At 50.9% G+C, this 64,919-nt stretch overlaps 3 protein-coding genes across 4 annotated transcripts; all 3 read right to left on the bottom strand.

The window, feature by feature from the left end:
- Positions 1 to 4,296: 4,296 nt before the first annotated feature.
- TREML1 (triggering receptor expressed on myeloid cells like 1) lies at positions 4,297 to 5,222 on the bottom strand. The gene is made up of 2 exons (XM_029069826.2): positions 5,113 to 5,222; positions 4,297 to 4,823 (listed from the first exon to the last, which is right to left on the bottom strand). Exons 1-2 carry the CDS (start codon positions 5,153 to 5,155, stop codon positions 4,297 to 4,299), a joined length of 570 nt encoding a protein of 189 aa, XP_028925659.2. The 5' UTR covers positions 5,156 to 5,222.
- Positions 5,223 to 15,390: 10,168 nt separating this feature from the next.
- TREM2 (triggering receptor expressed on myeloid cells 2) lies at positions 15,391 to 20,720 on the bottom strand. Of its 2 annotated transcripts, none has more exons than XM_029069827.2 (5): positions 20,527 to 20,720; positions 18,229 to 18,570; positions 16,182 to 16,290; positions 15,816 to 15,994; positions 15,391 to 15,647 (listed from the first exon to the last, which is right to left on the bottom strand). In XM_029069827.2, the coding sequence occupies exons 1-5, from the start codon at positions 20,609 to 20,611 to the stop codon at positions 15,631 to 15,633; spliced, it is 732 nt and encodes a 243-aa protein (XP_028925660.1). In that variant the 5' UTR covers positions 20,612 to 20,720; the 3' UTR covers positions 15,391 to 15,630. The 2 variants fall into 2 exon arrangements, with proteins under 2 accessions (XP_028925660.1, XP_028925661.1); XM_029069828.2 differs by having other exon boundaries at positions 15,816 to 15,991.
- A 3,321-nt stretch (positions 20,721 to 24,041) lies between these two features.
- Positions 24,042 to 31,535, bottom strand: TREML2 (triggering receptor expressed on myeloid cells like 2). Its single transcript, XM_029069817.2, has 5 exons — positions 31,314 to 31,535; positions 28,282 to 28,602; positions 26,056 to 26,707; positions 24,992 to 25,098; positions 24,042 to 24,778 (listed from the first exon to the last, which is right to left on the bottom strand). The coding sequence occupies exons 1-5, from the start codon at positions 31,477 to 31,479 to the stop codon at positions 24,765 to 24,767; spliced, it is 1,260 nt and encodes a 419-aa protein (XP_028925650.1). The 5' UTR covers positions 31,480 to 31,535; the 3' UTR covers positions 24,042 to 24,764.
- Between the last annotated feature and the right edge of the window lie 33,384 nt (positions 31,536 to 64,919).

The following is a 64,919-nucleotide window of genomic DNA, read 5'->3' as shown; positions in this document are numbered from 1 at the left end:
CCTCTCCTCTCTCCTCACCCCACTTCACACACTTAGACACCCCCCTCACCCAATCCCTAGGCTCCCTGGATCCTACCCTGAGAACCCTAAGCTAAGGGAGGGGGAAGCAGAGCTCAGTTGGCAAAGTGAAGGTCAGCACCCTCTCCCTCCCTTCACCTTCTCCTTCCTTCCTTCCTGACACCCCCAGGCCTCACAGGACCCCAGAGCACGCCTGGACCACAGGCAGCCATGGACAGGGCTTGCTGTTTAGAGCCCTCCCTTGCTGCCCCTGCCCTCCCCACTGGGGATGCCCAGGTGCCCACAGAGGACTGGAAAGGGTGGAGGTGGAAGAGTCTTACCACGGTGACTGCCTCACAGGCCGAGAGACGGGTGCAGGCCTCGAGCTTAGCCCCTGGGGGCAGAAGGGACACCATCAATCCTTCTGCTTAAGCTTCACAACATTGCCCGCTCCTGGGATCCCAAAGTGGGTATTTGTGGAAGGAGAGGCCTGAGCAAAGGCAGCTTCCGGGAGGTCACTGGAGAAGGGCCCCATGGCTTAGTGGGTAGAGCACAAGCCTGGGAGTCAAAAGGACCTGGGTTCTAATCCCGGCTCCACCACACGTCTGCTGTATCACCTTGGGCAAGTCACTTAACTTTTCTGGGCCTCTGTTTCCTCATCTGTGAAATGGGGATTCAAAGTGTGACTCCCGGGTGGGACAGGGACTGTGGCCAAACTGATTATCTTGTATCCACTCCAGTGCTTAGAACAGAGCTTGACACAAGGTAAGCGCTTAACAGGTACCATTATTATTATTATTATTATTACCTCCCAAGTGGCCCAAGGGCAAGTGCAGCAAGCTTGAGAACAGGTGGCTCAGGTCTGGCCTCCCCTCACCCCCCCACCGTTTGGGCAACCCTCCCGTCAGCTCCCAGGGGTCACTCACCACTCATCCTGGATGTCACTGCAAAGAGCACAGCGGCACCCGTCAGCAGACCCCCCACCACCACGGCACTCCAGGCCCAGGCGCTGGCTGGAATACCCCCAGGAACACTGCCAAAATCAGAGGAGTCGGGGATTGTTAACCAAAGCAGCTGGCAGTGAAGAGCTGAGACAGGACTGCCGGGGGCAAAGCCAAAGACCTGAGACACGGCCAGAGAGCTCAGAGGCACACAGACCCAGAGATGGGAGGAGACAGAGATACAGTGGGTTTCTGGAGGCCCAGAGAGACATAGTGGGGGACGTAATGGCGGATGACAGAGACAGAGTGGGAGACAGAGACACTGGGGAAGATAACAATAATTATGGTATTTGTTAAGTGCTTACTATGTGCCAGGCACTGTTCTAAACGCTGGGATACATACAAGATAATCAGGTTGGACACAGTCCCTGTCCCGTACTCGGGACTCACAGTCTTAATCCCCATTTTACAGATGAGGGAACCGAGGCCCAGAGAAGAGAAGTGATTTGCCCAAGGTCACACAGCAGACAAGTGGCAGAGACAGGATTAGAACCCATGACCTTCTGACTCCCAGGCCTGTGCCCTCTCCACTAGGGCATGCTCCTTCCATGGAGATGCTGTGGAAGACAGAGGCACCCAGAGCCACTTATCTTGAGTCTCCTGCTGGGGCTGGGGACTGGGCCCACTGCCAACATGGAGACCTGAGTCATGAGGCAGTAGAAGAGGCATAAGGGAGCCACTAGAAACTAGCCTGCCATTTTGATGTCTCCGGCTTCCAGGGGCTTCTAGGGGTGCCCACCCTGCCCAAAGAGCTATGAGGACAGAGCCCCAGGCCCCAGCCTCAGAGGAACCATAGAGGATCCCAGTCAGGGTCACTGTAAGGGTGGCACTGGGGACCGAGGTCAGAGTCCACCACCCCAGGAGGAGGGGAACGGGACCCAGATGGAGCCATGGATGGCTCCACCCATGCCATGCCACTGATTGAATGCCATGCCATGCCATGTCAGAGATTGAATCAGCAGAAGAGATTGAGTCAGCATCAATTTCTGAGGTGATGAGGAGAGGGAGATCAAAGAGGTGGCCACCTGGAGGTGTTGTCTGGAAAGGTGGGTCTTGGGGAGGTGAGGTGGGGAGACAGGGGCCCGGGTCCTTGTCTGGCTCTTAGTTCGGCCTAGAGACAAGAAAGGGTCGGCGTGGCAGGGGCCACCGTCGAGCTGTGGAAGGGAAGGAGTGAGGGGAAGTGGGGTCAGTGTCTCCTTCCAAGGCTTGTTACAAGGACTGTGACTTGCCACTCCCGCTGCTTCCCCAAATGCCATTCCTAGAGTAGGAGGCACAGGGAAGCACCTGATGGCAGCGGCAGAGAAGTACCACCCCTTCAGGAGGGGGTGATGGGGGCTAAGGACCCTCAAATCCCCTTCCTACACTAGCTGAAAGCCTTCCTTCTCCCTGATGATCCCACACCACCCTGCCCCTGCTCCCTCCCTAACCCTCTCCTCTGCCCCAACCCCTGTACCTTTGCCCCGCCTGGCCAGGCGGGGTGGGAGCAGGGAGGCTCACACAGGGCCCAGCGTGGTGGGCAGGGACCGTGCCCAGCTCAGGGTCCCGGATGGTGCCTGCACACAAACACACTCGAGTCCAGGCCTGGGCTTCCCTTGATGGGATGGGGCAGTGGGGAGAGGAGGCGCTTGCTGGAGGAGGGCCTGGGCGGCCCAGGGGATGGAGGGGTTGGTTACACCTCCCAACACCGCTCAGTGTTGCCGGAGGAAGATCTGCCCTGCTGTGCCCCCCTGGGGTGGCAGACACAGTCAGGGAGTCTCTCTCTCTCACACACACATACACACACACACTTTTTCTCTCTCTTTCTCTCCCTCCCCCTGTCAGTGACACATAATACAGTAATTCTGGTATTCTTTAAGCACCTACTATGTGCCATTCATTCATTCAATAGTATTTATTGAGCGCTTACTATGTGCAGAGCACTTTACTAAGCGCTTGGAATATACAAATCAGCAACAGATAGAGACAATCCCTGCCCTTTGACGGGCTTACAGTCACTGTACTAAGTACTGGGGTGGTTACAAGCAAATCGGGTTGGACACAGTCCCTGTCCCACGTGGGGCTCACAGTCTCAATCTCCATTTTACAGATGAGGTAACAGAGGCATGGAGAAGTGGAGTGACTTGTCCAAGGTCACAGCAGACAAGGACCGAGCTGGGATTAGAACTCATGACCTTCTGACTCTCAGACCCGTGCTCTATCCATTATGCCATGCTGCTTCTACATACATACATACAAACCTCCATACATACATACATCCATGCCCATGCACAGATGCCCATTCCCAGGCTTGAGAGGAGGCAAACACAGACACACACTCTTGGTGATATATACATACACACAGACATGTATACATGTATACACACATACACACCGACAGTAGACGTGCCCATGCATAGACACCCATTCTCAGACACGAGTATGCATACATAAGGATACACACACACATACTTTCTGTGGAGCATTGGGCTTCAATTCCAGTGCTGCATCTGGGCCTTCTTGGGCATTTGTTTTGTCTCCTCCCAGTGGACCCTCCTTCCTTGAAATCAGTTCATTAATGGTATTTACTGAGCACTTAAAAGATGCAGAGCACTCCTCTAAGCATTTGGGAGAGTGCAGAAGAGGTATCACACATGGTCCCTGCCCCGAGGTTGCAGTCCGGAGAGGGAGGACACTAAAATAGGCTGCAAGAGGGAGGAAGCGACTGAGCATGAAGATATGGTTGGCCTGTGTGGCTGAGGGAGCTGGTTTGTGTCCAGGCCATTGGCCATGGAGCTGCAGGGGATTTCAGCCCAGGATCAGCCCAGGACCGGAGCAAACCACTTCCCCGCCAACGTCAGTGACGGCTTGGCCCTGGCCTCACGGTCCCTGGGAGCGATGCTGGTCCCCGTGGCAGATCACTCCCCGAGGAAAGGCTCAGGCTGTGGGGGTGGGCAGCAGGAGCAGAGAACCCAGGAGGAGACTGGGAATGGTAGGGAGGAGAAGGCACCTTTCTGTTGTCCCTGGGGGCCTGGGGGCGGCATAGACTGGAAGCCAGCACAGCACCTCTGATTTTTGCTGCACTGCCTGAAAAACTTCTCCCATTCCGGCTGCCCAGTCACCCAAACGGAATGGAACTGAGCGGCCCCTCGCTGTGGGCACAGACTCTGGGGAACATCACGCACCCACACATCCACTCGTACACACGTGCTTATTCAAACACGCAATATCTACCGTCTTTCATACTCGGTGATACACTAACACAGAACTTTGCTCAGATACTCTCTCTCTTTCTCCCTCTCTCTCCCCCATCAGTCAGGTTTCAATTATCTCCAACCACAGTCCAGGAAGCAGCTTCCTTCCCCCAGATATGAGGCTGGGGAAAGGCTCCTCCTTCCCCTCCCCCCACACTTCCCGTGAATGCCCTCAGTGCTCCCCCCCCAAGACTGAGACCCCCTTGATTCCCAGGACAAAGCCCTCTGGGCCCCCGGGCTGCCCCGACCATATCCTCACCCCTGGGGGAGACCTGCAGAGAGACCCTCCTGACAGTCAGTGACTGGGGGGTGGTGTCCACCATGCACTTGTACTCTCCACTGTCCCCAGGCTTCAGGGCATTCATAGTCACCACGCTATAGCCTCTGCCCAGGTCCGTTAGCCGTGCCCGGCTCCTAGGCGGGCTCCCCCTGTTCACCGCAGAAGAGGCCAGCGGCGGGCACTCCCCCTCTGTGGACACCCGGCACCAGATCTTCTGTGCCCGGGAGTGCTGCAGCGGATAGTGGCATTCCAGAGAGATGCAATCACCCTCCTGCCTCTGCACCACGTCCAGGTCACCATCTGCCTTGATCTGGCCTGGCGATGAAAGAGACTGAGGGTCAGGAGATGGAGCCCCAGGAACCACCAAGGAACTCCAAGGAACTGCTTAACTCCAAGGAACTGCTTCCCAGGAAGCGGGGGAGACTGGGCTGGTCTTCCCAGCCTGCAGGGTAAAGGTGGGAGTGGGGTATCCCTCAGGGATGGAGTCAACGAGGTTGTGGGGGGTCAGAGCATCTGTGCCGCCCAGCCCTGGGAGGCCAGGTCATGCCCACCTTCCTCCCAGACACCTCTCCCTGCCTCAGGGGAGGACCTGTGGTTCCCTTACCTGCCAGTTCCAGGAGGATCAGGAGGACAAGGGCAGGGCCCATGCTAGGTTGGGCACACTGGTGTGGTGGGTGGGGAGGAGACTGGAGAGCGGTCCTCTCTCGGGGGGCAGCCTGCCTGCAGACTGTGGACTGGTGCCCACTCTGTCCAAGGCAGGAAATTCACTTCCGGGTAAAATCCTGGGCTCCTCCCAGTGGGCAGAGGGAGGGGAGGGGTAGAAGGATGGGCACGAGAGGGGAGGTCAGAGGTGCAGTTGGAAATAGAGTCAAATAAGGAGAGCGAGGTAGTGGATGGGATGGCAGGAGGAAACGGGGTAAGGAAAGGGGGCCTGAGGTGACAGAGTTGGGATCAGGGATTGGGAGGGGGAGAGAGGGGATAAGGACTTGCTTGTCAAAATGACCATCATCCAGTTGTGCTTTGTGGAGCCGCTGCCCCCAAGAAGTGAAGGGTGCAGGGAGGGAGCTGATCAGAAGGGAGCAAGATGATGATGATGATGATGATAATGATGATGATGATTGTGGTATTTGTTAAGCACTTATTATGTGCCAGCCACTATATTCAGCAATGGAGTGGTACAAGCAAATCAGGCTGGACACAGCCCCTGTCCCACATGGAGCTCACAATCTTAATCCTCGTTAAGAGGTAAATGAGGCCCAGAGAAGTGAAAAGTGACTTGTCCAAGGTCACATAGAGAACAAGTGGCAGAGCAGGGATTAGAACCCAGATCCTTCTGACTCCCAGGCCTGTGTTTTATCCACTAGACCACGCTGCTTCTCAGATCCATGCCCCAGGCCCCAGAGCCCCCTCACAGTCACAGTCTTGAAGCTATGAAATCCCTCAAAGTCTGTACTGGACCCCAACCCCCTTGTCCAGGATCTCATTCTGCTCCCGAGCAGCTGGACCATCTCCAAGCCCCGCAAAAACCCTCTGGGGCCAACTGGCCCAGAGGCTACCCCAAGGTTAAGCCCCTGGGCTAGATACTCACTGGGTCTGCAGTTGGGGCAGCGGCTTGGAAAGGTGTCATCACTCTCCTGGGCCCTCATTGTTCACAATCCTGTTCACGATGCCATTTTGCCACTGCTTCACCCTACTAATTGGACTGTGAGCCCCTTGTGGGACCTGATTATCATACACCTGCCCCAGTGCTTAGTACAGTGCTTGGCACACTGAGAGCGCTTAACAAATTCTACTACTATTATTATTATTATCCCAGTGGAACTGTTCAGGAGGCTGGATGTGTCATTGGGATAGCTGCCAGCCAGGAAGAAGAAGGTCACACCACCTCCAAGAAGCCTTCCCCAATTAAGCCCTCTTTTCCACAGCTCACTCTTCCTTTTGCATCATTTATGCACTTGGATCTGTGACCTTCAGGCATTTATTAATAGTAACATTAATAATAATAACTGTGGTATTTGTTAAGTGCTTACTATGTGCCAGGCACTCTACTAAGCCTTGGGGTGGATACAAGCAAATCGGGTTGGACACAGTCCCTGTCCCATGTGGGGCTTGCAGTCTCAGTCTCCATTTTACAGATGAGGTAACTGAGGCCCAGAGGAGTGAAGTGACTTGCCCAAGGTCATGCAGAAGACAAGTGGTGGAGCCAGAATTAGAACCCTTGACCTTCTGACTCCCAGGACCATGCTCTGTCTACTTTGCCATGCTACTTCTCTACTATGCCATGTTCCCTCTCTTTGCATGTGATATCTACCCCACCCCCAACCCCACAGCACTTATGTACATATATTTAAATTATATATTGTATATTATTTATTGATAATAATAATAATGTTGGTATTTGTTAAGCGCTTACTATGTGCCGAGCACTGTTCTTAGCGCTGAGGGAGATACAGAGTAATCAGGTTGTCCCACGTGAGGGTCACAGTCTTCATCCCCATTTTACAGATGAGGTAACTGAGGCACCGAGAAGTGACTTGTCCACAGTCACACAGCTAAGTGGCAAAGCTGGAATTCGAACCCATGACCTCTGACTCCCAAGCCCGAGTTATTTCCACTGAGCCACGCTGCTTCCCATACTGTCTGTCTCCCTCTCTAGACTGTAAGCTCATTTCAGATAGGGAAAGTATCCCCTAATTCTGTGGTATTGTACTCTCCCAAGTACTTAGTACAGTGCTCTTTCACATAGGAAGCGCTTAATAAATACCATTGATTGATTGAACGACAAGATTGGCAGCCCAAGACCTTCAGTTTGGCATGAAGTTTGGCACCAGGATGTCACAGCATTGACAAGTCTCCCAAAGGACTGGCCGGTTTGTTCTTTGGGTTTCTTTTATTTGTGTTGCTACTTCTTTGTCTACCAGTGGTTCCTTTGGATGGCATGCTGATCTCAGAGAGGGTCCACTTGGCCAGTGAGGGAATTACTGGATTAAGAGTAGAGTATCCTCTCAAGGTCCACCTGGAGAGTTTCCAGTACTCCACCGATCACGACTACAGGAGGGAGAGTCAAGAAGAGGCATCGCCATTCCATTCCCAGCTTGGGCAGAGGCTAGCGAGTGGAAGGCAATCTGCTACAAATCAAAACTCACCTGTGCTGGGCAGCAGCAGCACTGGAGAGAGTCGAGGGCGGAGACTCGTTTACTGCGCGGAAGGAGGCAATGGTAACTACTTCTGTATTTTTACCAAGAAAACTCTATGGATCCACTACCAGAATGATTGCAGATGAAAGTGGGGCGTTCTGGGAGAGATGTGTCTAAGGCGTCGCTATGGCTTGGACAAGACTCGACAGCATAAGGCAACAAAACAACAATCTGACATTTGGATTATATGTGGAGACAGACATGCAAGGCTCTTTTTGGACCTAAAGTGAAATATTTGTGCTTGACTAAACTGAGGCAAAAGCAAAACAACTTGCCAACAGAGAGGGAGCGCCAGAATGCTGCTGTGGCATGGAGGTTTGTACTTGGGGAAATCTGGGCAGAACCTTGCCCGCTAGTGAGGAGGGTGGTATCTGCTAAGCTTGTGAACCCCATGTGGATCAGGGACTGCAACCAACCTGATTTTCTTTTATCCACCCCAGCGCTTAGAACAGTGCCTGGCACACAGTAAGTGTCTAACAAATACCACGATTATTATTACTTAAGAACTTATGCACTTATGCAGTTACTGTGTGCCAATCACTGTACTAAGCACTAGAGTATATACAAGGTAATCAATTCAAACACAGTCCCACATGGAACCATGGTCTACATAGGAATTAAATCCCCATTTTACAGATGAGGAAACTGAGTCTCAGAGGAACTAAGCGCCGAAGGTCACACAGCAAATTAGAACCCACATCCTTGGACTCCCAAGCCCAAGCTCTTATCTCTAGGCCACTGTATTCACTGACTGAAAGAAGTTGCGTCGGGGGCTAAGCAGAACCCAGTGGGATTTGGGATTTGTAGAAAATAGGAGGTTTTCTATATGAAAAATCAGCACGAGCTTGGGATATTTGTCCAATTGCTGCTAACCCCATGAGTCCTGGGTTCCCTTCCTAGAAATGGTCCATTTACATTTGGAACTGTTCAATCACTGGTCTGGAGAAAGAGCTTATTTTCAGGGAGAGTATTTTGGGGTTTGTTTTTTTTATGGTATTTGGTAAGGGCTTATTATGTGGCAGGCATTGTACTAAGCACTAGGGAAGATAAAGTTAATCAGGTTGGACACAGTCCCTGTCCCTCGTAGGGCTCACAGTCTTAATCCCCATTTTATAGATGACGTAACTGAGGCACAGAAAAGTTAAATGACTTGCCCAAAGACACACAGCAGATAAGTGGCAGAGCCGGGCTTAGAACCTATGTTCTTCTGACTCCCGGGCCTGGGCTCTATCCACTAGACCTTGGCTGCTTTTCAAGTTCACTGAGTTGGATCAGAGTATGCTCTGTGGGTAATTACCAGGTCTATTTTGGTTTTTGTAATTATTATTATTGTTATTGCGATATTTGGAGGAGGGTTTGGGGAGGGTTGATTTTTTTAAGTATACTATGCATCAAACACTGGTCTCAACATTGGGGTAGATGCAAGTTTAATCAAGTTGGACCCAGCCCCTGTCTCATAAGGGGTTCACCGTCTAAGTAGGAGGGAATGAGATTGAATCCCCATTTCACAGTTGAGGAAACTGAGGCCCAGAGAAGTTGTTGTCACTGGGGTAAAATTGGATTTAAACTTCAAGAGTGTGCTGTTTGATTTCAGCTATTTTATGATTCCTATTCAACAAGGTCTGCAATGTTTCTTTGGAAATACAACTCCTGCCTGATCTTCACAAATGGCATAAGTGGCTGAAGTAATGCTTGACCTCACAGGCCCCTGTTGGCTTTAGGAGGCAGGTTACCACTATCGCGCACCTTTGGGGTGTCAGATCTCAGCTCCCAGCCCAAACCCGACAAGGACCGAACCTTGGTTGGGGAAGGACAGCTCTGTATTGGGGTGTTAAGGATAATAACAATAATTATAATAATGATGATGGTATTTGTTAAGCCCTTACTATGTGCTAAGCATTGTTTTAAGCGCTGAGGTAGATACAAGATTATCAGGTCAGACACAGTCCCTGTCCCACATTCATTCATTCATTCAGTCGTATTTATTGAGCGCTTACTGGGTGCAGAGCACTGTACGAAGCGCTTGGAAAGTACTATTCAGCAATAAAGAGAGACAATCCCTGCCTACACCGGGCTTATAGTATGGGGCTCACGGTCTTAACTGATGTAGTAACTGAGGCACAGAGAAGAGAAGTAACTTGCCTAAATTCACACAGCAGACAAGTGGCAGAGCTGGGATTGGAACCCACTTCCTCTGACTCCTTGTCCTACGTTCTATCCACTACACTGTGCAGCTTATCTTTTAGATGAGGATAATGGCCCTCATCTAAAATATAAACAAAGACTGACCCAGGGCATGGATAACTTCAAGGGACTCCAGACTTTTCTCAAGTAGGGTAAGGGGAAATCCTCCAGAGAAAAGCATTTTGACAGTAGACAGTGTCTACTATTACAGGCTGATTCTAGTGACAGCAGTGGAGATACTGAGACAATATATCAAACAATTGCCCTGAATCAATGTGGAATCGTAGAATGATCAGGGTTTGTAAATCATCTCAAGTCCAAACTGGGCAGCAGAAATGTAAAGAAAATGAAAAAGGAATGAGGATCAGTCTGGCCTCGTACAAAAAACTCCAGCCTGGAAGTTGGGAGAACCTGAGTTCTAATCCTGGCTCCAGCACTTGCCTGCTGTGTGACTTTGGGCAAGTTACTTAATATCCTTGTGCTTCAGTTTCCTCATCTATGAAAATGAGATTCAATACCTCTTTTCCCTACTGCTGAGACTATGTACTCCATGAGGAAAAGGGAATTTGTCCTGTGTGATTATCTTGTAACTACCCCAGCCCTTAGTACAGTGCCTGGCACATAGTAGGCAGTTAATAAATGTCACAAGTGTGAAGAAGAAGAAGGAAGAGGTGAAAGAGGAGGAGGAGATGAAACACATTTTTTTTTAAACTATGTGTTTCAGTTTGGGAAGCTTGAATCCTAATTTTTGAAAGAATGATTCAGGAGGTAGAAAATTGGTTTAATGAGACATTGCCCTAAAACTCCACTCCTCAGTTATGACCATGTTTTATGCGTGGGATTGTCATCTTATGCACACATTGCGGGGGATTTTGCCTTAGAACTGAATGAGCATTACTGATCTTGTGGTAGACTTGCAGGATCCTACAACTGGGAATGATTACCTTAGGATTATATAAAAATAAAATCGTTAAAGATGTATGAATGTGAAAGAGTGAGGAAAGGTGTCCCTGTGGGGGAGTTACTTTGGCTGCACTCAGAAAGACAGCTCTTATCAGTGTTGTTCTTATCAGCAGCAAAGAATGTGGAATATTTAGCAATTTGTGGGAAAGGCAGGATGGGCCTCAAATAAGGTCAAGCAGGCCAGGCTGAGCCGGGTCCAGCGAGTTGGCCAGAGTCTGCTGAAATGTGTTGGGGTGGAATGACGACCCCTGGCCAAGCCAGGCTAGGGATGGGGCTGGGACCACCTAGAAAAACCCGGAGTGGACACCCCATCCGACAATAAGACCCCTCTCCCCCATCCACTGAAGCTGCCTTCACTTTGCCGACTTTATCCTGCGGACCTGACCTCCCTATCGATGAACCAAAGAACACTAGCTCAACCTGAAGGTCCAGAAGTGCCCGAGAATCTCTGCCTCCAGCCTCATAGCTTTCCTCTAATCCGCCCCGAGTCAGTTACGGTCATTTGTACTCGCTTCTCCTACGGCCTTCACTCCTAAAGGGAATAAGACCCTAAAACAGAATTCATTCATTCATTTGATCATATTTATTGAGGGCTTACTGTGTGCAAAGCACTGTACTAAGCACCTGGGAGACCACAGACACATTCCCTGACCACAATAAGTAGACTGCAGTAGGCATCAATCAAATAATAATAATAATGTTGGTATTTGTGAAGCGCTTACTATGTGCAGAGCACTGTTCTAAGCACTGGGGTAGACACAGGGGAATCAGGTTTCCCACATGGGGCTCACAGTCTTCATCCCCATTTTACAGATGAGGGAACTGAGGCACAGAGAAGTTAAGTGACTTGCCCACAGTCACACAGCCGACAAGTGGCAGAGCTGGGAGTCGAACCCATGACCTCTGACTTCAAAGCCCAGGCTCTTTCCACTGAGCCACGCTGCTTCTCTATGTAACAAGGGCTACCAACCCTCAGCATCCTACATGTAGGACAACAGGCTCTTGGGGCTGTGAAAACACCTGGCCTGGCGACTTCCATTTAAGACAGAGTGGGAGATGTGCTTGTTTGTTTTCCCCAGTTTTGTTTCATTCAGACCTCTCTGGGCTTTTTTGTAATGGTGTTTGCTAAGCGCTTTCTATGTACCAGGCACTGTACTAAGAACTGGGGTAGATACAAGCTAATCAGCTTGGACACAGTCCCTGTCCTTCATCCAAATGCACAATCTTAATCCTCATTTTACAAATGAGGTATCTGAGGCACAGAGAAGTTAAGTGACTTGCCCAAGGTCACACAGAAGACATGTAGTGAGGCTAGGATTGGAACCCAGGTCCTTCTGACTCCCAGACCCATGCTCTAACCACTAGACAACGCTGCTTTTGATGAATTTTGATCAATCAGTTAAAAGTATTTACTGAGTGCTTACTGTGCACAGAGCACTGTACTAAGCATTTTGGAAAGTACAATATTACAGAGATGGTGGACACGTTCCCTCCCCACCAGGAATTTACAATCTAGAAGAGGAGACAGACATGAAAATGAATTACAGGTACATACTTAAGTGCTGTGGGGTGGAGGGTGGGGTGAATGTCAAATGCTCAAAGGGTACAGATCCAAGGGCGTAGGGAACAGAGAAGGGAGACAGAGTAGAGGAAATGAGGGCTTAGTTGGGAAAGACCTCTTGGAGGAGATGTGACTTTGATAAGGCCTTGAAGGTGGGGAAGTGGTGGTCTGTCATATTTGAAGAGGGAGGGGGTTCCAAACTAAAGGGAGGATGAGGGCAAAGGGTCGGGGGCAAGATGGACGACACTGAGGTACAGTGAGTAGGTTAGCACTGGAGGAGCAGAAGTGAGCATTCTGGGGTGTAGTAGGAAATCAGCAAGGTAAGGTAATAATAATAATTATTATTATGGTATTTGTTAAGTGCTTTCTATGTGCCAAGCACTGGGGAAGCAGCGTGGCTCAGTGGAAAGAACCTGGGCTTCGGAGTCAGAGGTCATGGGTTCAACTCCCAGCTCTGCTGGATGATCTGGTATCTACCCCAGCGCTTAGAACAGTGCTCTGCACATAGTAAGTGCTTAACAAATACCAACATTATTATTATTATTATTACTAAGCACTGGGGTAGATACAAGGTGATCAGGTTGTCCCACGTGGGGCTCACAGTCTTACCCCCCCCCCCATTTTTACAGATGAGTAACTGAAGCACAGAGAAGTTAAGTGGCTTGACCAAAGTCACACAGCTCACAAGCAGCGGAGGTGCGATTAGAACCCATGACCTCTGACTCCCAAGCCCATGCTCTTTCCACTAAGCCACGCTGCTTCTCTAAGGTAGAAGGGCGCGAGCTGAATGAGAGCTTTACAGGCGATGGTAAGGAGTTTCTGTCGGATGTGGAGGTGGATGGGCAATCATTGGAGAGTCTTAAGAAGTGGGGAGCTGTGGGCTGAATGTTTATTTAGAAAAGTGATCCGGGCAGCAGAGCGAAGTATGGATTTAGGGTTGGGAGAGAGAGAGAGAGAGAGGCTGATGCAGTAATCAAAGTGGGATATAAGTGCTGGGATCAGTGTGGTAACAGTATGGATGGAGAGGAAAGGGCCGCTTTTAGTGATGTTGGGAAGGTAGGACTGGAGATGTGGTGACACTGAATATGTAGGTTGAATGAAAAAGATGAGTCGAGGCTAATCCCAGAGTTATGGGCCTGTGAGCGGGAGGATATGGTGGTATCTACAGTAATGGGAAAGTCAAGGAGAACAAGATTTAGGTGGGAATATGGAGAGCTCTGTTCTAAGCAGTTGGGAAGTTTAAATTTCTTGAAGGCAAAAGCCCTCTGACTCTAGATGGGTGGGGAAGAAACTCCAAGGGGTGGAAGAAGCTGCAGACATATCGGCAGAGATGGGGTAAGGGTGGGAGGAAAAGATCGTCTTCAGGTAGGAAGAGCGGCCCATGCCTACGGTCCTTGGGAGTAAGAAGAGAGAGCAACGAGGAGACCCCAGCCCTGCTCTCTGCTCCCTGGCGTGGCGTAATGAAGAGAGCACGGACCTGGGAGTCAGAAGGTCACGGGTTCTAATTCCACCTCTACAGAGAAGCAGCAAGGCGTAATGGATAGAGCACGGGTCTGGGAGTCAGAAGGTCATGAGTTCCAGTTCCGGCTCCACCACTTGTCTGCTGTGGGGCCTTAGGCAAGTCACTTCACTTCTCTGTGCCTCGGTTACCTCTTCTGTAAAATGGGGACTAAGACTGTGAGCCCTACGTGGGACAGGGACTATTTCTGACTTAATTTGCTTGTATCCACACCAGCACTTAGTACAGTGCTTGGCACAAAGTAAGCACTGAACAAATACTATAATTATTAATTATTACTATTAATAATAATAGTGACTATTAAGCACTTACTATTTATAAAATGCAGAAATAGATACAAGATTATCAGGTGTCCCACATGGGGCTCACTGTCTAAGGAGGAGGGAGAATAGGGATGGAATCCCCAAAGCAGACAGGTGGCAAAGCTGGGAATAAAACCCAGGTCCTCAGGCTCCCAGGCCCTGGCTCTCTCCACTAGGCCTCCCTGCTTCCCAGCAGGAGTGCGCAGGAGTGTGAGTAGCTTGGTTTGGATGGGATGCCATTAAACTGTAAGCTCCTGGAGGGGAGGGACCTTGTCTGAATCACTGTTATATGGGCTCACATGCCAAAGGTGATGGTCTGCACGCACAACAATCCTACTTATTGAGCACTTATTGTGTGCAGAGCACCATACTAAGCAGTTGGGAGAGTACACTACAACAGTGTTGAAAGACAAGTTCCCTGACCACAACAAGCTTACCGTCTAGTCTGGGGAGGGAAACACTTCCATAAATAAATAAATAAATGAATGAATAACTGCTGTTGAGCTGAGGGAGGGGCGATTAAAGGTTGCAAGTGTGAGGGTGACGCAGAAGAGAGTGGGAGAAGAAGCAATAAGGGCTTAGTCGGGGAAGGCTTCTTGGAGGAGATGCATTTATTTAATAAGCTTTCGAAGGTGCGGAGAGTGATCATCTGCTGGACGTGAAATGGGAGGGAGTTCCAGGCCAGAGGCCGGACGTCAGTGAGGGGTCGGTGGCGAAATAGACGAGATCGAGGTACAGTGAGTAGATCGGCATTAAAGGAGCAAAGTGGGTGGGCCGGGTTGTAGTAGGAAATCAGAGAGGTAAGGTAGGAGGGGGCAAGTCGATTCGGTGCCCCCAGCCCATGGTAAGGAGTTTCTGCTTGATGTGGAGGTGGATGGGCAACCCCTGGAGGTTCTTGAGGAGTGAGGAAACATAGACTGAACAGTTTGGAAGAACAATAATTGTTATTATTATTACCATGGTGTTTGTTAAATGCTTATTGTGTGCCAGGCACCGTACTAAGCACTGAGGTGAATACAAGCAAATCGGGTTGGACACAGTCCCTGTCCCATGTGGGGCTCCCAGTCTCAATCCCATTTTACAGATGAGGTAACTGAAGCCCAGAGAAGTGAAGCAACTTGCCCAAGGTCATACAACAGACAAGTGGAAGAGCCAGAATTAGAACCCATGACCTTCTGACTCCCAGGCACGTGCTCAGTCCACTATGCCATGCTGCTTCCCAGCGATCCAGTAGATGCTCAGCAAATGCTGTTGCTCTACCCGGGAAGGAGTGGGGTTGTGGGACTTGGCTGGCAGGGCAGAGGGTTTGGGGGAAGGTTGCGGAAGGGGAGGGGGCGGCTATCCGAGGCTGTTCCTTTCCCTCCATTCCCTGTGGCTTGGTCCTGTCTCCGCTCTGTCAGGATTCACTTCCCCCTGGAAAGCAGAAGAGAGTCACATTTTCTTGCCCCGATCAACTTGCTCCCTATTCCCACTCTGCCTTACCTCGGCTGCCCCCGGGCCCCCCAGCTTCCTTGCCTCCCCCCTGGCCCAGCCCAGCCTCGCCCCACACCCAACCCACAGTGGTGCCTGCCTTCCGCTCACCTGGCCGAGGCTGGAGCGGGTGGACGTCGCTCTGCCCACCCTCCGCATCTGGATCCTGGCTCCTCCGGCAGCGGGCCAGGGTGACGAGGCCCATGGCAGTCAGAATCTTGCTGACCAGGAGGCCGGTCAAGAGGAGGAGGAAGTTGGCAGGCAGCAGGTCTCCCAACTCAGAGGGGCTTCTCAAGGAGACACAGACAGCTCAGGGAAGGGTCGGGGGATAGAGCCGGCCTCTCTGTTCCCGAGAGTGGGGACGGGGTAACCCCAGGGGTGGGGGAGGAGGGCTGGGGCTACCCGGGACACTGGGGACACATCCTTCTGGGAAGAGAAGGGGCAGGCAGAGGACAATGGGGAGGGGGGCAAGAGTACCTGGAAACGCTGTGCTCGATTAGGGCCTGCCCAGGGCCCAGGGCCTGCTCGGGGGACTGCTCCAAGATTGTGGGGGGCTCCCCGGAGATCCGAGGCTCCAGCGATGGGCCTGGGGAGGACAATGCCTGATAGCCCTGTAGACAGTGGCGGTGCTTGCCCACAACAGGCCTCTGGGCTGATGTGATGGGGGGTGGCAGGGAGGGGCCTGTTCCTACACTGGGATGCCCCCTTGCCCCTTCCCCTCTTCCCACTCTTTCCCCTCCGCCCCCCCCACCACCCTCTCTCCTCCCCTGACTTCTCCAGAGCTGTCGGGAAGGCCAAAGGTGGAGAGTCAACTCGGAGACAAAGCGAGGGAGAGGGAGGAGAGGGGAAGAGGGGGAGAGCCGGGAGGAGGGAGGGGAAAGAGGGACTGGGCAGGGGGAGGGGAAGCAGGTCTGGTCAGGCAGGGCTCTCCTAGTATAGCCTGTCCTTCCCATCCACCCAGGGGATCAAAATTAGGCAGGGGGACAAGGAGAAGAGGAGAAAGCATTCACTGGATAGTGGCAGCAGGGGAGAGAGGGTGGGTGTTGGAGGACTTGGGGCGCCAGAGTAGTAGTAGGAGTGTGAGCCCGTCATTGGGCAGGGATTGTCTTCATCTGTTGCTGAATTGTACACTCCAAGCGCTTAGTACAATGCTCTGCACGTAGTAAGCATTCAATAAATACTATTGAATGAATAATAGTAGTAGCAGTAATAGAGAAGCAGCGTGGCTCAGTGGAAAGAGCCCAGGTTTAGGAGTCAGAGGTCATGGGTTCTAATCCCACCTCCTCCACCTGTCAGCTGTGTGATTTTGGGCACTTCTCTGTGACACAGTTCCCTCATCTGTAAAATGGGGTTTAAGATTGTGAGCCTCACGTGGGACAACCTGATTACCCTGTATCTCCCCCAGTGCTTAGAACAGTGCTCGGCACATAGTAAATGCTTAACAAATGCCAACATTTGTAACATATATATATATGTATAATATGGAATGTGCAATAATGTGTATAAAAACATATTATTAATAATAATAATAGCAGTAATAGTAGTAGCAGAAGAAATAGCAGTAATAGTAGTAGTAATTAATGAATTAATTTATATTAATGTCGGTCTCCCCCTTTAGACTGTGAGCTCGTTGTGATGAGCTGTTGTTGCGTTGTCCTCTCCCAAGTGCTCAGTACAGTGTTTTGCACACTGTAAGCACTCAATAAATACGATTGAATGAATGAATAGTAGCAGCAGTAGTAAAGTAATAGTAGCAGTAGTGGCAAGAGCCCGGTTTTGGGAGTCAGGGGTAATGGGTTCTAATCCCGCCTCTGCCACCTGTCAGCTGTGTGACCTGGGGCAAGTTCCTTCACTTCTCTGGATCTCAGTTACCTCATGTGGAAAATGGGGATGAATAATCATAATAACGTTGGTATTTGTTGAGCGCTTACTATGTGCCGAGCACTGTTCTAAGCACTGGGGGAAATACAGGGTAATCAGGTCATCCCACGTGAGGCTCACAGTCTTCATCCCCATTTTCCAGATGAGGTAACTGAGGCACCGAGAAGTCAAGTGACTGACCCAAAGTCACAAAGCTGACAGGTGACGGAGCCAGGATTAGAACCCACGACCTCTGACTCCTAAGACTGGGCTCTTTCCACTGAGCCACACTGATGAAGTCTGCGAGCCCCACATGGGAAAGCCTGATGACCTTGTATCTACCCCAGCGCTTAAGAACAGTGCTTGGCACATAGTAAGAGCTTAACAAATACCAACATTACTATTATTAGTAGTAGTAGCAGCAGCAGCAGGATTGTAGAGGTAGTAGTACCAGTAGTAATAGTCATATAATCGTATTTATTGAGGGCTTACTGTGTGCAGAGCACTGTACTGAGCATTTGGGGTGTACAATTGGGCAACAGATAGTAATAGCAGTAGCAGTATTAGTAATAGAATTTATTCTCCACTGGAGGAGAATGCCCAGGTGGGAATTAGACATGGCCCCCAACCATCAGGTGGCTGGGCCGCCCCCGCCTCCACTCACCATCCAGTACATCCACCTGGACACTCCTCAGGGTGCCTGCCATGCCCCTGTGGACACTCTGACACTGGTAGAGCCCGCCATCCTGCCGGCGGAGATTCTGGATGGTGACGGTGAGGATCCCGGCCAGCGTGTCGTCCATGATGCCCGTGCTGCCATTCCACTTCCTCATGAAGGAGAACCAGGAGTGATGGGAGCTCACCACCGGCTGGCACTGCCCTCCGGCGCCCTGGCGACACCAGGTCTTCAGTCGCCTCCAGTGCACCTTCCGGTCATAGGGGCAGGAGATGGAGAGGGTCTGGCCCTCTACCCCCGTCACTACGGTGGGGACGGTCCAGCCGAGCTCTGCGGAAGGGGCACAAGGCGATGGACCAGGTTTTTTTCGTCGGGGGAGAGGAGGGACGAGCGTTGTTGGAGGTGGGCCAGCCCAGCACATTGCAGGAGCAGGGTCTGAGGTCACTTGGAGAAGGGTGCAGGGAGAAAAGGGGCTGAGGTCTCTAGTGGGAGGGGGTGGCATGGGCTGGGATATCTTGGGAAAGAGGGGCAGGGGCACTGAGGAGGCCACCAAGGGGAGATGTAGATGGCCCAGGTGATTTCTGAGCATCCTGACATTGTGAGCCAAGTGCCAACCATGGAGACCATAACTCGATAATTTGCAAATTAATCTTGGAAAATTTCCTAGTTAGCGCCTCTAGCTCTGTCCGTCCTCACTGTGTTGATGACTGCCACTTCTGCCAGCTGTCTGAACTGGGAACAGAGGGCACCTCTGCCCAGTCCCACTGACCACATCATGCTGAACGCTGCCTCTGCTTGCTGGGACCTCCCTAGCCCAGAACCTCAGGGTTTAAACAAGGGACTTACCTTTGGCTCAATGACTCACTCCCTTCTCCCCCTCTTTCCTCCTGCTCACCACACCCACAGCTAGGACACTCAGCCAGTGGTCAGAGCATCCACAGGAGCCTGGGGCAGCCTGGGGCAACTGGGCCTGGCCTCCCTGCCGGACCCAAATCCCCAATCTCCTCTCTCTTGGGCCAGCTTCCAGCTTTCTATTCTTGTATGGTTCCCCTTTTGCAAGTTATTTTGGGGAGCTGATTGGCTGTTTTTTCTGGTCACGAGGGGAACCCCCGGGGGAGAGGGGTCTGTAAAGTGGGAAACTGTGTCCTGTGGCACTTCTCAGGATGGCTCTCTGTCCCATCATGATTCTGCTCCCTCCTCCAAGTGGGGTTCTGCTCTTCCCTGCTTAGGACAGGTCTGTTCTTTTCCCCCAGTAGGACTCCCCTGCTACCCAGCGGCACAACTCTGCTCCCTCCACCCGCATTGTGTAGAGAAGCTGCGTGGCTCGGTGGAAAGAGCACGGGCTTAGGTGTCAGAGGTCATGGGTTCTAATCCCAGCTCCGCCAGCTGTCAGCTATGTGACTTCGGGCAAGTCACTTAACTTCTCGGTGCCTTCATTACCTCATCTGTAAAATGGGGATTAAGATTATGAGCCTCACGTGGGACAACCTGATTATCCTGTATCTCCCCCAGCGCTTAGAACAGTGCTTGGCACATAGTAAGCGCTTAACAAAGAGCAACATTATTATTATTATTATCTGCTTTCCCCAGTTTGGAACGGCTCTGCTCCCCTCCCCAGGACCACTCTGCTCAGCCCCCAGCATAGCTCTGCTCCCTCCACCCAGGTCAATTCTGCTTCCTCCTCCTGGTGCTAGCTATCCTAGCAGCTGCAGAGAGAGCCAGGTCAAACCAAAGCAGGCCAGCCTTGCCCACCTTGCTCTGCCTTGATTGCTTTCCCAGGCAAGGAGATACCCTCAGGGCAGGGGTTTCCCCTTCACCCCATCAAGGGCCAACTCCCGTCATCCATCCTGCCAACCCAGCGCACAGGCTCCAGCATTGCTGCTCAGGATCAGGCCTCTGGGAAAGGCAGGGAAGACCCGGGAAAGGAGGCAGCTCACCGTGAGTGGGGGCCACCAAGGAACACTCTGCCTTTCCCACTCCACTTTGCTCATCTTTCTCGGCCCCCACTTCATCCCAGGAATATCTGTTTGGAGGATTCCCCCATCCTCCATTGTAGCCCCACCCCAACTCCCACAGGTCCCTCCCTGCAAACCTCCACACTGGCCTGGGAAGTGACTTCAGGATGGGCCCTGACTCTCCCTGCACCAGCTGGTCCCATGATCGCCTTCGGAGGTGTGAGCTGCGGGTACAGCTTCTGTCTGGGAGGAGCAGGGATTCAGGGTCCAAATTCTCTGAGACGAGGGGGCTCGGGGCCCGGAATACAGGAGCCTGGAGAGGAGCCCTTACCTGAGCCCGAGAACAGGACGAGAAGCAGCAGCAGCGGTGGCCACCGCCACCCCATGATGGTCTGGAGACCGAGTTGAGTGAGCATCCCGGCAGTGCCGTCACACTGGTGCCGGGGCGGGGGCTGGGGAAGGGACAGAGGCCGGGCCCCGTGCAAGGGACTTGCACAAGAGTCAGTTTTCCCCTCACTCTGCAGAAAGCAGGCAAACAGAAACTGGATCCCTGGTTCCTCTCCTCCTTCTGCCTCCCCCATTTCCCAGAGATTGGGCAATATCACCTAAATGGGCCTGGGTCTGGCTCTGCAGAACAGAACAAAAATAATAATAATAATAATGGTATTTGTTAAGCACTTCCTATGTGCCAAACACTGTTCTAAGCACTGGGGTAGATACAAGGTAATCAGGATGTTGGCATTTGTTAAGCGCTTACTATGTTCCAAGCACTGTACTAAGCTTTGGGGTAGAAACAAGGTAATCAGGATGTCCCACGTGGGGCTCACAGTTTTAATCCCCATTTTACAGTTGAGGTAACTGAGACACAGAGAAACCAAGTGACTTGCCCAAAGTCACCCAGCCAACTAGTGGCGGATGGGGGATTAGAACCCAAGACCTCTGACTCCCAAGCCCGTACTTTTTCCACTGAGCTACACTGCTTCTCCAGGATGGCAGAGGGAGACAAACTCTGCTCCCCTGGGAGGTCAGAGATGCCAATCGGACAGAGATCTTCTCATTTAGTGAATTCTTCTAAGTAACCTCTCAAGAATACTAAAGCACGGCTAGTGAAGGGGGGGGGGGGTGAGGAGGGAGGGTGGCTGTCCCGCATAGAGCCACCTCCCCAGAGACACAACTCCATTTACCCCCAGTTTTCTTGGATATAAAAATCTCACCCAGCTTCCCCATCTCCCTAGAATGGGCTGTACTCTGCAGGGTGACTGACCCTCCTCCTCCTCCTCCTCTCTTTCCCTCCCTCCTTCCTTCCCAGGACCCCATTTTCCCTAGCAGGGGAAGGTTCACAGCGGGACCAGATAGATCAGGGTCTGGAGCTAGGGGACTGCTCCCTCACACTGGGCCAGGTCTTCCCCAGGCCCTGGGAAGAGAGTGGCTGAGCCGGGCCTGTGCCATCGAGGTTGTCCAAGGACTCACACAAAACTGGGTGAGTTTAGAAAACCATTTATTCTGCAGTGGCCCCATTGCAGCTCAAATGGCCAGGGTCCCTGTGCTGGGGCCATGACCGTCAGTCTTGCCACCTGATGACCGAGTAAGAGCAGATGGAGAGAAGGTGAGCAGGTAAGTCTTTGCTTCTTTCATTGCCCAAGCACAAACTCAGGGATCCCTGGCTGAGATCCAGCTCTCAGGGCTTGGTTTGGCTGGAAAGATAATGACTCCAACAGGCTTCACCCTCCACTTCCCCCCGGGTGGTGCAGACAGGGCCCATCATTCCTCAGGGAACGTTCCTGGGAATCTTGGCCGGTGTCATTGTTCTCAAGGAGTGGTCGCTAGCCCTCACCACCTGTCTGGAGGTGGAGCCAAGGGCACAGAGGGAAAGGGCGCAGGAGGTTAAATGATCAGGAGCCTGGACCCTGAAGTACTCTGGGAGCAAAGAACAGCCGGGGCCCATTGTGGCAGTGGGAATGAAGAGGGATGTCCAGACAGCAACTGCACAGCAGTTATTTGATCCCTTCTTGCTCCAGGAGCCCTGTCTGGTGACACCAGGCACTGTATGTGTACGCAGTCAAGTGATTCAGGGTGGGCCGCCACCTTGAGAGCTGGGGGTGATGGGAAGGAGACTTCTGCCCGGGCCTAGGGGTACCCTAGCATAGTCTTGCCCACCTAGGGAGGGCAGAGGGCATTGTGTCCACCAAAGACAGGAAGACAACTGTCAGTACCCTGGGACAGAGGAGCTAAGCCCGGAGAGCTCTCTCTCAACTACTGGACCTTAAGCTGTATATCAGATTTGAAAAAAAAACACACCACAAACAATGAAGTTCACCTATGAGCGCGTGTGAGACTGAAAAAGCCAACGAGGGATCCAGAGTCCCAGCCACGTTGGGCATACCAAAAGGTGATCCCTTGTGTTTTATTGAATGTAGGCCTGATGCTGTTTAATCCTTGCCTCTCTTTCCATTCCGTGATTTTGTTGAGAAAGAGCTACTTTCTTCTCGATGGCAGTGCGCCATGCTGGTTTATCCTCAGCAGTTGGCTCCCAGTTTTCAGCTAGGCTGCAGCATTGTCTGAAATTTGTTTTGGCATGTCCTTAAAATGCTTCCTCTGCCCTCCTGTCTTTCGAGTATCCGTCCTCCCAAAAGCAAAGTGGTCTTGGTCTGGCCAAGTCCCAGCCCAGGGTGCCCTGGAGGTCAGGAGTGAGCCAGACTGAGGCATGCCAGCTTCTGTCAACAGTGAGGATACGCCCACAGGAAGAGACATTCTTTGGGCTCCTCCCCAGATCACACCTCCCCTTGCCTGTCCTTGGGGAGATGTTCTAAAAGAGTCAGAGCCTTCTGGAGCTGAAGTGAACTGGCCAGTGAAGAGGGTTCCCCTCACCCCCCTTCAGAGGGGCCACCACTTCCCACCCAGACCTTCATTCCAACTGGATGGACTGGGGCTAGGACATGGAGGGACCAAAGGAGCAGCGGAGAAGGAAATTTTTAACCCCAAGGTATGACGAGGGACACGAGGGGTCTGTCTTTCTGTCTGCCTGGTCCCATGGACCAGGATGAGGTGTTGTGGAATTATTGTCAGAATTCTGAGGAGTGTCAGAAATCTAGCCGCGGAAAGGATGGGATTATTACTTCGGTGGAGTTGATGTGTCCATTGCGATACTTCCATGGTGATGTTGATGATGACTGTGATGGTTCCATGAAGGCAATATTATGGTATTTGTTAAGCACTTATTATGTGTCCAAGCACTGCACTAACCACTGGGGAAGGAGCGAGATAATCAGGTTCAGACACAGGCCCCGTCCCACATGTGGGTCACAGTCCAAGGATGAGCTCTCCACAGTGGCATGGATAATATGACCATGGAAACATTTGGGATATATCCATTGTGGCCTCTGAGACATCACTGTCATGGTGGTGATAGCAGTATTTTTATGGTGGCCTTGAGATTTCCATGGAGAATTGACAGTTATTTTACAGAGGCGTTAATGAGCCTTTGAGCTGGTATTGACAATAGTTTCAAAGCAGAATTGGTGATAACTCCTTGCAGGCGACATTTTCAGGGAAGTTCTGAAGATCGCTCCCCCGTGAGGTCAGCCATACATCCTTGGAGACGTAAATAATGCCTCCTAGTGGCATTAATGATGTAAGCATTGTTACTGCTCATTATTAATGCGATTTGGAAATAAGAATGTTGGTATTTGTTAAGCGCTCACTATGTGCGGAACACTGTTCTAAGCGCTGGAGTAGATACAGGGTAATCAGGTTGTCCCACATGAGGCTCACAGTTAATCCCCATTTTACAGATGAGGTAACTGAGGCACCGAGAAGTGAAGTGACTTGCCCAAAGTCACACAGCTCTCAAGTGGCGGAGTCGGCATTCGAACCCATGACCTCTGACTCCCAAGCCCGGGCTTCTCCGATCCAACCTGGGAGGCACTGATGATATTTCCATGGTGACCCCATCATTTCTCTGCTGGTGTTGGGATTAATGCTTTCGTGACATTGACGTTTATATCTACGGTGATCTTGGCAATACTATATTTCGACCATATGTTGCCGTTGTAGTCCTGGCGGCATTCCCACTGGAAAACCAGTCTGTTTCCACTTTTGGTGTCGGGAGTCTCACGGCCCTCAGCCTGTGCCAGTGAGAATGCTTCACTCGCCACCTGTATGGGAAGATCCTGAGAGCTCTCCAAGCGGGAACCGAGCCTGGCCAGTTCCCACACCACTGAACATCAGTCTGGGTTCTCGCCCCTCTCCTGAGGCTGTGGGCTGAACCCTGGTGGTCTCAGTGGCGGCTGCTGACCAGCTGAGCTGGAACGGTGTTCCTCGGGGTTGCTCTGTCTTTAGGCCTTTCTTTAGGTGGTCCTCCCCAGATCTCCCTGTGCCCTGCAGAGCCAAGGGTTGGGAATCCCGCCGGGGATTCCTCCTCCCCAGCCTCTCTCTTGTCTGCCCGCCGTGTGGCTCTGCCTGTTCCTGTGATGGAGCGGGCAGGAACTCTACCTCGATGGAGCAGCTCGTTTGGACGGAGCTCTGTGCAGTGAGTCTTCGGGCGGGGTCCTTCCAGGCTGCAGTCTAGACTCACACATGGTAAGCTGGCGAAAGAGAGACAGTGGGAGAAGGAAGTTACATTCGGATCACCCCAGGTTCCTCCCCAGGTTACATTCGGATCCCAGGAAGCCCCTCCCCTGGACTTCTGTCACCCTGGTCCTTTCTTCGCTCTCAGCCCCAGAGCTCCTGAAGGCCGGTGGAAGCCGGGTCAATCCCTGTCCACCCCATCCCGGGCCTGCCTGGGGGCCACCGCTCACTTCTCATCCGACTCTTCTTCCAGAAGCCGTAAAACACAGCTGCCAACATCAGGAACCAGAGGCACCCCACCAACACCACCGGCACAGTGAGGCTCGCATCCCGAAAGCTGCAGAGGGAGGAAATGAGGAAAGCGGGATTCAGGAAAGGGCTGTCTGGTTGAGGGGACCCCACCCCGGTCCCAGAGAGAAGGGCAGAGCCCAAGGTGGGAATGCCAGCTAGAGGTCCCCAGTAGAGCTCTGTACCTCTCTCTGGTCTGGGTCCTTCGTGCCCGGGCTCAGGCTCATGAATGGAGGCCGAGGGAGTCTGTGGATCAGGCTACAGGTATCAGCCTGCTTGGCAGACACTGGGGAAGGAGAAGGAGCTGCACCTAGCTCTGCCTCTTCTGGGTACAAGGCCTCCCCTGTACCTGACCCTGTCCTTCCTTGACCTGACCTTAGTGGATTGAGCATGAGCCTGGGAGTCAGAAGGTCGTGGGTTCTAATTATGGCTCCGTCACTTATCCGCTGTGTGACTTGGGCAAATCACTTTGCTACTCTGTATCTCAGTTACCTCATTTGTACACTGGTATTGAGACTGGGAGCCCCCCATGGGTCAGGGACTGTGTCCAACCCGATTTGCTTGTCTCCACCTCAGTGGCTAGTACAGTGCCTGGCACATAGTTAGCACTTCACAAATACCATCATTATTAATTATTATTACTATTCCCCCTGACCTGACTCTGACCCTTGCCTTTGCTCACCAGCTAGGATCTGGCTCTGAGAGACAGATGTATGCTCCTCCTGACCCTCCTCAGCAATTAATCAATGCTATTTATTAAGCGCTTTCAATGTGCGAAGCACTGTATAAGCGCTTGGGAGATTACAGTGCAACAGAGTTGGCAGTCACGTTCCCTGTCCACAGCTGAGGTTGCACCTCTCCCCCACCGCTCTGCCCTGCTCCCTCACTGACACGGGGATTGAATCAGAAATGGGGGGAGACATTCCTCCTGCCTCCCACCCATTCTCCCCTCCCCAGTGGGAGCAGGAAACAGGAACCCTGGTGAGCCCCAGCTCTGGAACTGTACCTGGAAATGACATCATCCATTCCTAGACTGGAAGGGCACCTGGCCTTGGAGGGAGGCGTGGCCGGAAGAACTCTCGCCTTGGTTGACGCTCCAGTGATGAGGACTACAGCCATGGTGGAAGATCTAGTGGAGAGACCCCTGGCCATAGCCGGAGACCTGGTGGAAGCGGATCTAGCCATGGTGGGGGACTTCGTGGAAGAGGATTTGGCCCCGGTGGGAAGACTGATGGAAAAGGACCAGGTCACAGAGGGAGGGCCGGTGGAGAAAGACTTGGCCACGGCGGTAGGAGTGGATCGGACCGTGGTGAGAGACCTCGTCGGGGAGGACCTGGCCAAGGCTGAGGATCTTGTGGTGGAAGGTGTGGCCTCGGATGGAGATCCGGTTGTGGGGTGCCTGGTCACGGCCAGGGTCTTGATAGTGCGATGTCTGGCCACAGTCAGAGATCTGATGGTGGGAGAGGTAATCTTGGCGGTGGTGGGGAGAGCAGCAGGAGCCGATCTGATAGTGCTGCCAGACAGAATGGTTGAAGATCGGGCACCTGGGGGCTCAATGGCTGTGGCTGTGACCGTGGTAGGGGATCTGGCTGTAATTGAGGCGACTAGATTCCAGTGGGAGGACTCTGTTGTCTCGGGGCGGGACTCTTTGCTGGGTGCTGCTTAGGAAGCAGGGAGAGAGGACTGTCAGACTAGGGCCAAGCTGGGGGCCAAATTCATTCATTTATCATTTATTCAATCATATTTCCTGAGCACTGACCATGTGCAAAGCACTGTACTAAGCACCTGGGAGAGTACAATATAACAATAAACAGATATATTCCCTGCCCCCAGTGAGCTCACAGTCTAGATGGGGAGACAGACATTAATATAGATAGACAAATAAATAAATAAATAAATAAATAAATAAATAAATAAATAAATAAATAAACACACACATACATGCATACATAAATGCATAAATTAATTAACTCATAAATGACAGTTATATACATAAGTGCCGTGGGGTTAGGAGAGGGGATGAATGAAGGGAGCAAGTCAGGGTGATGCAGAAGGGAGTGGAAGAAGAGGAAAAGGTGGCTTAGTGAGGAAAGGCTTCTTGGAGGAGATGTGCCTTCAAATAAGGCTTTGAAGAAGAGGGGAGAGCAATTATCTGTCTGTTATGAGGAGGGAAGACATCTCCTGGGACTTCAGTGAATCCAGAAGCCTTGCCCTCTGGCTCCCCGCATCCATTTGGGGATTTAAATTCTACTATGATCCCAGTTGGGGTGGGAGTGATGGTTAGATTTTCCAAACCTCTTCAGCCTCTCCAGCCCCCTCACTCCCCCAAACGGGCCCATTTCACTCCCTCCCCTGCCCTCAGTAGTCCTCCTGACTCTCTCTTGCCTCCTTATTTTTTCTGGCTCCTTCTCTCCACTCCTTCCCACCAAGGGAAATGTAGTTTGGGCAGTTGAGTCGGACTTGGAGTGGGGTTGGGGACAGCCCAATGGGTTTGGAGGGGAAGGAGTCCAACCAACCCCCAGCCGGAAGCTCCTACTTCCCTGCCACCAGCCCCAGGCTCTGGACAAGAGGAAGAGAAGGTCTGGGGGGATTCCAGGCACCGATATGGAGCGGGGGCTGGCTCTAGGGGGAGAGCCTGGACAGGAAGTCCCTTCTGAAGGGACAGTGATATCCAAGTGCCCACCCGGCCACCTTGCCCCACTCCAGCCCCCCCGCCCCCCCCATTCTCCTAGCAGTGGCAAGAGCCCAGGTTTAGGAGTCAGAGGTCATGGGTTCTAATCCCAACTCCGCCACTTGTCTGCTGTGTGACCTTGGGCAAGTCATTTCACTTCCTCTGTGCTCAGTTCCCTCATCTGTAAAATTGGAATGAATAATAATGATGATGGTATTTATTAAGTGCTTACTACGTGCCAAGCACTGTTCTAAGCACTGGGGTAGATACAAGGTAATCAGGTTGTCCCACGTGGGGCTCACAGTCTTATTCCCCATTTTACAGATGAGGGAACTGAGGCACAAAGAAGTTACGTTAAATTGAGAAGGGCCCATCTGCCCTGCCCCACCCAGACCATCCCACCCTTCCCTGACCACTCCACCCTACCCCACCCCTGAAGAACCCTCCCCACCTCACTCTGGCCACCCACTCCACCCCTGCCCTGACCACCCCAGTCTCCCGCGACCTTTCCCTGACCATCCCCGCCCGCCCACCCCTCCCAGGCCCGGGACAGGGACTGACCGTGAGACACCACCAGTTGGATGCCCTTGATCGGGTAGAGCGTGTGGGAGCTATTACGCATGCACCAGTACTTCCCCGAGTCCTGAAGGCGTAGCCCATTCATGGCCACTGTAATCAGCCCGGCCAGGGGGTCATCCTGGAGCAGGTAGCGGGGGCCGGTGGTCCAGGCCCTGCTGAAGTTGGGGTCACATTTTCTCCTCCTCACTTTGCACCAGACCTTGCCTTCCCGCCGGTTGGGCCGAACCAGGTAGGGGCAGCTGACCGTCAGCGTCTCTCCCTCCCGCCGGCTCACTTTGGTGTATACTTCCTCGTCCTGGAGGGCTGGAGAAAGTGTATGGGTCAGGGTCAGGGCAAGGAGGTGCCTGAGAATGATGACCGGAGGCCAAGGGGGAGATGGCCCTGCCCTCTGACCGGCCTCACCCTGTCATCTGTCACCTCTGCCAGCCTGAGTGCCTTCCTCAGCTTTTCCCTGCTGCCAGGGCATGTCAGCTTGGGGAGCTCCTCTGTGGCCCCCTGATATCCCAACATCAAGCTGGGGCCCTGGGACGAGGGACCGGCAAACCCAGGGCATTCCTGGGACATGTGGTCAGTCAGTCAGTATTACTTATTGAGCACTTATGGTGTGCAGACCATTGTACTAAGCACTGGGGAGAGTACAATATAAAAATCAACAGACACATTCCCTGCTTACAGTGAGCTTACAGTCAAGAGGCTCGTGGCACGTGGCCTGGGGATCATGTCTGCCCTTTGCCCAAGATGCTTGTTTGGACATCTGGGGGTTTTCAAAGCTGCGGGAGTCCAGAGCGGTTCTGAAAATCCTAAACATCCAGAACAGAACTCCTGATGCTGAAGATGCTCCAAGGCCTTCAGAGGTCGGGCCTCTTCACGCCTGGGCTAAGGTGTTAAGAGGAGAGACTAGGGAAGCTGCTTTTGTGGTGTAGGTCTGCACCTCACTTTTGGCCCCTGGGAAGTTGGGAGAGTCAGCCAAATTCAGCAGAATTCCCCCCTCTGGGTAACGAGGTCACCGGCAGCACTGGAGGATTCCAAACTCCCTTTTGCTGTCCACCATCTTTGTATGAGTGGCAAAAGTATATTTTGTAACATGAACAGCATGAACACATCATGAGGGCCCACACAAAACCCTCTGTGGAAGTTTACAGGGTCGATCTAATTGCTGAGTGGGTCATCGGGTGGATCCCCGACACCCCCTGTCCCCCCAAAACCATGGAGCTCCCCTCCAGCTCCCGGGAACTATGAGAGCCGCTTCTGAGCAACAGGCTCTAGCAGCTGCAATTAACATTTGTAGGGGAAGCAGCATGGTGTAATGGATAGAGCACGGGCTTGGGAGTCAGAAGACCATGGGTTCTGATCCCAGCTCCACCACTTGTCTGCTATGTGGCCTTGGGCAAGTCATTTCACTTTTCTGTACTTAAGTTACCTCATTTGTAAAATGGGAATTAAGACTGTGAGCCCTGTGTGGGACAGGGACTGTGTCCAACCCAATTTGCTTGTATTCACCCCAGCACTTAGTACAGTGTCTGGCACTTAGTAAGCACTTAACAAATGCCACAAGTGTTATTATTAATAGTTATAATGATAGTAATGGTGGTGTTTGTTAAGTAAACTAAGCTCTGGGATAGATACAATACAATCATATCAAACAGCCTCTGGCTTAAAAATGGCTCTTGGTCTAAGAGGGAGAGAGAATGGGTATTTAATGCCCATTTTACAGATAAGCAAACTGAGGTTCAGGGCACTTAAGTAACTTGCCCAAGGACCCTCAGCAGGCCAGCAGCAGAGAGGGATTAGAACCCAGGTCTCCTGACTTCCAGGCCCATTGTCTTCCCACAGGGCCCCACTGCACTGAAGAAGTTCCTCGTGCCATATAATAATAATAATGATATTTGTTAAGCACTTACTACATGTCAAGCACTGTTCTAAGTGCTGGGGTAGATAAAAGCTAATTAGTTTGGACACAGCCCTTGTCCCACATAGGGCTCACAGTCTTCATCCTCATTTTACAGATGAGATAACTGAGGCCCAGAGAAGTGAAGTGACTTGCCCAAAGTCACGCAGCAGACACGTGGCGGAGACTGATTAGAACCCAGTTCCCAGGGCCATGTTCTACCCACTAGGTCGTGCTGCTTCTCATCAGACCACTTGAAAACTGGATGGATGCCCCCACCCCCCTTGGGATGTCCTGAGGAGGGAGGCCAGGCACCTCCTGCCCCAGAGATCTCTCAGAGATCTCTCTGGAGCAACACAACCCTTCCCCTCCCCCGGCTTTTCTTTGGCAAGCTGTTCAGGGGGAGGGATGGGGTGACCTTTGGAGCCCTGTCTACTCTCCGATGATTCTGCAATCACCTCCCATTTCGGGCCCCTGAGCAAACCCACCCCCACCCCCAGTCGCCTTGCTGGGAAGGTTAAAGAGGAGGTGATGCAGGAAGTGGTAACCCGTTGCCTTGGTAGCAAGGAAGACAGGGAGGGTGAGGCCCCCACTGAGTACCGGGAGCTCTCTGGGCGCAACACTCTCTACAATTGGTTCTCCCTGGGCTTGGGGGCCGGGTCTGGAGTTGAGGTCATCATTCCAAGAATTGCCCAGGGACTTCTGAGCGCTCTGTGAATGAGGTCAACGTGGCCAGAGCCAATGGGGATGGAGGGGAAGGGGGCCCACGGGAGGGTGAGAGGGCATTGTTCAAGGACCAGAGCCCCAAAGAGGGCCTCTGGCGAGGAGAGGAGCTGTCCTAGGGGCCCTCAAGATTGAGACCACTGGTGCAGGGGATGCCCATGTCCCCGCTGGGGTCCCTGGGCTCACCCGGACCAGGAACACTGCTCTGCCCTTCTAATACTGGTGGACCTTGGCCTTCTGGAAGGGGTGTCTGTCAGAAACAGGTGCAACCTCACTGGGAGAACCAGGACAGATCACAAGCCTCAGGCCTCCCGAAGTCTCCTCCCCCACGTGGAGCAGTAGGACACCCAACAACTCCCCGCAAGCCCCTAATTCCCCCCTAGGTTCCCCTTCTTTTCCTCACCTGAAACCCAGAGCATCAGCAGCAGCAGCAGCAGCAACAACAAGCTCTGGGGGCACCGGACACCTGGCTCCATCCTCTTCCGGGCTGCCCAGATTACCCCCGGCCACTGGCCACCTTGGGCCTCCACTGCAGCGATTCGGGGTGGGCGCCCAGGACTAGCTTTCATCCATAGCACCTGTGTCTATAGGGCAGGGCACAGGCCCCCGAAAGTGAAATTGCTCAATTAGAGAAGTGAAGAAACCGTCCGAAGCGTGAGCTGTGACAGGCCCCCTCCCTGTGCCCCTCCCTGGCCTCCGACCACAAGCCCGGGAGCCTATCACCAGGGGAGTCTCTGAGCCATCGTTTCCGCTCCTCGGTGAACGCCCCACCCGAGCCCCGGAGATAGGGTGGGAGCTTCTCCCAAAAAAGGCGGCCCTCAGGATTTCCCCTGTTAGGGGTCCTGGGGGAGAAGGGGCTGCTGAGATGGAGAGCAGTGCCCCGGCCGGCACCCCCAAAGCCTCTCCCTGAACTGGGGAATCACCCCTCCAGCCCAGAGTTCGGCCCTGTCTGTCCAAAGGCAGGATCCCGAAAGCAGCAGGGTCTTTTTAGGATCCCCGGGCGGTCCAACCCGACTGGCCTGGAGGCCGGAATTCTGTACAGGCCAGGGGACTACCCTCTAGCTGGGAGGGGCCAGCAAAGCCCAGTGCATAAGTCTCTTGATCACATGCATTCACACTAACGTACAGGATCGTTCCCCCGTGCACACACACACGCACACCCAGAGACACACATAGACAAGCTATTCACGCCCACCCAAATGTGGCCACTGGTTCAAAAACGTAGTCACATAGGACACAAAGAGACATGCAAACACCCAGGCACAAACCCGCCCACACTCGGATGAACTCGCATATATACGGGTGCATGAGTGTGCGTTCCCTCCCTATCTCTCTCCCACAGCTGCCCCCCTCTCCGCTGTGGTGATGCAGTGGCACCGGCAGCAGGGGGTTGGCTAGGCCCCAAACCCTCTCCGTCCACACAGGAGTCTTGGAGCCAGAGGAGAGCATTCGGCGCCTGTGTTTGTTGTTGCCTTTGTTTGCTCCCATTCTTTCATTTTTTAATGATCTTTGTTAAGCGCTTACTATGTGCCGAGCACCGTCCACAGATACAAGCTAATCAGGTCGGACACAGTCCATGTCCCTCATGGGACTCACAGTCTTAGTCCCCAGATGAGGGAACTGAAGCAGAGAGAAGTGAAGTTTCTTGCCCAAGGTCCCACGGCTGACAAGATGAGGAGCAGGGATTAGAACGCAGGTCATTCTGACTCCCGGGCCTGTGCTCCGTCCACTAGGCCACTCTGCTTCTCTTTCAGCCCGCCACTTCGGAGTAGGAGAGACCAGGGACCCTCAGGAACCAGGAAGAGACTCGATCTGGCCTCATGCGGCAGCCACTGGAGCAAAGTGCAAGGGGAGGCCCCCACAGGCTCCTCCCTCCCTGACGTCCCCTCAGCCCCACTGGCCCGGCTGGACATGCCCCACCCAAGAGGGCCTGTCCTATAATTAATTACAATAATAATTATTATTCTGGTACTTGTTAAGCGCTTACTATGTGCCAAACACTGTTCTAAGCACTGGGGTAGATACGAGTTAATCATGTTGGACACAGTCCCTGTCCCACATGGGACTCACACTTTTAATCCCCATTTTACAGATGAGGGAACTGAAGCCCAGTGAAGTGAAGTGACTTGCCCAAGGTCACACAACAGACACATGGTGGAGCCGGGAATAGAACCCCTGATCTTCTGATTCCCAGGCCCGTGTTCTATCCACTAAGCCACATTGCTTCTCACTAAGCCACGCCACTGTATGGGCCAGGACTTCCTCGACCAGTCCGGGAAAGACCCAGGGTATGCCAGAGAGGCTCTGGCCTGTGTCGGAGGGAAGGGATAGAAGAGAGAGAAAGAAGAAAAATGCAAGAACCATAGAGAAAGAAACCCAGACTTACCTCCCCAGCTGTGGTTTCCACCCTGCTAATGACCCCCTCAGAGTTGTCAGAGTGCAAGGAACAGACCAGTCCTAGAGTTGCCGAGTTTGGGACTGAGGCTCTGCTCCTGCAGCCTGAGGATTTCTTTAGCTGTCTGGGTTCTCGGGAGCCTGAACGTCCATGGCCACCGGGTGAGTAGAGAGGGTTCTGGAAAGCCATGGAGATATGTAAGAGACGGTGATTTCTAGATGAAAGATGGGAGGGGATGGGAGAGGCTGGGCGGGTGGGCCGAGGGAGTCTTGTGAAAGGCAGCAAGATTTGCTGCTTTAGTGGCCTGGAGGTTTCAGGACTCTTTCAAATTTATACTGGGGTCAGGTGAAGCCCCCTCCCCAAGGAACCCCAGCCCTCTCCATAAAACCCCACCCGGTGGTCTGGGGTCCCTGTGGATTGAGAAGAGGAGGGTTGGGTGGGAGAGGTCAGCAGCTCAGGCCAGGGGGACTCAGTCCTGCGAAGAGTCTTTGCCCCACGAAAGGCTCAGCTGAAACAGCCTCAGAGGTTCTGCCTCTCTCCCCTCCCCACTTCCTCTCCCCGTCCCCAGGGAGGCAGCCACCTCCCTCTCTGGCTCCCTTCCCTACCCACGCTGACTTCAGGCCCACACTGAGCTCTGAGGACTAGACCCAAGCCATGGTTTCCACCTATTTATGCTTCCAAAGTTAGGTTTTAGGGGGGAAAAATGAATTTAGTTGGGCTCTAAGAGACCACTAATGAACAAAAATTAAATTAGGGGTTCTGGGCTGTTTTTTAGGTAGGATACTAGACATGGCTTATTTTGTCTTATTCTGTAGAGTCGTCTCCGACCCATCGCGACTCCATGGACACATCTCTCCCAGAATGCCCAACCCTTCACCTGTAATCATTCTGGTAAGTGTAACCGTAGAATTTTCTTGGTAAAATCTCAGAAGTGGTTTACCATTGCCTTCTTCTGCACAGTAAATTTGAGTCTCCACCCTTGACTCTCTCCCATTCCGCTGCTGCTCAGCACAGGTGAGTTTTGACTTGTAAAATATTGCCTTCCATTCACTATCCACTGCCCAAGCTAGGAATGGAATGGGTAGACCTCTACTTAACTCTCCCTCCCATAGTCAAGACTGATAAATTTCAGTCATGGATTATCTCTATTTGTTGCCGAATTGTACTCTCCAAGCACTTAGTACAGTCCTCTGCACCTAGTAAGCGCTCAATAAATACAATTGAATGAATGAATGAATTGTCCACCAATGAATCATGCTTATCATCTTCTCTAAAAAAGGTTTGGTTTTGATTACCTTGTGCCTGATGACCTATATATAGGATACAATGCTATTAAATAATTATGAGATTTATAAAGCATTTATTACATGCTAAGCACTGGGGTGATTACGGGGTATGAGATCAGACATAGTCCCTGCCTCATACAGGGCTCACACTCTCATCCCATTTAACAGTAAAAAATGGAGGTCCAGAGAGGTTAAGTGACCTGTCCATGGTCACACAACAGATAAGTGGCAGGCCCAAGACTAGAACCCAGGTCTTCTGACTGCCATCCCTGTGTTCTTTCCACTAGGCCAACTAGAAATATATGAACAGCGCATAAATATTTCACTGCCCTGCCACGTCTTGCACTCAAATTAAGTCATTCGTACTTATTTTACTTAGGCCTCACACAGTCAGAAGTTATCCTATAATCAATCAATAGTACTTATTGAGCACCTACTACGTGCACAGCACTTCACTAAGTGCTCAGGAGAGTATAATAGAGGTAGAAGAAGTGTTTAAATAGTAGAGCATATAAATAAATTTGTATAAAAGCACTACAGGAAGTTGTGAGTGCATAAATGCTGAAATGACAGTTGGTAGGATGAACCAGGGGAGAAAGAAGAATCAGGGGAACCGTGTGGCCTAGTGGATTGAGCATGGACCTGGGAGTCAGAAGGACCTGAGTCCTATTCCCAGCTCTGCCCTTTATCTGGTGTGTGACCTTGGGCAAGCCACTTCACTTCTCTGAGCCTCGGTTACCTCATCTGGAAAATGGGGATTAAGTCTATGAGCCCCATATGGGACACGTCCGTGTCCAACCTGATTACTCTGTATCTACCCCAGCTCTTAGTGCTTGACACACAGTAAGTGCTTAACAAATGCCATTTTACAAGAAGAAAAAAGGAATCACGGAAAGCTCCTTGGAGGAGAGAGGCTTTCAGAAGCCCTTTGAAGATGGGGGAGAGCTGGGAACTGATGGATTTGAAGGAGTTCCAGGCAGGAGGGAGTCCGTGTGAGCTAGAGGTTGGAGGTGGGAGAGTTGAGAAAGAGGTTCTGTGAGATGGGGAGTGTGGGAGCTGTAGCCGTGATTCATCTAACTCGGAAAAGGCAGAAACTCGGCTTGGCTTAAAGAAAAAGTCCCAACGTGGCTATTTCAATTTGAACAGAGGCAGCGGTTGCCTTTAGAGTGTCCAATGGGGGCAGCCCCCTGCCTCCTCCAGCTCCCCTCTGCTGCTACCTCCACTCCCTGTGACGGGGGCAGCATTCCAGTCGGAATATTTTTATTTCACCCCTGCTTGTGGGTGGGGAGGAAGAGAATTTAAGATGGGGTGTAATGGGAGGCGAGAGTAGATCAGAAAAAGGGAGTGATGGAGTGCCTTAAAGCCGGTGGTGAAGAATTCCTATTTCAGGGAGAAGGGAATGTGTAACCTGGGTTTCTGAGGAGTGGAGAGATGTGTGCAGAATCTTTCTGGAAAATGGACCAAGCAGGAGGGGGACGGATGGATTGGAGACCATTTCCCCTAACCCTAATCTAGTTTAATGTCTGTCTCCCCCTTTAGACTGTAAGCTCCTTGTGGGCAGGGTTTGCATCTACCCACTGGGGTGAAGCAGCGTGGCTCAGTGGAAAGAGCACGGGCTTTGGAGTCAGAGATCATGGGTTCGAATCCCAGCTCGGCCACTTGTCAGCTGTGTGACTTTGGGCAAGTCACTTAACTTCTCGGTGCCTCGGTTACCTCATCTGTAAAATGAGGATTAAGACTGTGAGCCCCATGTGGGACAACCTGATTCCCCTGTGTCTACCCCAGCGCTTAGAACAGTGCTCGGCACATAGTAAGCGCTTAACAAATACCAACATTATTATTATACTTTTCTAAGTGGATTGATTGGAGAGGGAAGAGGGTAAAGCTATGTGGACTGTTGAGGAGACTGATAAGGCAGTTTAGCCAAGGTATCTCCAGCTCTTGGACCAGGGTGGTGGCGGTCAATACCTACAAAATCCCCCAAATTCTCAATTTCTTTTGGCTTTGGGTAAAAGTTGGGTGGTTCTGGCTTTATACCTGCTGAAATTTGGAGATCAAAAAATATATTTTCTGGGGAAAAAAAAACAGTTCCCCCATTTTGGGAAAGGAATTCCTGATGGCTAGAGTGTGGGAGTCTTCTGCATCATCTAGAGAAGGAGGAGGAGAGGAGAGGAAAAAGGGGAGGAGGAGGAAGAAAATGAGGAGAAGGAGGAGGAGGAGGAGGAGGAAGAGGAGGAAGAGGAGGAGGAGGAAGAAAAGGAGGAAAAGGAGATGGATGAGAGGGGAAGAAAGGGGACAAAGAGGCAGGAAACAGCCCTCAGAAGCAGCTCAGTAAAATGGGGCAGCTGTGTAGGCGGGAAAAGGTGGCAACAGGACAGGGACAGAAGGACCAGGTACTGGCACGGGGAAAAGAATGTTTGGAGCTGGTGGAGAAGGTGATGGGAAGAAAGGGCCCCCCACCTGTCCTCTGCTGGGCCAGGGAGAGTTCAGAGCTCCCAGGTACGAGGAGGACTGGGCTTCTGCAGCCACGTGCAGGTAGACAAGGCCCTGGCTGTGTTTTGGGCAGAGAGTCTGCAGCAGCTGCAATAGCCACAGCCATCAATCATCGGTTGAAGAAGCGTGGCCTAGTGGATAGTTTATAAGCCTGGGAGTCAGAGGACCAAGGTTCTAATCCCGGCTCTGCCACTTGTTTGCTGTGTGACCTCGGGCAAGTCACTTCACTTCTCTTTGCCTCAGTTACCTCATCTGCGAAATGGGGATTAAGGTTGTGAGCTCTAAATGGGACATGGACCTTATCCAACATGATTTACTTGCATCTACCCCAGTGCTTAGTACAGTGCCTAACAGATAGTAAAAGCCCTTAACAAATTCCATTTGAAAAATGGTGTTTATTACATGCCTACCTTTTGCAGAGCACTGTTCGAAGCACTTGGGAATGTATAATACAATAGAGTAAGTAGACACACTCCCTACCTTTAAGGAGTTTAGAATCAAGCTGCCAAGACAGACATTAAAATAAACTAGAGGTAGGAGATGCAACAGATTAAAGGCTAAGGAAATGGAGATGGGGTGAGTATAAAAGTGAATAGTGGGTACAAACTCAAGTGCTTAGGTGATGCAGAACAGAAGGAGAGTAGCAGTAACATCAGCCTAGGAAGCGGTATGGCCTAGTGGAAAGACCACAGGTCTGGGAGTCAGAGGCCCTGGGTTCCAATCCCAGCTGCTGTCTGCTGTGTGACCTCGGGAAAGTCATCTCACTTCTCTGGGCCTCAGTAATCTCATCTGTAAAATGGGGATTAAGACTGGAAGCCCCATGTTGGACAGGGGCTGCGTCCAACTCGATTATCTCGTATCTACCCCAGCGCTGCGTAGAGTGTCTGGCACATAGTAAGCGTTGAACGAATGCCATAAAAAGACCTCCAAGACCCAGCAGCAGCAGGAGCAGCGTAGAAGCAGCGGCAAAAAGAGCTGAAGCCCTGGCAGCTGTGGTGAGGGCAGCAGCGGCAGGGGGCAGCCATGCCCCAGTCTGGACGGGCCCTGGCCGGCTCGGGCACCTCCGGCAAGGGGGCCGGCTCTGGGCGCAGCGGGAGAGCAAACCCACAAAAGCTGATTTTTAAAAGTTCTCGTAAGAGCTGCATCCTCGTTTGCAGAAACAATTCTGCCTTGTGCCCGAGGACAGAGAACAACTTACACACTTAAAGCCGTTTCCATAACCCACATTCAGTTGGTCTCGAGCTTGGGGGAAAGTTGGCAGCCTCTTTGCGGAGGTTTTTTTTTTTTGAAAAAAAAAAAACGAGTTGGTGGGACAATTCGACCTTTATGGCCCCAGAATGTGCCTGTGCGGGCAGAAGTAAATAAATATCCTTCTTCCACGCAGATCACTTTGGCTTTCAAATGGCCTTTTCCAACTGCCCTTTCGGATCCTGGTGACTGGCCTGGAGTGACTTGTTCCTCCAAGAAACAGGACGTGATCCATGTTGACAGCTGAGGAGGTGGTAACAGGTGACAAGGAGCTGAAATGCCATTGATTGATCAATTTTTTTATGGTATTTGTTAAGCGCTTACTACGTGTCAAACACTGTTCTAAGCACTGGGGGAGGTATAAGTAAATTAGGTCGGACACGGTCCCTGTCCCGCCTAGGCTCACAGTCTAAGTAGGAGGGAGAACAGGTTTAATCCCCATTTTACAGTTGAGAAAATGGAGGCCCATTCATTCATTAAATTGTATTTATTGAGCGCTTACTCTGTGCAGAGCACTGTACTAAGCGCTTGGAATGTACAATTCGGCAACAGATAGAGACAATCCCTGCCCAACAACGGGTTCACAGTCACTGAGAAATGAAATGACTTGCCCAAGGTTACACAGCATGCAATTGGCAGATCCGGGATTAGAACTCAGGTCTCTTTGACTCCCAGGCCTGTTCTCTATCCACTAGGCCACACTTACCACCCTCATTCTGGCCCTGATCACAGCGCCTTCCCTAGGAAGAAGTCCAGCCCCTCAAGACTTGGTTCTGCTGTCTGACCTCGGGAAAGTCATTTCACTTCTCTGGGCCTCAGTTATCTCATCTGTAAAATGGGGATTAAGACTGGAAACCCCAAGTTGGACAGGGACTGTGTCCAACCGGGTTATTTTGTATCTACGCCACTGCTTAGTACAGTGCCTGGTACATAGTAAGCGTTTAACAAATACCATAAAAAAACCCTCCAAGACCCAGCAGTGGCCAAAGCAGTGTAGCAACAGCTGGATTTAGAGAAGTAGTGTGACTCAGTGGCAAAAGCAGAGACTGACAATCAGGGACCTGGGAGGCCACAGCTGTCATTGATTGATTGTGAGATGACTGTCAGCTCGTTGGGGGCATGTAGTGTGTTTACCTAATCTGTTGTACTGTACACTCTCGAGCTCTTTAGTGCAGTCCTCTGCACAAAGTAAGTGCTCAATAAATACCACTGACTGACTGACTAACCTCCCCAGACCTCAGTTTCCCCAGCTTAAAATGGTATGGTGAGGGGCCTCCATGCGGCCTGGCAAAGGGGCCATAGGGGTCAACTGGCCCTCAAATTTGCATTGCTCTGGGCAGCAGGGCCAACAGGGAGAGATGCCAGGGAGGAGACAGAGATAGCTGGCCTGTGCTCTTTAAAGGTCCCTGCGGGAGGTGTGTTTGGCAATGGGGTTTATTTTTTTAGTATGGTTTTTGTTAAGCTATTACTATGTGCCAAGCACTGCTCTAAGGTACAAGTTAATCGGGTTGGACACAGTATCTATCCCACATGGGACTCACAGCTCAAGTAGAAGGAGGAACAAGTATTAAATCCCTTTTTATACTTGAGGAAACTAGGGCACAGAGAATCAATCAATCAATCTTGTTTATTGAGTACTTATTGTGTGTAAGGCACACAGTAGTGCTTGGAAGACTACAAAACAACAGTATAACAGACACATTCACTGCCCACAATGAACTTATAGTCTAGAAAGGGAGACAGATATTAATATACATAAATAAATTATGGATATGTACAGAAGTGCTGTTGGGCTGTGGGGGGTGGGTTGTGAATAAAGAGAACAAGTCAGGGTGATGCAGAAGGGGGTGGGAAGAGGAAATAAGGGCTTAGTCAGGGAAGGCTTCTTGGAGGAGATGGGCCTCCATTAAGGCTTTGAAGGTGGGGAAAGTAATTGTTTGTTGGATATAAGAAGGGAGGGTGTTCTAGGCCAGAGGCAGGATGTGGGTGAGAGGTTGGCAGAGAGATAGGCGAGATTGAGATATAGTGAGTAGGTTGGCATTAGGGGAGCGAAGTGTGTGGGCTGGGTTGTAGTAGAAGAGTAATAATAATAATAATGTTGGTATTTGTTAAGCGCTTACTATGTGCAGAGCACTGTTCTAAGCGCTGGGGTAGACACAGGGGAATCAGGTTGTCCCACGTGGGGCTCACAGTCTTCATCCCCATTTTACAGATGAGGGAACTGAGGCACAGAGAAGTTAAGTGACTTGCCCACAGTCACACACAAGTAGCAAGGTGAGGTAGGAGAGGGCAAGGTGTTTGAGTGCTTTAAAGCAGATGGTAAAGAGTAGTTAGGTGACTTGCCTAAAGTCACAGAGCAGGCAAGTGGCAAAGTTGGATTAGAACTCAGAACCTCTGACTCCAAGGCCTGTGTCCTTTCCATTAGACCATACTACTTCCCTGCTAGGCCAGAAAGTTTCCCTAGTTCAGCCAAAAAATGTGCCCATGCTAAGTAAGTGCTTAACAAATACCACAATTGTTATTATTATTAATATTATGGGCCAGTGAACATCAGCCTTAATTTGACCTGGGGCTTGCAATCAGTCTATCAACCAATTAGTAGTATTTATTGAGCACTTACTGTGTGCTCTGTACTAAATGCTTGGGAAAGTCCAATATAGTAGAGCTGATCGATGTGATCCCCATCCACCCGGAGTTTGCAGTCTACAGAGAGAGACAGACATTAAAATATATTCCAAATAGGAGAAATAATAGAGCATAAGGATACGTACATAAGTCCTTTGGGATTGTGATGAGTAGTAAAAGTGCTGAAGGAGTTCACAGCCAACTGCAACATAGCCTAGTGAGAAGCAATGTGTCCTAGTGGATAGAGCACAGTCCTGGGCGTGAGAAGGACTTGGGTTCTAATCCTCTCCACTAACTTCCCTGTTGTGTGACTGTGGGCAAGTCACTTAATTTCTCTGTGCCTCAGTTACATCATCTATAAAATGAGGATTAAGACCATGAGCCCCCTGTGGGACCTGGACCGTGTCCAACCTGATTAGCTTATATCTACCCCAATGTTTAGTAGAGTACCTGGCACATAATAAGAGCTTAAGAAATAACTTCCCTGTTGTGTGACTGTGGGCAAGTCACTTAATTTCTCTGTGCCTCAGTTACATCATCTATAAAATGAGGATTAAGACCATGAGCCCCCTGTGGGACCTGGACCGTGTCCAACCTGATTAGCTTATATCTACCCCAATGTTTAGTAGAGTACCTGGCACATAATAAGAGCTTAAGAAATACTTTTTTAAAAATTGCATAGCTGATGCAGAGGGGAGGCCAGGTAGGGGAAACGAGGACTTAGGGAAGGTTCCTTGGAGAAGTATGATTTTTAGGAGAGTCTTAGGGTCTCCTACTACAACCAGCCCTCACACTTGGCTCCTCTAATGCCAACCTACTCACTGGAACTTGATCGTGCCTATCTTGCCATTGACCCCTTGCCCCTGATCTCCTTCTGGCCTGAAACTCCCTCCTCCTTCATATCCGACAGACCATCACTCTATCCACCTTCAAAACCTTACTAAAATCACATCTCCTCCAAGAATCCTTCCCTGACTAACCCCTCATTTCCCCAACCTATTAGCCCTCCCTCCTGCATCAACTATGCATTTGAGTCTGCACCCCTTAAACACTTTGATACTCACCCCACCCTCAGCCTCATAGCATTTAAGTACATATTCATATATTCTGCCATTTCCCCAACTGTAATTTATTTTAATATCTGCCCCCGCCTTCACTTGATTGTAAATTCCTTGCCTCAGGGATCGTGTCTGCCAACTCTATTGCATTGTATTCTCTCAAGTGCTTAGTACAGTGCTCTAAAGAAAGTAAGCGCTCAATAAATGTCATTGATTGATTGATTGGACAGCAAGGACAATAATAATAACTGTGGTATTTGTCAAGCACTTACAGTGTGTCAAGCGTGACTAAAAGCTGGGGTAGGTCCAATGCAATCAGACACAATTGTTGAATTTAATGGTAGCAGTGGAGAGAATCTTTTTCTCCACTCCTGGGAGAGCCTCAGCAGCCCACAGTGGTTGATTCTGGACCCCAAACCCCGGCTCGACAACCCCACACACTTCCATCCTCTAATGCTAACTTTCTCACCATACCTCTCGCCACCGACCCCTGGTCCACATCCTCATGCTGAGAAGCAGCATGGCTCAATGGAAAGAGCACGGGCTTGGGAGTCAGAGGTCATGGGTTTGAATCCCAGCTCTGCCACTTGTCAGCTGTGTGACTTTGGGCAAGTCACTTAACTTCTCTGTGCCTCAGTTATTCATCTGTAAAATGGGGATGAAGACTGTGAGCCTCACATGGGACAACCTGATTACCCTGCATCTACCCCGGCGCTTAGAACAGTGCTCTGCCCATAGTAAGCACTTAACAAATACCAATATTATTATTATCCTCCCTCTGGCCTGGAACGCCCTCCCTCTTCAAATCTGACAGACCATTACTCTCCCCTCCTTCAAAGCCTTATTGAAGGTACACCTTCTCCAAGAAGCCTTCCCTGACTAAGCCTCCCTTTCCTCTTCTCCCACTCCCCTCTGTGTCGCCCTGACTTGCTCCCTTTATTCATCCGCCCTTCCAGCCTCACAGGATTTATGTACAAATCTGTGGTTTATGTATATTAATGTCTGTCTCTCTCTAGAGTGTAAGCTTGTAGTGGGTAGGGAATGTGGCTGTTTATTGTTATATTCTACTCTCCCAAGGGGTCAGTATAGTGCTCTGCACACAGAAAGTGCTCAGTAAAAATGAATGAATAAATGAATGGTTGCAGCATTGACAGGAAGAAGGTGGACCTGAGCACGTTTGATCCTGAAATGAGATTCAGGGTGTGTACCCACCACACCAGCCTGGGGGACCACAGACCTGGCTCAGGACCCTGCCACACTCCTTCAATCAATCAATCACTGGTATTTACTGAGCACTTACTATTTGCAGAACTCTACTAAGCACTTGGGAGAGTCAGCATGGCGTAGTGGATAGAGCACAGATTTGGGAATCAGAAGATCATGGGTTCTAATCCCAGCTCTGCCACTTGTCTGCTGTGTGACCTTGGGCAACACCCTCCACTTCTCTCAGCTACCTCAGTTAGGTGCCTCAATTACCTCAACTGCCAAATGGGGATTGAGACTGTGAGCCCCACGTGGGACAAGGGCTGTGTCCAACCCGATTTGCTCGCATCTGCTCTAGCACCTAATACAGTGCCTGGCACACAGTAAGCGCTTAATAAATACCATAATTATTATTATTATTACCCACTCCCTGGCTCAGCCCGGGGACAGCGAGAATCCCTGCTGTCCGGATACAGAGCAGAGGTTCTCTCCCCAAGACCGTGAAATCTTTCCACTAAAACCCCTCATCTGGCTCCTGTCCAAACCAAAGCCGGAGGACCACTTCAGCCTGATCCGGGAGGCAGCCATCGGGGTTCCGGACGGGGGGGCCCGGCCCTAGCGTCTCCTGAGCTTCCTCCTGCGTCCAGGAGCCGCAGGCGTTGGCGGCAGTCGGACGAAGGGAGGCGGCTGGACAGCCAGGCGGTCTTGGCTTCCAACGGCCGCCAAGGGAACTCCGGGGGCGCCTGCTGCAGCCCGTCCGCCGGGAAGATTAAGGAAAGGAGAAGAGGAGTGGATGGAGCCCCATCTTCCTCCCCCGAGGCTGCTGCGGTGAAAGAAGATGAATGAATGCAGGAGGTCACTGTCTGAAAGGCTGTGATTGTTTCCCGGGGTCCCCTCCCTGTACTCCTCCCTTGAATCCAGTTTCTGCTCCCCCCTGGGCGGCCGTCTTCTCCAGAAAACCCATTTTACTGGAACTCAGAGTCCTGGACCCATACCGAGGCCAAGCTGGGGGGAGCTGGGGGGAGGGCGTGCATCCTCCCCTCTGTGGAGGCAGAAGGATTTGTTGGAACTGCCAATCAGACAGGATCTGCTAGGCAAGCCTAGCCTCTCCAAAGACACTCACTCTGGCTTCCCTGACCAGAGCTCAGCACAGCCAGGCACAGGGAAATCTGGGGGTTCGGTGGTGTGGGCAGTTGTTTAGGGAGGCCACTAGTGTGCCTTTCCCCAGCTCTCCCTCTATTCCCCTTCCCAGCCTCCTTTCTCCTTTCCTTTCTTTTCCTTCCCTTTCCCTCTTACCCGTTTTTCTTTTTCTTCCCTCTTTCCCCTGACCCATTTTTCTTTTCCCCTCGTTTCCTCCCCCTTTCCTCTCTTTTCCTTTTCCTTTCCCTCCTATTCCCCACATCCTTTTTCCTTTCCCCCACCCCTTTCTATTTGCCCTTCCCCTCACTCCTTGCTGATGGCATATTGAATAGAACGCAGGCCTGGGAGTCAGAGGGTCATGGGTTATTATCTGCCGATTATCTGCTGTGTGACCTTGGGCAAGTCACCTTACTTCTCTATGTCTCAGTTTCCTCATCTGTAAAATGGGGATTCAATACCTATTCTCCTTAGATTCGACTGTGTGCTGATGGGTCAATGTTTCTCTCTAACCTCTCCTCCCCAAGCAGAGTCTCTGCGGTCTTTGGTTCCAGGACAGATGTGGTCCTTCCCCAAGAGATTCTGCCACTCTCCAGATGGGGCAGGGTCACCAGGACTCGACCCCGGGCAATCGCCCATCCCTGAGGAACAGTCCAGACAAGAGCAACTGGGCAGACACTTCTAATGTCAAGGAAATGGAGCGGGGATCGAGGAAACCCAGCCACGGTCTAACAGACGGTATGGCAGCAGATAAATCCAGCCAAAGCAAGGCGGACATAGCCTCACTCTGAGGGGTATGACCAAGGCCAAGAGAGCCCAGCCGGGGTCTGGCATGGGTGCCCGGAGTTAGGGAGATTCATTCAGGGACTGGAGACATCAATCAGTCAATGGTATTTTTTAATGGTATTTGTTAAGTGCTTACTATGTACCAGGCACTCCCACCACCTGCCTGTTGTGTAACCTTGGACAAGTCGCTTAACTTTTCTGAGCCTCAGTTCCCTCATCTGTAAAATGGAGATTAAAACCGTGAGTCCATTGTGGATCAGGGACTATGTCTGACCTGATTATCTTGTATCTACCCCAGCACTTAATACAGGTCTGGCACCTAGTAAGCGGTTAACAAATACTACTATTAATATGATCATTATTTTTAAGCGGCATAGCCAGGGTCAGGTGGTTATGGCTGAGGTTTGCCGTTCCAGGGCCGTGCGCAGGCTTTGCTTTGCTTTGCACTCAGATGGCTGCCCTGAAGCTGGGTGGCAAGCAGAGCTCAGGATGGGGCTGCCTGAAGGAATAGCCGCTGACCTGCCTCGTTCGGACCAATGCTGTCCCAGCTCCAATTGGAGGTTGCAACTAGGATGGGTGGGGGCTGGTGGCCAGGACCAGGCCAGCCCTCCCCGACACCTCCGGCCACCGCCCAGCCCCCAGACACATGACCCACTCACAATGGGTCTAACCTCGAGGCAAGTGAGATCCCCTAGACCCCGCTTTGCCTTGAGAGGGATGCTGAGATGGAGCGTGAGGTAGACATTGGGCTGGAGCTTGAGCCGGACATTGGGTCAGAGCGTGAGCCAGAGCCTGAGCCTGAGCCGGGGCCCGGGCTGGGGTCAGAAGGACACCAAGGCGTTTGTCTCTGAGGAAGTGTGGGGTTTGAAACAGGAGAGGCAGTGTTACCTAGGGGATACAGCTCAGGTCTGGGAGTCAGAAGGACCTGGGTTCTAATCCCAACTCTCCCAACTTGTCTGCTAGGTGACTCTGGGCAAGTCACTTCACTTCTCTGGCCTCAACTACCTCATCTGTAAAATGAGGGTTAAGACAGTGAGCCCCATGAGGGACATGAGCTATTTCCAATCTGATTACATTGTATTTACCTCAGCGCTTACTATAATGTCTAGCACATAGTAAGCACTTTACAAATGCAGAAGAAGCAGCGTGGCTCAGTGGAAAGAGCACGGGCTTTGGAGTTAGAGGTCATGGGTTTGAATCCCGGCTCTGCCACTTGTCAGCTGTGTGACTGTGGGCAAGTCACTTCACTTTTCTGTGCCTCAGTTCCCTCATCTGTAAAATGGGGATTAAGACTGTGAGCCCCACGTGGGACAACCTGATTCCCCTGTGTCTACCCTAGCACTTAGAACAGTGCTCTGCACATAGTAAGCGCTTAACAAATACCAACATTATTATTATTAAATGCCACCTAAAATAAAAGAACTCTGCAGAAATGAGGGCAGAATCCAGACTGCCCTATCCCCATCAGAGAAACTCTCTGGCCTCATTTCCTCAGCACTAGCCCACCCAGCTCCAGATGACCTGCCCTCTCTCCTCTTAGTCCTCCGCCCCAGGTGCTGACCAACCAAGCAGGAGGCCTGGACCCTAGCAGGCCCTTATCCCCACCCCCACGGCCTGCTGGTGACTGGAAATTTGGAACAGGCAGTAGGGGGTTTAACGAGCTTCCTGCAGAGGCTGGGAAATCCCATTCCTGTGAGCTTCCCAGACCAGGGCCGCAGCCAGCTACGGGCACCCCCTCCCCTCCCTGCTACTCCCGACTAGGGGTCCCTCAGAGGTTTGGGGAGGGATGTACAGAACATCCTTCCGGTGACCTCGGTGTCTCTGGGCAAGACGTGGGCTTGGAGAGTCAGTTCTCTGTGGGCCCGGGGCAGGACTGGACTCCTCGAGCGGCCATAGGAACATTTTCTCGGAGGACTCTCTGTGGTGGAGCTTCTGTGTGCCCCCCAGGATGCCAGGGAGCAGTGCTTAATATAGTGTCTGGCATATAGTAAGCGCTTAACAAATACCATCATTATTGGGTCCCCCGAGACCCCGGGAAGCAAAAAGCAATGAGTTCTGCCATGCTAACCTCCAAATTCCCCCACACCCACACCACCCACCACCCACAACCACTGATGTCACAGCCGTGGCATCCGCTTATTGTGTAGATGTCAGCTTAGGGCCATCCCTGCCTGAAGGAATCGGGGGAGACGAAAACCAGCCTCCAAACAACCCCTCCTGCTCTTCTGACCACCTCCTCCTCCCCTCCCCTAGACCCACGCTGGGAAGCAGCATGGCCTAGTGAATAGAGCACGGGCCTGGAAATCAGATGTCTTGGGTTCTAATCCCGGCTCCACCACTTGTCTGCTGTGTGGCTTTGGGCAAGTCACTTCACTTCTCCGTGCCTCAGTTACCTCATCTGTAAAATGGGGATTAAGACTGTGAGTCCCATGTGGGAAAGGGACTGTATCCAGCCCGATTTGCTTGTTAGTTAGTACAAGTTAGTACAGTGCTTGGCACATAGTAAGTGCTTAACAGATACCACAGTTATCGTTATTATTGTTACCTGGACAGGATTCCACCTGCCTGGCCACTGCTTGGGTCCCGCCCCTGCCCCATCTGGCCAGCGTGGCCTCCCTCCCCCATCAAATGGGCCAGCGGACTGGGCCCTCTTTGCGGCCACAGCCCGGAATCCCCTTCCCCGTAGATCTCAGTCCCAAGGCTGCCTCAGGCCCGAGCCGGCCCAAACCAGACGTTCCCCCACCAGAAGTAGTCCCGGGTCTCACGTTGGACTGCCACTTGGCCCAGATGCAGGTTTCCAGGTGCCAGGCTCAGGGCTCAGGAACCTGACCCCTGTGCCAAAGCCCACGCCGACCCGGGAAGGACCCTCCTGCTCCAGCTGTGGCCCTCTGCCCTCCAGAAGAGTAGCCAATGAAAAGCCCAGCAGGCAGTAATAATAATAATAGTAATAATGATATTTGTTAAGCGCGTACTATGTGGCAGGCACTCTTCTAATCACTGGAGTAGATACAAGCAAATTGGGTTGACCACAGTTCCTGTCCCACGTGGGGTTCAGTCTCAATCCCCATTTTACAGAGAAGTTAAGCAACTCATCCAAGGTCACTCAGCGGACAAGTGGCTTCGGAATAGGCCAGCCCTTCCCCCGGACTTGGGATCCCCCGCCGCAGTCCCTTGGGCTGAGCCCCATCCCCCAGAGTCCCGTTCCCTGTCCTCTCGATGAGCCAGCGCCATGGCAGCGGAAACGGGGGTGCCTTCCGGCGGGGCTTCAGGGCTGGGCCTGATGGGAGGGGAGCAGACCCCGGCCTCAGTCTGGACCCCGTAAAGAGTCTCATTTTCTGTAAGAAGCTGGCTGGGCTGGGTGGGACCACACCCACACACTGGCTGAGGCCGAGAAAAACAAACTTCCTGGGATATCCTCATCCCTATCCCCATGGAACAAAGCTTCAAGGGCTGACCTGCAGGGCTGAGAGCCAGCCCGGCCAAGGAAAACGCCGGCTCTTTGAAGGACGCTCTGGCTCCAGATCAAACTGTGGACTCAACCCCAAACCCGCTAGGCCCCGCAGCTCCTTTGCACCCCACACACACTCCTCCTCCTCTCCTTGTCTCACCCGCCCCCCAGGCACAGGGCATAGTAAGGGCTTCCACACATCCTGTCCCCTTGGCTCCGAATGGGCAGGCAGCCCAGGATAAAGAGGAATCACATCTCCTGAGCTCCTCCCACACAGCTCCTTCTGCCTCTCTCCATGCATTTGTCTCTCTCTCTATCTCTGGCTGTCTCTGCCATGACCAAGGTATTGTGGGGCTGTGTCTCTCCCAAACCTTTAGTACGATCTTTGTACACAGTAAGAGCTCATTATATACGATTGAATGAATTAATGAATGAATCAGCTCATCTCTATTTCTGCCCCTTTAGATCTCTGTGTTTTGTCTCTCTGTCTCTCAATCCCTCCACATCTCTGTTTCTGCTGAACTCTGGTTGCCTCTTCATCTGTTTCTTTCCATCTCTTAGTAATAATAATAGTAAAGGTACTTCTTGAGTGCTTGCTATGTGCCAAGCACTGTTCTAAGCACTGGAGTTGATACGCGTTAATCTGTTTGGTCACAGTCCCTGTCCCATATGGGGCTCACAAGCTGATCCCCATTTTACAAATGAGGTAACTGAGGACAGAGAAGTTAAACGTCTTGCCCAAAGTCACACAGCAGTCATATGGTAGACCAGAACTAGAACCCAAGTTCTTCTGACTCCCTGGCCTGTGCTCTATTCACTAGGCCATGCCGCTTCTCTTACTCAGGATCTCTCTGACAGCCTCTCTCCTCTCCCTGTCTCTGCTGCCTCCATCTTTCTACAAGTCTTCATTCTGTGATTCTTTCCGTCTTTCTATGTCTCTGTCTCTTTGTCTTTCTCCACTGTCTCTGTTACCCTCGGAAGCCATACCCTCCTTAATAGCACGATTGCTCGTTGTGGGCAGGGAGTGTGTCTACCAACTCTGCTGTATTATACTCTCTCAAGCACTTAGTACAGTGTTCTGCACACAGTATGCACTCAATAAATACCATTGATTGATTGAGCACATACTCTGTGTAGACTGAAATATGAGGCGATGGCGAAAAATGGAAAAAAAGCAAAAGTCACAATTCCCACCCTTGGAACACTTTAATAATTGGTAATTATGGTATTTGTTAAGCACTTCCTCTTTGCCAGGCAATGTATTAAGCACTAAACACAGGATGATCAGGTCCCACATTCATTCATTCATTCATTCAATCGTATTTATTGAGCTCTTACTGTGTGCAGAACACTGTACTGAGTGCTTGGGAGTGTACAATACAGCAATAATCAGTCACAGTCTAAGCAGGAGGGAGAATAGGTATTGCATCGCATCCCCATTTTGCAGATGAGGCAACTGAAGCACAGAGAAGTGGAGTGGCTTGCCCAAGGTCACGTAGCAGACAAGTGGCGGAGGTGGATTAGAACCCAGGATCTCTGACTTCCAGGGCCAGACTCTTTCCACTAGGCCAAGCCGCTTCTCTTAACTTGAGGCAGAATGTTAAGAGTGAGCAAAGAGAAATGAATAATAGGCACAAGTGAATAAATAAAATATAAACAAATAAATAGGTGTCCAGGAGACTGTGGGTGGGGAAATCAATTTAGGAAAGCTCTGTCTGTCTACCCACTTCTTCCTCCCCGTTATTGTGGTTGGACTCTGTTGTGGAAGGTGACCACTTTAAAAATGACGGGGGCCCATCAAGCTTCCCTCCACCCCTTTCCCTCCCCCACGTTCTCCCTCCGGCCCCTTCCCCCACTTTCCCACCCATCATGTCGCCAGCCCCCGCATGAGAAGTTTGCAAGCATTCATCTCCGGCCCCAACACCGGCCCAGTGGGCGGGGAGGAGCAGCAGATGGATGGGGAATGAGGGATGCAGCCATCAGAAGAATCCTGACCTGAAACCCCACCAGGAATGAGAAAAGCTGGGATGGCGGGCAGCCCTGGGGGAGTGTGGAAGTGGGGGAGGGAAAGGAGAGGAGGAAATGGAGAGAAGGATGAGGTGAGGTGGGTGGTGTGGGGGGACAAAAGAGGGGAAGGGAAAGAGAAGGGGAAGGGCTCGGGGTACTCTCTGTTGACAACTCTCTGCTGGTTCTTTAATCATTTCTTCCATCTCTACCCAGGCTTAATTGGGCACTGGGTAGCCCATCTAAGACCGTAAACTCAAGATGTGGGCAGGGAACGTGTCTACCAATTCTTCTGTATTATACTCTTCCACGTGCATAGTATTCATTCATTCATTCAAAAGTATTTATTGAGCTCTTACTATGTGCAGAGCACTGTACTAAGCGGTTGGAATGAACAAGTCGGCAACAGATAGAGACAGTCCCTGCCCTTTGACGGGCTTACAGTCTAATCGGGGGAGACAGACAGACGAGAACAATGGCAATAAATAGAGTCAAGGGGAAGAACATCTCGTAAAAACAATGGCAACTAAATAGAATCAAGGAGATGTACATTTCATTAACAAAATAGTACAGTGTTCTACACATAGTAAGTATTCAATAAATATAACTGATTACACTTTGTAGGTATTATGTAATTTTTATGATGATCCATCAATCAATCAATATTTCTTGAGCGCTTACTATGCAGAGCACTGTACTAAGCACTTGGGAGAGCACTGTGTAACAGAACTGGTAGACCCTTTCCCTGATGATGATGATAACAACAATGGTAATTAAGATGATAATAATCATGGCATTTCATTCATTCAATAGTATTTATTGAGCACTTACTATGTGCAGAGCACTGTACTAAGTGCTTGAAATTTGTTAAGTATTTACTAAGCCCCACTTTTCCTCATCTCCCACTCCCATCCGCTTCACCCTGACTCTCTCCTTTTTCTCTTCCCCCCTCCATGCCACAGTACTTACGAATATATGACTATATCTGCAATTTTATGTATTTATATTGATGCCTTTTTACTTGTATTGATGTCTATCTCCCCGCCTCTAGGGAGTGAGCCCACTGTGGACTGGGATTGTCTCTCTTTATTGCTGTATTATACTTTCCAAGCACTTAGTAGAGTGCTCTGCACACAGTAAGTGCTCAATAAATACAATTGAATGAATGAACTTACTATGTGCCAGGCATTGTACTAAGCGCTGGAGAGAAGTCAGAGGTCGTGGGTTCTAATCCCGACTTTGCCACCTGTCAGCTGTGTGACTCTGGGTAAGTCATTTAACTTCTCTGTGCCTCAGTTGCCTCATCTGTAAAATGGGGGTGAAGATTGTGAGCCCCACATGGGACAACCTGATTATCTTGTATCTTTGCCAGTGCTTAGAACAGTGCTTGGCACATCGTAAGCGCTTTACAAATATCCTTGTTTTATTACAAGCAAATCAGGTTGGATAGAGTCCCTGTCCCACATGGGGTTCATCGTCTTAGTCCCCATTTTACAGATGGGGTAACTGAGGCACAGAAAATGAAGTGATTTGCCCAAGATCACACAGCAAACAAGTGGCGGAGCTGGTATTAGAACCCATGTCCTTCTGACTCCCAGGCCGTGCTCCATTCATTTATTCATTCAATCATATTTATTGAGTGCTTACTGTGTGCAGAGCACTGTACTAAGCACTTAGGAGAGTACAACAATAAACAGTTACATTCACTGCCCACAACGAGCTTACAGTCTAGGGTCTAGAAGGGGAGCTCTAGTCACTAGACTGCACTGCTTCTCACTGATGAGGATGAAGGGAGGAGAAGAGTAATGGAGGGGAGAGGGGGGCTCCTTTGGGGTTTGAGACCTCGGAGACCCTTCCCAGAAACTCCACCTGTCTTCAAGGGAGGCAGCACAGCCTAAAGGGCAGAGGGTCAAGCAACCAGAGTCTAGTCCCAAGTCTGCCCCTGGCCTGCTGGGTGACTTTGGACCTGTCACTTAACCTCTCTGTGCCTCAGTTTTCTCAACCGTAAAATGGAAATGAGACATTTGCTCTACATTTGCTCTTCCATCCTCATAGATTGTGAGCCCTGTGTGGAACAGGATCTGTGTCTATTGAGCACTTACTGTGTGCAGAGCACTGTACTAAATTCTTGGACAAGTACAATATTGGAATTAAGACTGTAAGCCTCATGTGGGACAACCTGATGAGCTTTATCTACCCCAACGTTTAGAACAGTGCTTGGTACATAGTAAGTGTTTAACAAATACTACCATCATCAACAAATACCATCATCATCAATGTAACAATATAACAGAGTTTGTTGACACCTTTCTGGCCCACAATGAGTTTACAGTCTTATGTGATTTTCTTGAGTCTATTCCATCACCTGGTACATAGTAAGTGCTTAATAAGTCCTGAAATTGATCTTGGCATCAAAGCCCTGCCTTGCTGAAGCAGAGAGTGAGTAAAGTGGGGACTTGAAAATATTTAGAAAACTTGATTCTTAATTGCTTAAAAATTACTGAAATTGATGGGAGTCAAGCCCTGCCTTTCTGCAGCCAAGGGTGGGTGAAGCAGGGAGTTGAAAATATTTAGAAAATTTTGATTTTTTTGTTTACCAGACTGGAGAGGGAGTGGGGAAAGGAGAAGAGGCTGTGTATCAAGGTGCTGTTCATGTACCCCTGGGGGAGGGGGAAGGGAGATGATTGAAGGGATTCTAGTTCCAATAAATCAACCATTGGTATTCATGGAGTTCTTACTGTGTGCGGAGCACTGAATGTAGCACTTGAGAGAGAGCACACTACCACAGAGTTGGTAGACACATACCCTGTCCACAAGGAGCTTATAGTCCAGAGCGGGAGATGGACATTAAAATAAACCATGGACATGGACATAAGTGGTGTGGGGCTGAGGGTGGGGTGAAAATCAAGTGCTTAAAGGGTACAAATCCAAGTGTCAGGGCAATGCAGATGGGAGAGAGAGTAGGGGAAATGAGGGCTTACTTGGTAAGGAGTCTTGGAGGAGTGGAGTTTTGAAAGGCTTTGAAGGTGGGGAGAGTGGTGGTCTGTGGGCTATGGAGTGGGGGATTATTCCTGGTGATTATATTGTTTTTTTGGTCACCACTGGTCTCGCCCAGGGTACCCCTGGACCTTTCAATCCAGGGTGAGGCACCCAGAGATCAATCTATCAGTCAGTAGTGTTCACGCACCTTCAGTGTGTACTGAGAATTTGAGAAAGTGAAACGGAGGCAATAGACCTGATCCCTGCCCTCAGAGAGCTGATAATTCAGAGGTGACACTAAAATAAATTACAGATGGAAGGAAGGAGAAAGGCACTGCTGCATAAATCGGTGCTCAAGTAATAGGGTATTCACTCAATCGTGCTTATTGAGCGCTTACTATGTGCACAGTGCTGTACTAAGAGCTTGGGAAAGTACAATACAACAATAAACAGACACATTCCCTGCCCACAACGAGCTTACAGTCTACAGCGAGGAAGACAGACATAGATGGAAATAAATTAATTTGGTACCAAAGTGAAAAGGATGTTATGAGAATTTAAGCACTGAGATGACACAGAAAGGCCGAACTGAGTATTGTACTCTTCCAAGAGATTAGTGCAGTACTGGAGACAGTAAGAGGGATATTAGTGGGGGAGATGACAGAGTAATCAGGGAAGGCCTCCTGGAAGAGATGTGATTTCAGAAGGGCTTTGAGAGCAGAGGTTTCCAGTATATGAAGGAGGGGAAGGTTGTTCCGGACAAGGGGAAGGGTGTGAACAAGAGATGGGGGTGGAGAGAGGAAGAAGAGAACAAAGCACAATGAGTGCACTGGCTTGAGAAGAACGAAGTGTGTGAGCCGGGGTGAAGTAGGAGAGGAGAGAGGATAATAATGGGGAGAGAGAACTGACTGGCTCCCTTCAAACTGAGGGTTAGGAGTTTCTGCATGATGAACAGGGGAATGGGCAAATATTGGAGATTTTTGAGGACTGGGGAGATGAATGCAGAATGATGTTTTAGGAAGATGATCTGGGCAGCAAAGAATAGACTGGAGAGGGGAGAGGCTAGAGGCAGGGAGGTCCGTGAGGAGGTCATCAGCTCTGGCCCTAGCAGGTCCCTAGTCACGATGACTCAGAGGAGTTGGTGGGCGAAGGAACAGAAGCAGGGGTTCCAGGCCCCGTAGCCCACTGACCAGATGGCAATCCGAGGTCTCGGGGCTGGACCGGGGATGTGGTGGAGAAAGGGTGTGGAGTGGACAAAGGAGGGGATCAGACAGCAGCCAGAGGGAAGGTGGGGAGGACAGGAGAGGGCATGGGAGTTGGCAAAGGAGCAGGACAGGGTGAGTGGGGCAAGAAGCATTGGGGAAGGCAGGGAGAGGGAGACCAGGGGAGAGATAGGGAAGAAAATCTGGGCAGTGGAGCTGGGAATGTGGAGGAGGTCAACAGGGAGCAGTGCGGGGGGCAGAGAGATGGGGAGAGGGGAGGATGGGAGGGTCACCCAGGAGCAGTGCGGGGGAGGGGAGAGCGTGGGCAGAGCAGGTAGGACCCTGGAGCAGAGGGAGGAAATCCCAACTGAGGAAGACTGGGCCTTCAAGATCCAGACTCATCCCGTTGAGCCTGCCTGCTCCTAGGCTGCTCCAGGGATCTGCCCCATCTTCTTTCCTTTTCCCTCCTCCCTCCCCTTCCCTGCTCCTAGCTTTGCAGCATCATGGTATAGTGGTTAGAGCCCGGGCCTGGGAGTCAGGTCATGGGTTCCAATCCCAGCTTGGCCACTTGTCTGCTGTGAGTCACTGGGTGAGTCACTTCACTTCTCTGACCCTCAGTTCCCTCATCTGTAAACTGGGGATTGAGACTATGAGCCCCATGTGGGGCAATGACTTGTTCATTCCAAGCGCTTAGTACAGTGCTCTGCACATAGTAAGCGCTCAATAAATAGTATTGAATGAATGACAAGGAACTGTATCCACTCCAGCTCTTAGTACACTGCCTGACACATAGTAAGCACTTAACAGATACCGTAATAATAATAATTATTATTTTCCCTTCCCTCCCCTTTCTCCCCTTCCCACCCCCTCCTGTTTCCTCCCCTCCCGCTCCTCTGATTCCCCTCTCTCCTCTCCCGTCCTTCCTCCCTCCCCTCCGCCCTCCCCTGCTCTATCTCCCCTTCCAGCTTCCCTCCCCCCTTCTTCCCTTCCCTATCTCCCCTCCCTCCCTTCCTTCTCCCCTACCCTATCTCCCCTCCCTTTCTTCTCTTCCCCCCCATCTCCCTTCTCCCCTCCCCATCTCCCTTCTCCCCTCCCCATCTCCCTTCCCTCCCTTTCCCCCTCCCTCCCTTCCCTCTCCCCCATCTCCTTCCCCAATCCCCCCTCCCTTTCCTTTCCTCCTCCCCCATCTCCCCTCTCCTATCTCCCCTCTCTCCCTTCCCTTCCCCTCTCCCCTATCTTCCTTCTCCCCTACCCCATCTCCCTTCTCCCCTCTCCTATGTCCTCTCCCTCCCTTCCCTTCCCTTCCCCCCTCCCCATCTCCCTTCTCCCCTCCCTTAACTCCCCTCCCTTCCTTCCCCCCTCCCCTATCTCCTCTCCCTCCCTTCCCCCCTTGCCCCCGTCCCCAAGCACTCGGAGACGGGAAAACCCGCAACCTCCTCCGAGGTCCGCCAGGCCCCACGTGCTGCGAACAAAGCGGAGCTGGGTGAGGTGAGGTCGCAGCCGCTCGGAGGGGGGGGCGGGGGCGGGGGGGAAATCCCCGCCTGCCCCATCCCCCTCCCCTCCCCTCCAGCCCCCCAGCCGGCCCCGGGACCATCCTCCTGCCCTCCCCTGAATGCCCTCCTGTGGGCCCCGGGGCCATCGATCCCCTCCCCTGTGCATGTGCTAGGAGGGCAGCGCCTGGGCCGGAGGAGGGTTATACATATGTCTATCGTGTTGGTGTGTCATTGGGTCCTTTGAGCAGCCGTGTGTGTTTGTGTGTGCGTCTGTGTGTGACTGGATTGGGTAGGGGGAGGTTGCCGAAATCCAGCCTCATGACCCCTTTTCCACCTCCTACTTCTTGCTGCTGCAACAGGGTTGGTGAGGCTCTTGGTCCCACCTTCCTACTTGATCCCCGCTCCGTCAACCCTTAGTACAGTGGCTGGCACATAGCAAGCGCTTCACAGATGCCATCATTATTATTCTCCTCCCCCCACACACAAACACACTCCTGCCCACCGGGCATACTGCACCCCCCAGTAAATGCCCCCAGCCCAGCTGGAGCTTGGGTGTCTGCAGAGTTTGCTACAGGGCCAGGGAAGGGAGATTTGGGGAGGGGCAGGGGCAGAGGGGGGATGATGTACCCACCTCCTACGCTATACCCACACTGATCTAGATGGGGTGCTCCATGACTGATGGTCATCAAGGGCGTGGAGCCCGTGGCCAGAGCCAGATTGGCCAGCGCCTTGGCGGGCCGAACCGAGAGGCCAGGGCTAAGTCCCAGGGACCGTCCCTCAGCTCCGGCCTTGACCCCCATCAGGGTCCTGCTCAGACCCAGAGACCGGAGCTCAGGCTGCCCTGGCCCTCCCCCAGACCCTGGGAACCTGGGACATGAGCGTGGACTTCCTAATGGAAAGGGCAAGGGTTGGGGAAGCAGGAGACCACTGTTCTTCTGGGAGAGCTCAGGCGAGCTCTTTGCCTCCATTTTCTCATCTGTGGAATGGATAGAATAATACCGTGGTTGACTCTCGCTACTCACTGGGAAATTGTGAGGATAAATGAGATAATTGTGTGAAAGGACTTTGGAAAATGAAAGTACTAGACAATTCCAAGTGGCATTAGTATTTTGTTGGGGCATTAAATAAAAGCACGAACAGGCAATATGCATTGAACAAGTATCTCATTCATTCATTCAATCGTATTTATTGAGCACTTACTGTGTGAAGAGCACTGTATTAAGCACTTGGGAGAGTACAATACAACAATAAACAGACACATTCCCTGCCCTAATGAACATATAGTCTAGAGGGAGCCAAGTACCCCCTACTGCTTATTCATTCATTCATTCAATCGTATTGATTGAGCGCTTACTGTGTGCAGAGCACTGTACTAAGCGCTTGAAAAGTACAATTCGGCAACAGATAGAGACAATCCTTGCCCAACGATGGGCTCACAGTCTAGAAGGGGGAGACAGGCAACAGAACAAGTAGACAAGCATCAATAGCTCACTGGAAAGAGCCCGGGCTTTGGAGTCAGAGGTCATGGGTTCGAACCCCGGCTCTACCACTTGTCAGCTGTGTGACTTTGGGCAAGTCACTTAACTTCTCGGTGCCTCAGTTACCTCATCTGTAAAATGGGGATTAAGACTGTGAGCCCCACGTGGGACAACCTCATTCCCCTGTGTCTACCCCAGCGCTTAGAACAGTGCTCGGCACATAGTAAGCGCTTAACAAATACCAACATTATTATTATTATTAAAATAGATACATAGAATTATAGATATATACACATCATTAATAAAATAAAAAGAATAATAAATATATGCAAATATATACAAGCGTTGTAAGGCGGGGAAGGGGGTCGAGCAGAGGGAGGGAGTAGGGGAGGGGAGGAGGAGTAGAGGAAAAGAGGGAGCTCAGTCTGGGAAGGCCTCCTGGAGGAGGTGGACTCTCAGTAGGGCTTTGAAGTGGGGAAGAGAGCTAGTTTGGCAGATGTGAGGAGGGAGGGCGTTCCAGGCCAGAGGTAGGACGTGGGCCAGGGACTGACGGCGGGACAGATGGGAACGAGGCACGGTGAGCCACTTCTGAGCCAACAAAGCACTTGAGTCTATTCATAGCCTCCTGTAGTACTTTTCTAACAGAACTTACATACCCTATTACTTGAGCACTAACTCAAGTCCCTTCCCCCATTTTCTTCTCCTCCTACCTGGAATTTGTTTTATTGTCTGTCTCCCCTACTAGATTCTCAACTCCTTGATGGCAGGGCTAGTGTCTTGTAACTCTATTGTACTTTTCCGGATGTTTAGTACAGTGCTCCCCACACTGTAGACATTCACTAAATGCTATTTATTGATTGATGATTCTAAGCAGCATAGTGAATCTGTAACAAATGTCATTGCTATTATTATTATTATTGGCAGGCCCCTTACAGTGAACCTATCTTTCCCTGGAATTTGCTCCAGTCCAGGAAACACTTAAAAATAAACCCCCAACACTTCTGATCCAATTGTTCCAAGACACAGTTCAGAGAAAGGGGGTTAAAAAGAAGACTTGGTTCATTCACCACAGGGTGGGGAGAATCCCTTGAGAAGATGAGGGAATTCACTGCAGGGTTGGGGAGATGGAGGATTCTTTCAGAGAATGGGAGATATGAAATGAGAAGAGTGATTATTTGGGTCAGCTAGAGGCCAGGGGGATAGGGGAATCTGTGGGAGGGATGGAAGCTTTAAAGATTGATGGGAGGATCTGTGAGAGGGAGGGCGGAAGAGAAAAAGTTCAAGGGGAAGACGGGAGGGTGACGCGCTGAATCTCAGAGAAAGGTGGAGTCGAAAGGGCATGGCTGTCTGGAGGCGGGTGAGGAGAATGTAGACAGAGTTGGGGAATTCAGGGAGGTTCAGGAGGAGTTTGTATAAATTCACGGATGAAGTGTCCCAAATGGGCTACTAGAAGGGAAAATTAGGGACAAGAGGAGGTCAGTCAATCAGCGGTACCGTATACATGCTGAATGTGGAGCCCTGGGCCAAGAGCTGAGGAAACTGCGATAAAAGCTAAACACATATTATTTGCCCTCAGAGAGCTTGCAATCAAGATGAACATCAAGGAGGTCAGCTATCACATGGGTCCTTCAACCCACTGCCATTTCTGGAAATAGACTACTAGACTGGTTAAATGTTTGATCTAATTCAGCATGGCATCACTCCTTTCCTTCCGTTCTCCTTTTAAGGGAAGTAGCGATCTCTGGGGGCAGAAGGAAAGTTCCTCTGGGTAACTGAGAACTTACTGGGAGAAAAAGAAACCTCTTGGCCTAGTGAATAGAGCATGGGCCTTGGAGTCAGAAGGTCATGGGTGCTGATCCCGGCTCTGCCACTTGCCTGCTGTGTGACCTCGGGCCAGTCATTTCACCTCTCTGTGACTCAGTTACCTCGTCTGTAAAATGGGAATTGAGACTGTGAGCCCCACTTGGAAGGGGGACAGAGTCCAGTTGAATTTGTTTGCATCCACCCCAGCTCTTAGTACAGAGCCTGGCACAGAGTAAGTGTTTAACAAATGCCACAATAAAGAGAGTGCCTGAGTGGGAGTGGAGAGATACCTGGGAGGCTAGAAGTAGTCCCGTGGGGACCCCCAAGGAGTGAGTTCAGTCATTATTATTATGGTATTTGTTAGGTGCTTACTGTGTGCCAGGCACTGTACTAAGCGCTGGTGCAAATATAAGCTAATCAGTTTGGACACAGTCCCTGTCCCACAAAGGGCTCACAGTCTTAATCCCCATTTTACAGATGAGGTAACTGAGGCAGACAGAAGTTCAGCAACTTGCCATTCTCCCAGGCCAGTGTGTCCCTTTGCCCCCATTTAGGGCAGTGCTGATGAAATTCCCATCCGGTCTGGAGTGGCAAAATCTGGTCAGGTAGTGGGGTGAAGGGAGGCAGGAGCTATTGTTGAATCATGTTCAAGGCTCCACAGGAAGAAACTGACCTTGAAAAGAGTGTAACAAAATGGGATGGAAAGAAAGGAATTGAACGGATTGGAATAGAACCGAAAACAGAACGGAGTGGAATAGAGCTGAGGGGAATGGAGAGGAATGGAATGGAAAGGAATGGTCTGGAGGAAGATAAGACAGAAGGGAAATAATAACAACTATGGTATTTATTAAGCACCTACTGGGTGTCGGGCACTAAGCACCAGGGTGGATATGAGGTAATCAGGTTGGACACAGTCCCTGTCCCACATTGGGCTCACAGTCTTAATCCCCATTTTATAGATGAGGCAGCTGAGGCACAGAGAAGCGAAGTGATTTACCCAAGGTCACACAGCAGACAAGTGGTGGATCTGGGATTAGAACCCATGACCTTCTGATTGCCAGGCCCATGCTCTATCCACTACGCCATGCAAAGGAATGGAACCAAATGGAAGGGAACGGAGTGAAGCAAAATGAAATATAATCAAACAGAACTGAATGAATCTGAATAGAATGGAATACGACTCAACAGAATGGAAGTGAATGGAATTTTGTGAACCAAAGTGCAACAGAACTGGATGGCATATGGAATGGGTCTGGACAGGGTGAAGCAGAATAAAACCGACTGGAAGCAAAACTGAACAGATGGAATGGATCTGAATGAAGTGGAACTGAGAAAAACGGTCCATAATGGAACAGTATGAATGAAATGGAACAGCGTGAGATTGAACTGATAGAACTTAACTGAGTGGAAATGAATCTAATTGATTGGACAGAATTGAGTGGAAGGAAATGGAATGAAACAGAGGGGAACAAAAGTAATCGGAATGAAACTGAACTAATTGGAGAACAGAATGGAACTGAGAGAAGCAGAGTAGAACTTAATGAATGGAACTGGATGAATGAAATGGATCAGGAAAGTCAAGAATTGAGCAGAAGGAAGTGGAATAGAGTGGAACAGGGTGGAACAGATGAGAAGCAGCATGGCCTTGCGAATACAGCACGAGCCTGGGAATCAGAAGGAGCTGGGATTAGAATCAGCTCCTCCGATTTGTCTGCTGTGTGTCCTTGAACAAGTCACTTAACTTCTCTATGCTTCAGCTACCTCATCTGTAAAATGGGGATTAAGACTGTGAGCTCATGTGGGATAGGGACTGTGTCCAACCTGATTTATCAGTATCAGCCCCAGTGCTTAATAAAGTACCCGGTGCATAGAAAGCATTTAACAAATACCATAAAAAAATAAACAGATCAGAACTTGAATGGACCATTAGAACATAAACAGCAGCACCATCCCTGTGTAAGACAAATGATCCACCAGCTCAGGATTCTGTCTCCAGCAGTGGCCAAGAGATACTCATTGAAAGCGTTGATGACTTTCCTCCTTGGCATCCACCTTAAAGCTAAGGTTTAGTAGAGAGCTCTGCACTCAGTAAGTGCTCAATAAATATGAATGAATGATGAATGAACAGGGTTTTGCACCATCAAATGCATCTATGGCTAGCTGCTGCCAGAACTTCATTTATCACCTAGAAGGCAAGAAATGAATTGTCAAAAGTCAAACCCTTTTAGCTGAGTAGGTGACAAATCACTCCTGCAACATAAAATCAGCAGCCATCTAAAGGCTAATAGAGCCATTCAATCATTATTGGGTCCTTACTTTGCGCAGAGCACTGGACTGAGCAATACTAGATCAGTCAATCGATCATATCTATTGAACACTTACTGTGTGCAGAGCACTGTACTAAGAGCTTGGGAGAGAACGATATAACTAAGTTGGTTAGACGTATTGCCTTCCCACAGTGAGCTTACAGTCTAGGCGGGGAGACAGATGTTAAAATAAATTACCCATAAGGGAAGTGACGGATAATAAAAAAGTTATTATAAGTGCTGTGGGGATGGGGGTGGGGCTTGGAGAGTGGGGCTTGGGACTTAAGTGCATAGGGGAGGCAGTAGGGAGGGAAAACAGGGTGGAGGGACGAGAACTTAGTGGGGTAGGCGAGGTGGCTACCACAGGTCTCAACGGGCCTAATCCACTCCTCCAGTGCCAGGCCGCTCACCGTGGCTCCATCTCATCTATCTCACCCCCTAACTCTCCCCTTGTCCTGCCTCTGGCCTGGAACACCCTCCCTCTTCATATCTGACAGACAATCACTCTTCCCACCTTCAAAGCCTCAACGAAAGCACATCTCCTCTAGAAAGACTTCCCTAAGCCCTCATTTCCTTTCTTCCCTCTCCCTTCTGCATCACCCTTGCATTTGGATTTGCACCATTTATTCACCCCCACAGCACTTATATACATCTCCGTAATTTATTTATTCATTTTAATGTCTGTTTCCCCCTCTAGGCTATAAGCTCATTGTGGGCAGGGAACATGTCTAGAGACTCATTAATTCAATCATAGTTATTGAGTGCTTACTGTGTGCAAAGCACTGTACTCAGTTATATCATACTTTCCCAAGCACGAAGTACAGTGCTCTGCACAGTAAGTGCTCAATAAATACAACTGATTGATTGATTGATTTAAAGCCTTGATTACTTACCATCAGTTGACTGATTGATAGGAGGAAATGAATTGATTTTGTGCCTTAAAGCCAGTGGTTAGGAGTTTCTGCTTCATGCACAGAGGAGGGGAACTATTTGAGAAGGGGGGAGATGAGTGCCAAACAATGATTTGGAGAGATGATCCAGGAAGGAGAGTGAAGTATGGACTGAAGAGAAGAGAGTCGAGGTGGGGAGGTCAGCGAGGATCATCATTATTGTCATTGCAATATTTGTTAAGTGCTTATTTTGTCCAGTCTCTTGCCTAGAACACCCTCTCTCTTTATATCCAACAGATGATCAATCACCCCACTTTCGAAGCCTTATTGAAGGCCCATCTCCTCCAAGAAGCCTTCCCTGACAAGCCCTCATTTCCTCTTCTCCCACTCCCTTCTGCCTCGCCCTTGCACTTAGATTTATTCCCTTTATTTACTCCTCAGCCCCACAGCACTTATGTACATATCCATAATTCATTTATTTATAATAATGTCTGTCCTCCCCTCTAGAGTGTAAGCTCATTGTGGGCAGGGAACGTGTCTACCAACTCTGTAATACTGTACTCTCCCAAGAGCTTAGTGCAGTGCTCTGCACACAGTAAGTGCTCAATAAAGATGATTGACTGATTGATTTGTCAAATACTGTTCTAAATGCTGGGATGGATACTAGTTAATCAGGTTGGACCCAGCCCCTGTCCCACATAGAGCTCGCAGTCTAAGTAGGAAGGAGAACAGGAATTGAATTCCCCATTTTACAGTAAGGTAACTGAGGCACAGAGAAGTGAATGGACTTGCCCAAAGTCACACAGGAGGCAATTGGTAGAGCTGGGATTAGAACCAAGGTCATCTGGCTCCCAGGCCGGGGTCCTTTGCCCTAGGCCAGGCTGCTTCAAATGGAATGGAATGGAATGTTAGAGGGCTCCAGTTCCCCGAGACTATCCGGGAGTCTTCACGGGGTTCAGGGGTCAATGTTCCTGGTCAACACTCCTAGAGAAGCAGCGTGGCCTAGTGGATAGAGCATGGGCCTGGGAGTCAGAAGATCACGGGTTCTAATCCTGACACCGCTATTTGTCTGCTGTGTGGCCTTGAGCAAGTCACTTCACTTCTCTATGCCTCAATTAGCTCATCTGTAAAACAGGGATTAAGACTGTGAGCCCCAAGTGGGACGAGGACTGTGTCTAACCCAATTTGCTTGTATCCACTCCAGCACTTACTACAGTGCCTGGCACCTACTAAGCCCTTAACAAATACCACGGTTATTATTATTGTTATCCTGGTTCTGTGGGGAAGTAGGTGGCCTGAATTGCCCCCGCCTTCCCTGTTTGACAGCATGACACCATGATGGGGGGAGGAATTGAGTCAGAATTCCATCCCAGGACCACTGGGACTTTGTCCCTGCCCCTGCCACTCACCCTCGCACCCTCGGTGGGCCGTGTCAGCTCAGCCTGTCTCCAACCTTCCAGCGGCCCGGTCCCCCGAGCTTGGATGTGGTCACTGGGTGTTTGAGCGTGTGGGTTCTCAGCGTGCGATGCTGTCTGGGAGTTAAAGCCTGGGGTCTGGGTATTGACAGTAGAGCCCAACCCGTCATCTCTTCCCTCACAGTGGAAACCCACAGAGAGCCAGGGCTGATCCTCCAGGCCTTGCCGTCTGGCTCCACATTTAGAAGACTGAAGCTAGACACATGAAAGAAAGGAGTTATTGAGTTCTCTGTCAGAGAGGGGTATCCCCAGGCTGAAGCAGGGGCTGACTCTGGGGCTGCCTGGAGCAGAAGCTGGCACTGAGGCCTCCAGGTAGAAAGGCTGGCCTTTTTTGTTAAGCACTTACTTTGTGCCAGGCACTCTACTAAGCACTGAGGTAGGTACGAGGTCATCAGGTTGGAAACAGTCCATGTCCCACACAGGGCTCACAGTCTTTAGTCCCCATTTTTCAGATGAGCTAACTGAGGCACATAGTATGGAAGTGATTTGCCCAAGGTCATACAGCAGACATGTTGGCAGATCCGGGATTAGAACCCAGGTCCTTTTGAGTCCCAGGTCTATGCTCTATCCACAGGGTCATGCTGCTTCTCACTGTTGCTGCCAGGCACACCGGCTGGCACTGGGACTACCGGACGCAGAAGTGGATGTTGGGGCAGGTAGGCGCTAGCCCTGGATGCTAGGCTGCTAGCGCCGGATACTA

Source organism: Ornithorhynchus anatinus, chromosome 7 (genome assembly GCF_004115215.2).
Source record: "Ornithorhynchus anatinus isolate Pmale09 chromosome 7, mOrnAna1.pri.v4, whole genome shotgun sequence".
NCBI lineage: Eukaryota > Metazoa > Chordata > Mammalia > Monotremata > Ornithorhynchidae > Ornithorhynchus > Ornithorhynchus anatinus.
The sequence above is the reverse complement of the archived record's forward strand: the minus strand, read 5'-3'. Positions and strand labels throughout refer to the sequence as shown.

Bases quoted from the DNA above. Each gene is read 5' to 3' on its own strand.
- TREML1 (XM_029069826.2), bottom strand. From the start codon at position 5,155: ATGGGCCCTGCCCTTGTCCTCCTGATCCTCCTGGAACTGGCAG. The intron at 4,824-5,112 runs GTAAGGGAACCA...TTTCATCGCCAG, and splicing joins GATCCTCCTGGAACTGGCAG to GCCAGATCAAGGCAGATGGT.
- TREM2 (XM_029069827.2), bottom strand. From the start codon at position 20,611: ATGCTCACTCAACTCGGTCTCCAGACCATCATGGGGTGGCGGTGGCCA. The intron at 16,291-18,228 runs GTGAGTGGAGGC...TGTCCTCCCCAG, and splicing joins CCAGGTGGATGTACTGGATG to GCCCATCGCTGGAGCCTCGG. The intron at 15,995-16,181 runs GTACTCTTGCCC...TGTCTCCTTGAG, and splicing joins ATCGAGCACAGCGTTTCCAG to AAGCCCCTCTGAGTTGGGAG.
- TREML2 (XM_029069817.2), bottom strand. From the start codon at position 31,479: ATGAAAGCTAGTCCTGGGCGCCCACCCCGAATCGCTGCAGTGGAGGCC. The intron at 28,603-31,313 runs GTGAGGAAAAGA...CACTTTCTCCAG, and splicing joins GCTGATGCTCTGGGTTTCAG to CCCTCCAGGACGAGGAAGTA. The intron at 25,099-26,055 runs GTACAGTTCCAG...CTCCCTCTGCAG, and splicing joins ATGGATGATGTCATTTCCAG to CTTTCGGGATGCGAGCCTCA.